The 70,268-nt window shown below is 53.4% G+C and overlaps 2 protein-coding genes across 4 annotated transcripts in view; one reads left to right on the top strand and one right to left on the bottom strand.

Moving 5' to 3' along the window:
- Ppif (peptidylprolyl isomerase F) overlaps positions 1-1,526 on the top strand; it is a 6,592-nt gene extending 5,066 nt beyond the window's left edge. For both annotated transcript variants that reach the window (XM_005325830.5, XM_040272638.2), the window contains exon 6: positions 550-1,526. In XM_005325830.5, the coding sequence (XP_005325887.4) occupies positions 550-685 (136 nt within the window). In that variant the 3' untranslated portion in view covers positions 686-1,526. The remainder of the gene's footprint in view (positions 1-549) is intronic.
- Positions 1,527-12,282: 10,756 nt separating this feature from the next.
- On the bottom strand, positions 12,283-65,801 carry Zcchc24 (zinc finger CCHC-type containing 24). 2 transcript variants are annotated; one of them, XR_013434807.1, is made up of 5 exons: positions 65,348-65,801; positions 53,911-54,111; positions 20,991-21,155; positions 15,518-16,234; positions 12,283-15,403 (listed from the first exon to the last, which is right to left on the bottom strand). XR_013434807.1 is itself a non-coding variant. In XM_013358879.3 (4 exons), the coding sequence occupies exons 1-4, from the start codon at positions 65,591-65,593 to the stop codon at positions 16,121-16,123; spliced, it is 726 nt and encodes a 241-aa protein (XP_013214333.1). In that variant the 5' UTR covers positions 65,594-65,801; the 3' UTR covers positions 12,283-16,120. The 2 variants fall into 2 exon arrangements, 1 of the variants encoding a protein (XP_013214333.1); XM_013358879.3 differs by having other exon boundaries at positions 12,283-16,234.
- Positions 65,802-70,268: the final 4,467 nt, after the last annotated feature.

The raw sequence follows: 70,268 nt of genomic DNA, 5'->3' as shown, positions 1-70,268 counted from the left end.
GCGGTTCGTCTTGCTGCCCATCTTGTCTCCTTCCATGGAGCCTTTAATGGGCCTTCCACTTCTACCTTTGGCTGTTACACTCTTGACTTCACTGGAGCAGGACTAAGTGCCTTTCACATTCTTGGAACTTTCTCAAATCAAGAGGTGCTCCGGACTTCTGTGTCCCTCCACACCTGTTATGTTGGCTCTCGTTTCACAGTTCCTGACTGTGAAAGGGGTTCCCTTGCGTAGACATCTTACTTCAGTGTAGTTCAATATCCCATCATCTCCCCAGGCAGAACACTTGTCACAGACAGCTCACTTGTCATAGACCAGGTTACCAGGATTCAGGTGGCCAAGTGGCCTGGGGCAAAGTCACAATGTGTGTGGCAGAACCTGTCTTGGGAACTGGGCAACTGCTGGAGTGTGTTGGGGGAGCTCAGCAGGGTTTGGGGGCTTCAGGAGTGGATCAGTGGGGTCTATCAGAATTGGCAGATGTTCCCATGACTGAGTGGCTGGGCTGTTGAGTGACATTGTGCTATTCTTGTGTCTGCTTGTCCCGCACCCCAGGCTGGATGGCAAGCATGTTGTGTTCGGCCACGTCAAAGAGGGCATGGACGTTGTGAAGAAAATTGAATCTTTTGGTTCTAAGAGTGGGAAGACATCCAAGAAGATTGTCATCACAGACTGTGGCCAGCTAAGCTAACCCGCAGCCAAAGTGCTGGAACGGCAGCTAGGACTCGCCCAGGTTACTGCCCAGGGCTCTTAGCAGAGGTGCCCCAAAGAGCTGCCAGTGCTGGCTCCACTGTCATTGTGTGTGAGCTTGAGGAAGGCTTGGGGACACGCCCCTCCGCAGGACCCCAGGGCACTCTCCTGATGTTCCCCCCTCACGACCCCATTTCTGGGCATCTAATATGACATCAGGCCACACACCCCTCATCAAGCATTGCTGATGATCGCCCAGCCCAAGTTCATCTGTGTCATGGGTGGTGGTGACAGGTCAGCGTCCAGTGAAGGTTTCTACCTTATCCTTGACTTGGGGGACAGCCACTTGCTGCAAAAGGGCTGTGATACCTGTTCAGTGTTGTCTCCCTAATTGTAATAATTTTATAAAATTGCCTAGAAATGAAGCTGTGACACTATATCATGCTGTGATGTGACTGAGTTGGTGGCACAGGACTCAGAACCTGAGAGCCTGACCTTTGAGACATAACTCAGGGCTTTTGTAGAAGCTCCCAAGATGCCTTTCCTTCCATCAATGTGAATCCCATTGGTTTGCTGCTCTCATTTTTGAGGAGGGTCTGCGGGTGGAAGCAGGTGACTCTGGGAACAAACCTATTGCTAGCTGTGCCAAGTCAATGTGAATCACTGTGTCAAAAATGGAAGTGGCTTGTAAGTGCCCTGTCCTCAGGAGGAAAGTATTTCCTGGTGGGCTTTGCTTTTTATGTGTGTTGAATAAATTAAAACTACTGATGATGTATATAAAAGATTTCTAGAACATTCAGTGTTCACCTTAAATGTGATAATAAATCCTATTTTCTACAAAAGACTGGTGTCTATGGATTTAGAAAGAAATTGAAGCAAAAAGAAAAAAAAATTTGAGGGCGGTGGTTACCAGGGATTGAACTCAGGGCACTCAACCACTGAGTCACATCCCCAGCCCTATTTTATATTTTATTTAGAGACTGGTGCTTAGCACCTTGCTGTTGCTGAGGCAGACTTTGAATTCATGATGCTCCTAGCTCAGCCTCCTGAGATGCTGGGATTAGGCAGGCACCACCATGCCCAGCTGGAGGGAAATTTGTTGCACTTTCAGCTTCTTGAGTGTCAGGTACTGTACCAAGGACGTTTTTGGGGTTTTTTTGGTTTTTTTTACAATGCTGGGGATTGAACCAGGGCCTTAACACATACTAGGCAAGGGCTGTGCTACTGAGGTACAGCCCTAGTCCTATGCTGAAGACTTCTGTGTGGACTGTCTCATTTAATCATCCAACAGCCTAGGAGGGGATCATTGTTGTCACCCCTTCAGAGATGAAGCCGAGTCCCAGACAGACTCCATCTTAGCATCCATGCCCCACCATGAGCACTGGCTCCAAGTAAGTCCTGGCTCTGCCTGTGAGTGTCCCAAGGTTCAGTTTTCCTCAGGTTCATGATGGGTACATGAAGCTCACCTCACAGGGTGGTAGGGATTAGATATGATCCATGTGAGCTATATACTATATAGCACAGTGCCTGCCACATCACTGTGATCAGCACTTGGAATGACAAGGATGATGACATGGCCCATGGGGCGGATCTTAGGAAAGGAGAGAGATGCCTAAGCCCAGGAGCCTCCAACATCTAAGGTAAGGAGTGGACTTTTCGTGTGTGTGTTTGTGTGTGTGTTTTGCTGGGGATTGAACCCAGGGCCTCATGTGTGGCAGGCAAACACTCTAGCACTGAGCCTCAGCTCTTTTCCCGTTCTTGATGTGCCACTCTAACTTGGAATCCAGTTGTTTCTGAATTTACAAGGAGGGTAGAATTCAGGGTAGGAGGATTAAAACTTCCTTAAGAGGCTCAGTGGGTAGAGTGCTTGCCTTGCATGCACAAGGCCCTGGGTTCAATCCCCAGCAGCATACCCCCCCCCAAAAAAAAAAAAAAACTTCCTTAAACACCAGAGCCCTATGTGGTCAGGATGGTAGGGGGTCAGGCAGGCAGTCCTCAGAGAGGGGACTTGGACTCTTGAGACCAAGAGTCCTTCCACACAGATTTCCTGAGTCAGGTTCTATGAAGTCACTGGCTGATGTAGTCACTCTGAGGTCATGGTGATGGGTTAGGTCCTTGAATCATGGAGTTTCCATGAACTCAGGGTGCAGCTGTGTGGACTGGGAGCTCAGCAGGACTGGTAGTTTTCAAAAATTTCTCAAGGGCCGAGGAGTAGAGCAAGCAGGAGAGGGGCATGGGCCTTGAGTCCCTTTGCCATCATAGATATTCTTCATTTTTTCTTACTTAAGTCCCTGAAAGGGATTTCATTTGAGGAATGGGATCTTGAACCAACTAGTAACTGGTAATTGTTCATCACATCATCCAGGAGTGATGGTAATAGCCCCAGGTGACCATGTGAGTCAATTGGCGGAGCAATGGCTAGAACCTAGGGTTCTTACTTGTCCAGAGGGATGGCACAGGCTCCTTTTGGGGACATATTGCCAAAGGTCTTGGGATCACACACATTCAGATTACTACCAACTTTGGACGTCAAAGCCAGTTGCTGTTGACTTGGGGCACTCCAGGTAGCAGTGACAATTTGAGGGATAGCCCCTTGGAACTTGACCTACGTGCTCCATGCTAAGTTCTGAAGGGTCTCAGAATGTCAATCCCTCCAAGTCTGTGAATATTCACTCAATTAATCATCCAGTGTTTCCTTCTCACTTAGGAGGGGGTGTAGTTTTCTCCATCTGGAGGTGTCCTGTATGAGGTAGGTGAGGTGGGGTAAGCAAGGGTTTTCTAGGAACAGTTCTCTGAAGGCAAGCCCACTCCCTGCAATTCTCCTCCCAATACTCTGTGCAAAAGCCTGACTCTGGTCTTATTTCTTATTTAAAGCAAGAGCATAAGTAATACACAAAGAAAATGTTGGCTTGTTGCTGGTCCTATGTACTCAATGCATAAATGAAGCAATGAGCCATATACCTGCTCACTTGATACCATGTGAACATGTTTTTAAAAGTCTGAAATATCAATTTTTTTAATAAGACAGGATAGTTTTTCAAAATGATTTCATGGAGGTATAATTTATACAGAATAAAATTCACAAGTTTCAAGTGTGCATGAAAATGATTTGTCAAGCACATACATTGGTTAATCTAAGTACCATTTAAGACACTTCCATCTTTCCAAAAGGTTTTCTCCAATCTCTTCCCAGATGTCACTGAATTCTGTCACTATAGATAAACTGTCCCTGTTCTAGGACTTTGTAGAAACATCAAACAGGATTCACCTTTGTCCGACTTGTCGTGCATAGTTCTATAGAATTTTGCTGCATGAAAGGAATTTCTTAGATGTTTCCTAGGCCTGGTAAAGCCCAAAGCAATGTTTCTAGGAATCACAGGTCTGGTAAAACCTGCAGATTCCTGGCCACACTTGATACCTAATGAATGCCAAACCATATGTGACTTATCCCAGGAATGCAAGGTTGGTTTAATGTCTGAACAAAAAGCTGAGATTCATCCTAATTATGTAGGGGGTGATTGTGGTGGGTCTTGAGTGTGCCCTCTCAAAGCACCTGTCCTGGGTGAGGTTATCACAGTATTTTTATTTTATCCCAGGCTCAGGAGAGAAAACTAATTCCACTGGTAAGGGATGACCAGAGTTACTTAAGGTTTCAAGTTGTTGCTTTCATTTGGATCCAACCAGATATCCCCATTCCAAACTTCAGGATCCAATTCTTTCTTGTCAGTGCCCTTTCACATGCAAAACTTGATAAGACTGAACTCAAATGATAGTGTGATTCATCAACCTACACAATTAAGTTTTTGTTTCATTTCACGTGATATTAGCCCAGTGTCTACAAGAAACTGGAGAATCTTTTAGAGTTATCATGGAAGATTTCTGGTTCTCAGACTATTACTTACACTGAGAATTAAAGGATAAACATATTTCATTTTCATTTGGTAAGCAATCAAGTAGCCACAAAAGAATTCACTCCACATTACAGTCTTCATGGTCATCATCCCTGTCACGATGGTCAAGAGCTCCAGCCAACTGGCCTCTGAAGGCACATGCTTTTGGCACTTGGCCACATGTGACTAGTTTGGATGTCACTGCATGCTAGGAATTATTAGCATACCATTTCTCATTGGCAGGTAGTTCAGCTTTGCCTTCAAGTCCAGGGGCACAACCAAACCAACCTCCAAATCCCATTTTTTGGGGGGATTATCTCGTGGGACCACTCCTGGTGTCAGTTTTACGTAGTCAGGATCCAAACAAGAGACAAACAACACAATGTTTTGAAAGGGAAAGTGTGATGCCTAAGAGATGGAAATATCGAAGACTCTCTTCAGTGCCCTCTGCTGATATAACCTAATATATTCCAAGTGGCAAGGGAAAACTGTCAGTGTCACAAATGGCTAAGAAGGGAGGCTCTAGAGCTAAGAGACAGTGGACCGATAACCAGAGCATTGAGCATTACTGTCTGATCCAATCTGACATTGATCAAAATATTTAGACCATTTATATGTAATGGTATATATGTAAATTTAAGCCACCCACCTATTGGTCCCATCTACCTTCTGTTTTCTTCTTTGGGATTAAAATTTTTTTTCCCCAAGTGATTCCATTTTTATCTCATTGACTCATTAGATTTAATTCTTCATCTTACTTTTTAGTGATTTCTTTGGGGTAAACTACATATTGTTTCACTTATCACAGACTAATTGCAAGTAATATTTTAATTTAAATATAAAAAGTAGGCATACATTTTACTTAAATGTGAAAAATAGTTTTATATACCAATGGTAACTTTATTCTTAACTTTCTTAACTTTCATAGGAGTTGTCAAACTGTTTTCCAAAATAGCTACATCATACAATTCTACCAGCAATGCGTGAGGGTTCCAATTCCCTACATACACCTCCCAACACTCACTATTATCTTTTTTATTCTAGCCTTTCCTGTGGATGTAAAGTGGCATTATTAAACCACAATATTATTATTGTGATTTTGTTTTTTATACCTCCCAGGGGCTAGTGATGTTGAGCATCTTCTCGTGCTTATTGGACCTTTGTATATATATTTTTTGAAGAAAAGTCTATTCAGAGCCTTTGTGTGTTTTTAAATTAGTGATTTTGTTGTCAAGTTATAAGATCTCTTATTTTACAGAGACAATTCCTTGTTGATTACAGATGGTCCTCAATTTATGATAGTTTGACTTATGATGTTCTGAGTAACAATGGTGTATAAGCAGTATGCATTCAGTAGAAACCATACTAGAATTTGGAATTTTGAAATTTTTTTCTGGGCTAGCAATACAATACTCCCTTGTGATGTTGGGCAATAGCAGCAAGAGCTGCAAGCAGGAGGGTAAACAACCAGTACTCTAGTATACCATGGTGCTAAGCTATGATATTTGTTAGATTCAATGTATCAAATGCATTTTCAAATTACAATACTGTCAACTTACAATGGAGCTGTTGGAATTGACTCTAACATAAGTCAAGGAATATTAGTATATGATTGCTTATATAATCACGCCTTGAATAATGCATGTTATTCAAGGGGCATGTTCTGAGAACTGCATCACAGGATGATTGCATTCTTGTGTGAATGTCGCATAGTATACTTACATAAGCTAAGGTAGTTACAAGGACCTGAGGCAATATAATCCTATGGGTCCATTGTTGTATATGTGGTCTGTTGTTAACTGACATTAATTATGCAGCATGTGACTATATATATTCCTAGGGTTCTGGGGAGTTTGCAGGCTCTCAGACGCACTACATGGATGACTCCAGGCAGCCTGTGGGCTCTGTCCACTCCAGACTTAATCACAGGTCAGGAGGGCCCGAGTAAAGAGTTCTTGCTGGAACCCAATGTCCTGAAAGTTTAGATCAATGGGGGAACTAAGACCTGGAGGGGCAGAGGGATGTGAACTGACCCTCTAACAGCCGCCAGATCAAACGCTGGCTCTTCTGATTCCAGCTCTTTCCACCATGCCAAACAGAAAGGTGATTAAGAAAAAAAAAAAAAAAGATTGACTTTTACAAACAATGATGTACTACTGGGGTGTTCACATCTTTCTGCCTATCTTTGTTGTTTTCACTTCATATTGTGCATGCATTGTTTTTACATTCAATGGGAGAAAGCACGATATTACCACTTGAAATTTTACTCAAGCTTGAGGCCTAAGGAGATCAGGACTCACTTGGGATTTGGGGGAAAGGAAAAAAAAAATCCCCATTTATCTCCTATGCAGTACAGGTTTGCCAGCCAGCAGACAGTTGTAGTTCTCAAGTTTTGCCACCAGAGGGCAGAAGGGGACCGGCTGATGGGTGCAAAAGGAAAGCACAGGGAAGAGAATTTGGGGGTAGCTAGTTTGTGCAGGGGGTGCAGGCCATATAAAGTGGTCTGCACCTTGATGCAGGACTATGGTCAGGTTCCCAGGAAAAGGAGGACTAGAAATTTATGTGCCTGGCAAGGGCCTTTTGCCACAGTACAACAGAACTGGGGCAGAAGCCCAGTCAAAAGAATTGGACTAACAGAATGTGGGTACTTGCGGAAGGGAGGGAAGTGGCCGGTAGGCCAAGGACAATCAACAGATCCAAGTTCCTCCTCTGAGGCAAGGTGTGGGCATGGTCCTGTAGCCTGTCAGGACGCAGGTTTTAGAGCGCATGGCTCAAGAAGTAAATGGGAGGAGACCGAGAGAGAAATCCAGGGGCCCCAGGTGGCCATCACCACCTCTTTGATGAGCACAGTGGCTAACAGTTCTTGAGTGTGCCCCATGTGCCAAGCTCCTGTCTGCCTTATGCAGTTTAATCTTGGCCACAACCCTCTGGTAGGTAGGTGAGCATTCTCATTCCCATTAACAAGGGAGGAAACTGAGTCAGACAGGTGACCTAGTGTCCCACCCAGGGTGAGGGTAGGAAGGTGGAGACAGAGGTCACAGCAGACGCCATGGTCCTGGATTTACAAGGCAGGACTTGAACCCCAAATTGTCCAACAAGATGCAGGAGCTGGGTGCAGAGGGGCTGTGGAGCTGGGCTCAGCTTGGTGACCAGAACAGGGAGGGGGGATAGAGAGAAGGTGGTAGAGGGGACGCTGCTCAGCTCCTGGCTTTGAGGGCTGGAGGCTTCTTGTCCAAGAGGGAGAAGTGGGAGGGCAACTGGACGCACTTCAGGGCTCCAGGAGGAGAAAGGAGAAACATGTCCGTGGAGAGAAGACACAGGTGCCCACCTGTCTTGCTTGCTCTGGGCACAGAAGAGGTGGACAGAGCTGCCCCTACCCCTGAGGGGCTCCTGGGAGCTTTCCAAGGATAGAAATGGCAAGAAAGTTGGGTGCTTCTTGAAGGACTGGGCCTGGGTTCTGGCTTCTATCCAGGTCTCCATGAAACATGGGCCTGTACTAGATGATGCCCAGGGAGGCTGCCAGGCTATGATGGGCAGAGCCAGGGGGCCAGGGCAGGCAGAGGGGGCTGGGGTAAGGCTGCTGACCCATGGGCTGCGTGGGAGTTGCAGGAAGCAGCAGGAGAGGGGGATCGGACTCTGTACCTCTGTCCCCTGGAGGCAGGGGCTTGGGAAGGGGGGTAGCTTTGGGAGGAGAATGGGGGCTCTGCTCCTTGCCAGTTCCGTGACCTTAAGCAAGTCACTCAACCTCTCTGAATCTCAGTTTCCTCCTGTGTAAAATGTTGCAAGAATCAAAAAAGATGCGTGTTAATCACAGCATGTGCCTTGTACCCCCCACCCCTCTTGTCTGCCTTGGACACCTTGGCCTGGCTCACCTGTGAGCTCATCTCCTGCTCAGGTGTGGAAAAGACACAGAGGAGAGCAGAGCGTCAAGTACTGCAGTTCCAGTTCCCAGCCGTGCTCCTCAGCAGCTGGCCAGTCTCATTTCAACAGCACTCCCTGTCGGCACCCCCACCCCCACCATTCTGGATTGTTTGAAAACAAAGCCCAGGTGTTGTCCTGTGGTCACCCATAAGGACTTTTCTTATGGGATCCCAGTGTCGTTATCACACCTCACAGAACCTGAATTCCTTCCAGTGTGTGAAGTAGGAGCACAGGATTTTGCTCGCTGTGTTGGGCTGAGGCTTGGTTGGCTTCTCTGGCCTACCTGGCTCCTCCATTTCCGGTGAGGGACAGAGGCCTGTGGGGGAGGAGGTGGGCAGGTTCACAGGAAGCTGATCTCCCTATAGTGATTCCTCATCCCTAAAGTGAGCGTTGGCCAAGAGGGGACAAGGGAGGGGTAGAGGCTGGGGGCCTGGGCTGCAGACCCCGCCCTCAGCAGAGCCTAGCTGGCCTCAGAGGCAGCCCCAGGCACTCCACCTGCTGCAGCTGGGCTTGTGGGCACGAGCATGTGAGGTGTCTGTGAATGCGTGTTTGCGTGTGCGATGGTGTCAGTGTGTACTAGTGGGGGAGAAGGCAAACGTGTGTGTGCACCCGCGAGTGGGTCGGGTCGGGGCAGGGAAGTGCTTCTAACCTCTCTGCTGGGAATCCAGCCTTAGGATCAATGGCGGGGGCGGTGTTGGAGGGGCCTTTGAGCTGAGGACAGGCTGTTCCTGGCTCAGGCCAGAGCTCTGGGGAACAGCCAGAATGCCTGACTGAGAGGGGAGCCTACCCTCAGCCACTACCCCACTTCCTTTTGGCCCCTCCCTGCCCTTGTCCCTGCTCCCAGACACCCCGGGGAGGATGACAGCTTGAAGGACAGCCATCCTTTGGATGCCTGGCCCTGGGTTCTCCAGGCCCTGGGGAGCCAGGGTCAGGAAGTCTGAGGGCAGGCGGGGCCTGTCGGCTCAGCCCATGGAGGGTTGGCCCTAGCCAGGCACCAGGCCTAGTCCTGAGGATGAAGGGCCCATAGGTGGCAGTTCATGGAAGACCGAATGGGCTCATAGACATTCACTCAGCTCCCCTTGTCAGGTTCAGAAACAGCACACCGTGGAGGTCGGAGAGTGGAGCAGAGGTTGTAGGGCTTGGATGTCAGGGGCTTCCCTAGCCTCAGTTTCTCCACCTGCCCTAGACATATTATCCCCTCCCTGGGCTCCTGTGGGATTGCATGAGGCCAGAAAGTCTGGATGGCCATCTAGACACAGCCTCCTGGCGTGAGGAACCGCCATACCACAGTGGTTCCCACCTCAGGGCAGAGTGGTCATTGCTGTGCTGTGGGCGGGAGCAGCCTGGCTGTCCACTGCAGACCTCAGGATGTCCCGATTTCCCTAAGTGCCTGAGGACACTGAGCCCCCATTGGGATCTGGTGCTGTGGTGGGTGGGCCCTACAATTCCACCTCTCTGGCCTGGGTATTGGTCTGGTTTTCTGCTCTATGTCAGGGACCAACACAGGGGGCTCTATATGACCCTATAACCATCATGATCAGAGCTGCCCCCCCACTCCTTCTCTTCCTGCTTGGTCTTCTTGTTCTTCAAGGTCACCCCAGCCCTTGGGGCCTTCACTCCTTGTCCCACCTTGGCAATTCTGAGTTTGGGTTGCTAACTGGAGGTCAGTCCCAGATCTGTCTCTGAAACACTGCAGTGGGAAGGGAGACCTCGAAAAGTTCAAATCCTGGCTCTACCACATGTCCACGGGTGACCCCAGGAGACACCTTTCCTGTGGGGCCTCAGCTTCCTCCCAGAACTGGGCCATCCTCTTGGGTCCCCCATGTCCCTTCTCTAATGGACTCTGCTCTCTCCTGGGCCCCTCAGCAGCTGGCTGCCTCTGGACGTGGGCATTAAGTCCAACCGGAAATCCTTCCTGTCCAGGGGAATTACTGGTTTCCACAGCTCCACCAGGCAGGAGATGTCGAAATTCAGGCTGTTTGTGTTAGGTTTGTTTTCTGGGAAAACAAAACACACAGGCGCATGCACAGGGAGGCACGCACTCAACCAAGATCCCACCACAGCCCGGAAGCCTCAGGCTGGGCAGGCCATGCCTGAGGTGAGCAAATGGGATCCTGGGTTCGAGGCCTGGCCCCTCTCACTCTGCTGTGTGATCCCTAGCAGGATGTTTATGCCTGAGCCACAGACAACGGAAGCAAGAGGTCACCTCCGAGCCAGGCTGTCCTGGGTGCCCAGCAGTATGCAGGGTCTCTCCTTCACTGAGTTTTTATGTCATAGAAGTGGATGAGGGAGACTGCAATGTCACACAGCTGGGACAGGCAGGGCTGGCCTGGCAGGAGCCCTGCAGAGGTCTCAGCACTCTTGGACAGAGACAGGTTCAGTGTCCTGGGCGCTGTACCCCTCTTAGGGCTCTGGAGGGTCCCCTGGCTGACAGAGAGCCTGGTGTGGATTCTCCTCCTCTCTCTGGTGTCTAGGGCACCCTCTGCACTCACACACTTGGCTGGACTGGCACCTTCTACTTTGAGGCCTCCTCCAGCCCTGCCTGCCTTGTGTGCCCTGAGAGAGGGCAGTGGGTGGGAATCCTCTTTATGCCAATAAACAGGGAAAGTCTTGGTGGCCTCTGCACCCCAAATCAGACAAGGGCTCCTGTTTCTAGAGTCAGGAACCTGTTCCTGCCTGTCTCACCTGCTCCTGCATCCCTGTTCCCTGACCCCAAAGATTTGCATTTTGTTTCCTCTGCTCCATTTCATAGTCTGCAGTCAGGAAGCCTGGGCTTGTCCACAGTCCTCTGCTTTCACCTGTACAGGATTTAAATGTTTTGTCAACTAGTTGCCAAAACTTAAAACTTGGAAAATTTCATATGTCAAGTGGGATTTCCAGTTCTCTCCCCTCTCTCCCCACAGGGTAGCACTATTCTTAGATTGCCACAATTAGCTGGTCTGGGGTCTGGATGCCCCTCAGTGGGGCTGGAACCCCATGCCCATGGGCCTCCTTGATGACACCACCATCAGCCCCATGGAACTTCGAGGGACTGCCACAAATCCAGTGTGGCTCAGCCTTGGAGGCCCAGTGTGCTAATCTGGAGGGTCTTGTGAACCTGAGGACAGCCCAGGCAGATTTCTCAGCATCTCTATGATGGGGCCAGAGCATTGGCATGTTTAAAGTCCCCCCATAGGTGACCCCCACACACACACACACAGGTGACTCTGGTGAGTGGCAAGGTTGGGAAGGACAAGAGCACTGATCCTGGGCGAGAGGGCTTTGCAGACACCTGGCTTCTGATGGTCCTGCTCCTCTGTGGCTCCCGTCTGGGACACTCTACCAGGGGCCCACTTGTGAGAGTCCTGCCCAGTGCTGGCCTTGCTCCTGGAGGAACTCACTGTTCCCTCTCCCCTGGACACTTCACTGGTTCAGGGTGTGATGCCCAGTGTCAGGGGGCTCAAACCCCCATCTCAGACGAGAGGATCCAGTGTGAGCAGCCGCAGTGGGGCCCAGGGCTGCCATGCCCGTGGCAGATTCGCTCCTATATATGGTTACCCGGGAGTCCCGTGGCTGAGCTAACGTGTGACCTAATCTGCTGACAATCTCTCCCAGTCTGGGGCCTGTCTTGGGGAGAGCCTCACCCTGGAGAGCGTCCACTTGGTGGCAGAGGGGTTGGGAGGAGGCAGGTCAGTGGCGTGGAGGCAGGGCAAGCACAAGTCCGAGGGCGGCCCCAAGTCCCTCAGGCTGGGCTCTGTCGTCCAGCTTCCTCCCCGTGCTCTGTGTAAACAAGGAAACCCCCAGCCTCTTTGCTTTCCAAAATCCTTTTAATACAGCGCGGAAGGCTACATTTCCTTAGGCAAGCCGTACAGTCTCCAGGAGTAAGGCACACAACGGAATGCCACCCCGCGGGCGGCCCCGGGGGAAGCGCGGGGGCTGACCCTCGCGCCCTCCAGCCAGGGCCCACGGGTTCTGTTTGTCTTCTTAGCTGGACACACACACACACACACATGAACAGACACAGACACGGACAGGGTCACCATCTGGGGTGGGGGGTGGAGGAGGTCCAACAGTGAGTTTGGCGATGAGAGCAAAGATCCCCGCTGCCACCAGCCTCCCAGCCCCAGGGTGGGGGGGCTCGGCCACCTCTTTGGAGGCTGGAACACCCCACAATTCAGGGTTAGTTGTTGCACTGGGCTAGAATGTAGTGAGGCTGGATTAGAGTAGATTCAAGTTGATTAGATGGCTGGAGGGCAGGCGTAATGGCTCCGATGACATTTCCAAGTTCAAAGAGCATGGGGCGAGACCCGGCTCAGGTGAGAAAGCTCCAGACAGGGGCCTTGGGGACTCTTGCTTGCTTTTTCCTCTTCCCTCCTTGGGCACTGCGGACCGGGCCAAGGGGTGGCAGACCCTGGAGGGGCTAGGACATCAAATGCTTCCCTCTTCCCCTGTCCATTCCCCGTGCTGCCCATGAAATTAATAAAAGTGTAATGACAAGCTCCTAGCAAGGAGGTGTAGGAAGAGACTACAGCTGTGCTTGTTATCCTCAGTGGAAGAGGCACAAAGGGGTCACGGTTCCCTTTTTCGATATGTATCTAATAATAGCTCCCCTTAAAAAAGGGAATACTTTCCAAAATACACATAAGTATAAATACAGGACAAGAACATATTAATAAGTCTAAACATTTGAATAATATGCTGGCTACTTAATACTGATATTTTCATCCATGGAAAACAATGACAGAATAACAATAACATGGCTTAGAGAATTGCAGAGATTTTTTTTCTCATCAGAATTATGTACCAACTTCATATAATATTCTATGTAGACAATATTTCCTTCTTAATGTAGTTCAGTTGCATACTTTTTACAGGACAAAAGCATAGTAAAAAAAAAAAAAAATCCAAAACCATAACAGGAAAAAGAAAAAAGAAAACTTCTCACCATAAATATTTTCTTGCTGCTCAACCAGAAGGTTTGCAAAATACTTCCAGAAATCTTTCTTTGATATTCTATTGCCCTCCTGAAAGCTCTGAAAATTTGAAAATGCCTCTCTCTCTCTTTTTTTTTGTCTCAAAAAAATCAGGCAAACATATTTTTCTTTTCTTTTTCTTTTTTCTTTTTTTTAAAAAAAGGCCCTCAAATATATACAGACAAAAATCACTGTGAAGATTTTTCGGGAGAAGCTACCAAATTCAGTGTTGTGAGAAAAACTGGTAACTGTGCAGAAATTTTAACATCTATGAGTTTTTTTTTTCCCAAAATACACACATAGTATTTTTGTTTTTTAAAAAAAGGATTTCTGTGTCAAGTATAATGCAAAATAAATACAAATTCACAAGTAGAGCTATCAAATACTTCATGGGGGGTAAACACCATTATCTCCCAACTAGATCGCTAGATCTACTGACTGCAAGCAGTTGTCCCTTTTGAACATACTAAAACCACAAAACTTTCTTGTCTCCTGGGCTCCCAGGTCCACTGAGCACTTAATTCTCACAGCACTGGCCCAGACAGCAGTGTCTCCTGCTGACCTCGAAGAGCCTCCAAGGGCCACCCCAGGAGGGATAGCCCAGCCCCTGCTGCACAGATGTTAGGACAATGGCCACCAAAAAGGCCACTTTGGGGTGAGAGGCCATCTCTGGCTGGCTCTGGCCTCCTGTGCTCTGGAATCCTGGTTCTTTTAAGAGTGTGGGCTTCCCTACCTTTGCAGCCCAGTTGGCAGGCCCCAGGCATCCTTGGGCCAACGGTCCCCATGTCTGGCATGTCCTCACATGGAGGTTAGCATACTGCCACCATGGCAAAGTTTCTCTTTGGAGGCCCAGTAGGATGACTGACAGCAACAGCTTTTCCTTAGGGACAAAAGCTTTGGGCCAAGGCCACCCAGGTCACCCAAACACAGCAGCTGGGCTGGGGCAGCCTCAGAGGCAATCCCTAGAGGTGGTTGGGTGCTCAGTCCATCCCCCATCCCTACACACAGCAAGGAGGGAGCTCAAAAACGGATCTTAAGTGCTCAGAGGATATGGCCCCAAAATCTTCCCTGCAGCCAGCGGGCTGCAGATACTCTCCATCTCGTCCACTTGCTCCCTGGACCCTTGGTTAACACTTCACTGTAACTCTTCAGTTGCACAAAACATTTTCAATTGAAAACAAAAGGCGACTGGGCACCGGATGGGTGTCCTCAAGCCATGGTAAACACTGAATTTCAGGCCCATTTCATGGTCTGATTTTTTTTTTTTCCCCCACAGAGGCAAAATGTTGGGGCAAAATCAAGCGACTCAGTCCTGGCAGCCAGTTCTCTCCCTCCCCTAGCAGGGGTGGGGGGAGAGGACAATAGGAATGGGGCTTCTCACTGGGGAGAGAGGAGGCACCCTCCTGCCTGCCAGAACGGTGGTCTCCCTGACCATGTGATGTGCCAAGAGGCCTCTCTGATCCCTTGGGAGGTAGGCAATCATTGTCCCCTTTTTCCAAATGAGAGGTTCTGTGGCTTGTCTCAGGGTTGCCCCAGTGAGGGCTGGGGAGACCTGGGTTAGGAGGATGGGGGGGTTTGCAGGGAGGAGACAACAGTCAAAGCGGAGTTGCAGGGGGCAGAAGGGGAGAATGTGACTCCCCAGGCGACACAGTGAGGGGCAGTGGTATGGAGTACAGGGCTCCTGGAGGTGTCGCCCACCATCCAGAGGACTCCTTCCAAAAAAAGCTCTCTGTTCCGGAGCATAGCCTGGGGCCAGCCTAATTCTGGAACATCAGAGCTGGGGGACTTCTAGGCTTTGTAGTGTTACTCTTTCACTTAACTCGTGGGGAAACTGAGGCTGGAGATGAGAAGTCCTTGCCCCAGGTGACATGGTACATCTCCAGAATGCCAGGTCTGTGTCCTTCCTGTCAGAGTATTTTCTGTGCTACATCTGGCAGCCTGGTGGGGTTGCAGCACCTGGTGTGGGTGGGAGGAAAGAGGCAGAACAGGGAACAGGGCTCACAGCACCCAGCTGGTGGGCAGTGCTGCTGGGGGTCCCTGGGGTGCTTCCCCACATGCCCCAGGACATACCTTGGAGCATCATTCAGAGCCTTCCTTGTCCTGCCTCTGCCCTCTGGGTCCCCCGGGTGCAGCTCCTGGCTGTGATGCAGTGACATCAGAGACTGTCAGAGTTTGGGGCTCAGTGTGGGCAGGGCACAGAGGCCCACTCCCCAGCAGCTGCGGAGGAAGCATCTGCCCCCCGTGGTTGCTACCTAGGACTGACTGATAGGGCTTTCCAAAGTGGCTTTTCATACAGGGCAAATCGAAAGGTTCTGGGTGAGAGAAGCTGGCCTGGCTGGTCTTGGGGATGTAGTCCCCTGCAGGCTTTGGGATTCACAGTAAATTTAGTGCACTTGTGGCCAATACAAGGCTGCTCACTCCAAAGGGACTCTCAGAAGAGAAGAGCCAGGGGAACACCAAGGACTCTGTGGGGCCTAGGCCTCCACAGACCCCCAGGCTGTGAAGAGCCCCGGGCATCTGCCTCCCGCAGCCTGTTGGGGCAGCAATGTCAGTAACACTGTTTGTCAACACACTCAAGACAAAGACCCCAAGAGCCCCCTGGCCAGGGGACATGCAGCCCCTGGGAGCAGCGCAGGGGAGGCAGCGTGGCCGGCAGGGGGCGCTGCGGGTGGCTCACTGTACGCGGCGACAGTAGTAGCCCAGGACCTTGCACTTCTCGCAGAGGTGCTGTGGGTGCTCCTTGCTCTGGTCAGACACGTCCAGGCCATCGGGCTTCTCCAGGGGTCTCTGCAGAGACGGGGAGGAAAGGGCCCCAGAAGGGTACAGAGACAGAGAAACACAGAGACACACAGGGAGAGTGAGACAGATGCAGAGAGAGGCCCAGAGACAGGGGAAAAGACGCAGAGAGATGGACGGACAGGTACAGATAGAGTGTCAGAGACAGAGACAGAGATACACAGGGAGGGGCTCAGACCAAGAGGTAGAGAGACACACATTCACAGAAACAGACAGACACATACAGAGATACACACAGGGATGGGGGTGGGGGAGGTGGGGGGAGGGAGGAAGAGGGATGGGGGAGAGAGAGCGCCTGTAGTCACACAGGCAGTCCAGCCCAGATGCTCACGACCTTCCTGCCCGCCTCTTGCCTGTCTGCAGGGTTCTGTGGCTGGGCTGGGGCTGGAGCATGCAGGGCAGGGGGTGTCTTATACCTGGACCCTTGGGTATATATGCCACTTTGATCTCCCACCAGTGCCACCACCTGAAGCTCACAAAAGTCCAGGATCAAGGCACAACATGGGTACACAGACATTTCCAGATGAGGAAACCATGTCCAGATCGAGGGACACCCCACCCACATCTGAGTCCCAGCATCCAGCATGTCTTCCTTGGCCATGAGCCACTCCCACACCTGCTCAAGTGGCCTTAGGAGTCAAGGAGAGATTCATCTGAACACAGCCACAGCTTCTGGCTCAGCTCAGTGAGCCTTAGCTGTATGAAGGCAGCATCTGGGGCTTGGACTCACCCCACAGCCCAGAGCCAGCCCTGTTCATGACATGACTGTGGATCTGCACTTTTCCTAACAGGGAAACTGAGGCCCAGAGAAGGGAGATGACTTAAAGACTGCAGGGAGCCTCAGTTTCCTCATCTGTAAAGTGGGCTGCCCACAGCACTACCCATGGGTTTGGGGAGGGTCCCGGAGACCTCCGGCTGTTTGTAAACTGGGCAGCGTTAAGCACAATTCTGATAGTCTGGGAGCTCCCCTGCTCCCTTGATCCCTCCCCTCCTGGCTCCCAAGAGCCAGCAAAGGCTTGTCTCCCTGGAAACATCCTGGAGGCCCCTAGCAGCACCCCCAGCAGACAGCTTCTTGGCTCGTTCACAGAGATGTTGCTTTTCCTCCAGTGTAGCCCCTGCCCAGACCCTGCAGAAGGGTCCCTTGAGTGGACTCAGAGGAAGCTAGTCGGGGCCAGCTGGGGCCACACAACAAGGAGAGGGGCCAGGAACTGCAGGCTAGTGGGTGGGGAGGGACCCTTGGATGCAGTGATGTGACCCAGGATGGTCAAGGGAGGGCAGCTGAGGGGCGAACTGTCCCCTCAGCCAGACGGTGAACTGCTCAAAAGTAGCACAGTGGCTTTCCTGCTCGATACTGTCCTGAACCTGAGCCGACACTGGGAACAGCTGGGGGAACGGGAGGGTGGGAATGTTCTATCAGGTAAGGCTGAAGATTGTGGGTGGAGAGGATTCCTGGTTTGTGCCTCCAAGCTTTAAGCCACAAAGGAAAGGCCTGGGGGAAGGGCGGGAGCCTGGGCCACAAGTCCAGGGGCTTTCAGAGGGCTGTCTTCCCTTCTGGATGCTGTCCTGGCCAGTGGAGGGGATGGAGTTTGACTTTGTGTTGGATCTCAAGTGCCAGGTCTGTTCCCGCAGTAGACCAGGGAGACAGAACTGGGTCCAGGACTGGCAGCTCCCCATGAGCTGAGCCCACTGGCTAGTTCCCTGCCTGTGCTAAAAATGGCTGCTTGACCTTGAGCTGAAATCTGGGTCCCTGGACCCTCATTCTAGAGGTCTCAGCCACATGTGGGCCACACGGGCTCCCTGCTCAGTTCCCAGACGATGGTCTGATCATCTTTCCCCAAAGCTTGGGTTCTGGCCACCCTTTGTGCTCTTCCTCCCCCACAGCCCTCTGACCACTGTGCCTCCCTCAGCCAGTGGCACAGAAGGGTCCAAAGAGGACGCAGTGAGCAGGCCTGGCCCTGCCTTGTTCCCCCGGCTTATACTTCACTTGGCTAAGAGCTGCCACCTCAGTTAGGCTGCCCAGTGAGAGGTGTATGACCGTCAGCCTCACAGATGAGGAAACTGAGGCTCTAAGACATTCCAGTCTCATCCAGGGCCTTCATGGAGGAAGTGCAGCCAGACCCTCTGCCCGCAGAATACCTGCGCCTGTCAGCCAGGCCCCTAGCTGCCCCCCGCCTGGCTTATGACCAGGGCCCACTCCAGATCTCATGCACTCCCTCTAACTGTCCTAGGTCCCTGGCTCTCTATCCTGAGGGCAGCATCCTCCCTTGACACTGCTCTGCCTCCTGGGAGGTGTGCCCCTTCACAAGCACAGGGCACCCCTGGGATTCACCAGCACCTGTCCAGCTGCGTCCTCCCTGTGGAGCACCTGCCTTCTGGTCTCATCCAAGGGCTGTCAGAGGCTGAGCAGGACCAGGGGAAGAGCTGCGCTTCCCTGGAGCCCGAGAGACCCTGTCCAGCTCATCCTGCAGACTTTGCTGGAAAACTCCTCCGTTGGTGTCTTCTGCAATGTCTCCATACGACATGATATCACTAGACTTAGAGCTTCGCACACCAGCTTGCCCCCCCACAGCTGAGGGCTACTAGGGAGGATTTCTCCTGTAGAACCTTAACTTGCTGTGGGAGACCAACCTTACACGTGACTGAGTCCACTCCCTGGCTGGGGGCAGGGGAACCGGAGAGTCCCTGGCCAGCCCCAGACCCCAGCTCATCGGACCTGTGCTCCTCCTTCCTTGGCCATGACCTGCTGGTGCTGCTTCCCTGCGTGGGCCCTGGCCTGGCTGCCCGGCCCTGGCCTGCTTGCCAGTGGGCGCTGGGGGGAGCCGTCAGGATGACTCCCCTCGAGGGAGGGGAAAACACGCAGCAGCTGGGACTGACCTGCGCAGTGGCCCCACCCCTGCGAGAAGCAGGCCCATTAGTGTTTTCTTCTCCTGGGGGGGCAGGGTCTGCAGGGGCAGCCACAGCTGGAGCCTGACAGGAAACAGATGTGGCTGGGGCGGGTGGCGCAGGGTTCTCAGGGACTGTGGCATGGTCAGGGCGGGGGCGGGGTGGGAGAAATCCACCACAACCCTCCACTGGGGGCAGAGGGAGGAGCTCTGCCCTGTCCTCAGCTCACCAAAGGCTCCCCGTCTGCTGGAAAGACAGGTGGGATGCTATCCCAGAGCCTCCTCCCGGCTTGTGACTTACTGAGAGAGAAGCACAAAGGCCCAGGAGAGTAGACCAGGGAGATAGAACTGGTCCAGGACCCTCCATGCTGCTGGGTGCCCTCCTCAAGGCCCATCTCCTCTCTGGACCTCAGTCTTCCCACGCACACAGTAGGTGCTCCATAAACACTGGCTGAGTGACTGAGAGAGGGCAGGGGGAGCCCCAGGCCCTGGAGAGATCCTTCCAGACTGGGCCCTTGAAGGCTCCAATCCCGTGGATGGAGATGGAGGTGGGGTGGTCACTCAGGCTGTGCTTGGCTGTGCAGGCAAGATGGAGGTGATGGGCAGGCCCAGGGATGGTAGGAAGGGACAGAGGCCAGCAGGATACAGGACAGTGACTGAGGAGACAGAGCCAATGCTAGGAGCCAGGTCTCACCTGCTGTGGGTGATAAGCTGGGCCTGGCTTGATCCCATCTCCCATCCCCAGCCAGCCAGGGTGGCCTGCTCTCCCTGCTCCCCTCACTACTCCCAGGTCCCCTGCTGTCCTCCAGCCCTAGACTTGTTCCCTCTTCATGAATCCCAGCTTCTCTCCTGATCCTGGGTAAGTCACTTACACCCCCATGCCTCAGTTTACCCCTCTGTGAAATGGGGAAACAAGTCGTACCCCATGGGGTGTCTGAGAAGGAGCAGATAGAAAGTCTTAGAGGGTGCCTGGGAGTCCAGCAAACACAGCACACCCAAGTCCTCGGTGACAGAACTGGGATGCAAATCGGGGCCCATCTGGCCTGGGGGGTGGGGCACTGTTCCCAAACATATTGGTGATTTCAACTCAGAAGTACCATCTCCCACCTGGGGGACCCTTCCTAGACCAATCTCTGCACACCCCCTGGGTTAATCGTCTTAAAATGAAGTCAAAAGTCCTGTTGTTCTTGGGGTCCTTTACGTATCTGCCCCAGGCCCCCTTGACCTTCCCATTTAGCTCCCACCCTGTTCCTCTCCATTTGCTCCTTCACCCAGATGTAGGTTTTGAGCACCCCAAATCCTTAGAGCCTCAAGCATTTGCTCCTACAGAGCTCTTCCTAGGATGCATCCCCCCACTTATGACAGGCCTAACTCCCCCTCCTTTTGATCCCCAGGTACAGAACACCTCCTCTGAGTGGCTATCTCTTTGAGGTCTGCCTTAGTAGGGCCCTCAACCCCTTCCCACCCCATTCACACGTGTGCACTGGATGAGTAGAGGAGGGGACCCTCCTGCTGCAGCACCCTGCTGGCCCCCTAACGGTTTCAGGGCAGCACCCCCATTCATTACTCCCATTCATTAGTTTTAAAATTCACCTGGGTCCTCAGCTCTCAGGATCTTGCTGAAGTTGCACCTTTATCATATTCCTGTCCTGGGGAAGCGGCCGTCCCTCCCCCTTCACCCCATTTCTAGTGAAACAAGGGAAGAATGGACGATCTGGCCTCATCCTCACTGTACAAGTACCAAAAGGAGGACCAATAACGGAAGAGTCTCCTCCATTGTCCTTCAGAGCATGCCCCACCCCCGGGCCGCCCCGCCCCGCCCCGCCCCGCCCTGCCCCGCCCCGCCCATCAGGCAGCTGGCTCACCTGCTTGTGCGGGTACACGTTGATGTGGCACTTGATGCACTCCTGTCCCATGTTGGCCCAGGAGTTTCCGCTCATCCATTTTCTTTTGCACTTGGGACACTTGTACTCGCCAAAGCAGCGCTTTTTGCCCTGGTACGGTGTCAGACCCTCGCCTTTGGGGCGTGCCTAGAGGACAAGAAGCAAACACAAGGGATTAGGGTCCATGGGTCCACAAGTCCCCACAGGGTCCCATGGCCTCTGCTTCAGCCTGCATATTCTGTGTCTGTGTGTGCAGACACCTTTGGTCCCCAATCCAGAGATTACAAGGTCACCTCCAGAGCACCAGGAATCACAAGCCTGGGAGACAACTCCATGCACACAGTGGAGAACAGACAAGGGGGCTCTACAAGGAGTAGAGTACTAAGGGAAGGCCAGGAGTTACTTTTTTTTTTCCCTTTTTTCTTTTTCTTTTTTCCTGGTGCTGAGGATTGAACCTACCACCTACTGCATGCTAAGCGAGTGCTTACTCTACCACTGAGCTACACCCCATCCCATTAACAGTCTTAATTATAGTATCTCCTCTTTAATGTAGTTTTGCTTTCCTCGCTTTCAGTTACTTATGGTCAATATTAAATGGAAAATTCCAGAAACAAATAAGTGTTAAATTGCACATTGTTCTGAGTGGCATGATGAAATATCCCTCTGTCCTACCTTGGACATGAATCATTCCTTTGTCCAGTGTATCCATGCTGTATATGCTGCCTACCATTTATCAATTAGTAGTCATTTTGGTTATCTGGCTGACTGCCTAGATATGAAAGTGACTGTTCAAGAAACCCTTATTTTACCTAATACTGTCCTAAAGTGCAAGAGCAGTGATACCAGCAATTCAGATATGTCAAAGAAAAGCCAAAAAGTCCTTCCTTTACATGAAAAGATGGAAGTTCTCAATAAGAAAAGAAAAGTAGGCTGAGGTTGCTAAGATCTTTGGTAAGAACAGATCCTCTGACCATTGAACTGTGAAGAAAAAAAAGAAAGAAAGAAAGGAACTCATGCTAGTTTTGCTGTCACAACTCAAATTACAAAAGTTTGGGTCAGAGTGCCCTAAAAGTGCTTAGTTAAGATGGAAAAGACATTAAATTATAGGATCTGGTGCTGTCCATGGAATCCACTGAGGCCCTGAAACGTATCTCCCTTGGTAAGGGGGAGACTGGGGGGACTATGGTATTTCTGATCTCAAAGGTAGAAAATCTCAGAGTTGCCTTGACTAGTACATCTTTTGTTATGAGCAAGAGGGATTTTTTAAATGTATTTAAGAACCGTCAGACAAAAATGGGAATAACGGGGGATTGAGCCTGATGTAACTTCCCTATGATGTGTATGAATATACCACAGTGAATCTCACCTTTATGCACATCCACAAGGCACTAATTTAAAAAACCTACAAATATATAGCAGAAAAATCAATAGTAGAGAGAAGTAACAGAGGGGAGGGAGAGGGGAAGTATAAGGGACCAAATTAGATCGAATCATATTCCATACTTGTATAATCATGTTAAAACTAACCCAAATGTTATGTATAACTAGAAGAAACTAATTAGAAAGAGAAAAAAGAAGCAGAAAAATTTTCCTTTGTGAACTGTTTGTTCATATTCTCTGTGTTTTTTTTTCCTGCTGGGGTTTGCTGATTTGTAACTGCACTTTACATACTAAAGAAGCCAGTTCTCTTCTACATGTTTTTAAAAATGGCTCTATTAAAATGGGATTCACATTTTCTACATTTCACCCATTTAAAGTGGACAATTTGCTGGTTTTTAGTATATTCACAGAGTTGTACAACCTTCACCACAATCTAATTTTAGAGCACTTTTGTCAAATCCCCCAAAGTAGGCCTGAATCCACTGATGGTTACTCTCTATCCAACCCCCTTCTCCCCACACACTCAGCCCTATCTCCTGGATTTCCCTATTTTAGATATTTCATCTGAGTGGAAACATACAATGTTTGTCCCTGTGTCTCTGACTCCTCTCACTTACTGTTTAAAGGTGCCTCTGTGTTAAAGCACACGTCAATACTTCATTACTTGTTGCCCATTCCTGTTCCACTGTACTACGATGCTGTTTCATTTACCCACTCATCAGATAATAGACATTTGGACTGTCTCTGATTTGGGGCTATTATAAATAAAACTGCTCTGAACACTCGATTCTGCACTGTAGTGTTTTACAAAGTTGGCTTGGTTACCCCCTGTTTAGAAATAGGAGATTTCACATAGAAACAAGACCACGCTGGTCTAGAACTCTTGCTGGATGAGGGCCGAGGAGTGGATGGCCATTGGATGGCGCAGGTGCATCCTCCGTGTCCCCTCTTCCACCAGCGGCTCCCTCTATTTATCTTGCCTGCTTGGCCCATGCAGGCTCTGAGTTTAGGACAGGTTTAAACACAGGCTCTGCGCTGTGAACAAGCGTGGTCCCCAGAGGGAAGCGACAGCATCCCTTCACAGCCTGTTAGAAATGAAGACTCTCAAGCCCGGCCCGCCTTAGATCCATCGAATCAGAGCCTGCATTTTGACAAGAACCTCAGAGAATTTCCTTGCCATTAAGTTTAAGAAACCCTGGGCCACAAGTTGACCTGTGTCCGTAGTAGTTTTCCTGAGTAGTTGCCCAAATTCTAAGTAGTGCGTTGTGGTTAAGAGCACAGACTGGATCCAAACCCAAGCTCTGTGATCCTGGGAAAGTTACTTAATAAGGATAAGCATTGTGATGATCACCGAAGACTTTTCTGAGGATTTTCTGATAATACAGACTCTAAGAACAGTGCAGGGCAGGCTGAAGGTAAAACAGGAGCATTAGCACCGTGATTATTGTGGATTAATACAGAACAACAGTGGCATCTAAAATAATAACTTCTTCCTCTGGAAATCATGTTTTTGAAATTTTTCTCTCTATATTTTTAAATTTCGGGAGCTACGGTACCACTTGCGACGGCCTGCTAGGATTTCACGCAAAATACTGAAGAGGGATATGTGTGCTGAGTAAGTAAATCTAAACTTAGAAAGTGACAGCAACACTGCCCTGTTTTGGGTCCACTGCCCTCTGTCCCTGGGATCCTCACTGGACCTCGTAGCAGCTGGGCTACCCTGGGGAGAAGGTTCAGTCTGCAGTCAGGCTGCTGGGTTTGTGGTAGAGGGGTTAACCTGAGTCTCTGGTGGCACCTTGATCTCTGTAGCTCTCAGGTTAGAGGGTGACCCTCTGACCCTCCCGGGGCCACCTTCTCCACTGGGGCCTGGTACTCATAGCTCTGAGCAGCCTCCCTTCTCCTCTCCTGCCATTCTGCAGTGAGACCCCTTGTCGGCTGGCTCTCCTCTCTGCTCCTAGAAGCACCCACATGTTAAGGGGGACAAGGGAACAAGGGTGTCTGAGACTCCTTGATGAAGATGGGAATTCGGGGCCCGTCCCCAGCCAGGCCTGCTTCTGCAGGAATCTGTTCCGTGGGCCTCCTGACTCACAGAGCCGACAGGACCTGGTGCCTGGCCTCACACAGTCAGGGCGAAGGGAAAGAGTCAAGGTACCAGAGGAGAGAGGTCAGGTCACCTAGGACACTCAGCAGAGCAAAGCATGAAGACTGCGGCAGGATTAGAGAGAGACCATCAATTTTAGCCCCGGGGAGTTTCTGCTTCAGAAATGAGTGGGAAAGAAACCACACAGATAATGGGGTGCAGAGTGTGGACCAAGGGAGAAGCAGGCCTCACTTCTGACGTAGATAAGCAGCCCTTCCAGTAGGCAGGTCGAGGGCCCTTGGCCTCACGCAGGCCCAGGCACCCTTGGCCTGCTGCTCCCATGACCATCAGGCCAGGCCCTGGGAGGACCCTGCACTGACACCCCATCACTCTGGATGTGTCTCAGATCCTGGACTCCAGGGCCAGATGCCAATGTCACAAGCTGGCTCTACATGTGACTATGTTGGGGGGATACTCTGCAAGTCACTCAACATCTCTGTGCCTCGGTTTCCTCATCTAGAAACTGGATGATGATGGAGAGCCTGCCTCCCAAGTGCAGGGGAGGCTGTAGGCATGTGACGGTCTCAGCTCAGAGTCCTGGCACACCGCAGGGCCTGGCCACATCGGCTCTTTCAGTCCCACTCCCTCGGCGGCACAGGGGGAGCTGAGGCTTTGCAGATGATACAGAAGCCAGGACCGAGATCTGGGGACTTCACCTAAGAGGAAGGTTGCAGAGACAGGGGGGACACTTGGGTAGCAGGTGGGCTGTCTATCCCAGGGTTGGAGGGGTGGCATTAGGTGTCTTCACTTTCTGGAATTCTCGTGGAAGAACCAAGAAAGAGGAAGCTTGGAGATGTGCTGGCAGAGGACAAGGAAAGAGGGAAAGAGACTGAATTTGTGGAGCTCCCTGACCACCAGTGCCATGCAGCTCTTTCCAGAGCACTGGGGGGCAGGGAACAGTGTCGACTGCCTTGACAGCTGGTGACACTGAGGCACAGGGCAGAGGCAGGACTTGCCTACAAGCATCCTTATTGGGAGAGGTAAGGCTCTTCCACCTGGCTTGCCCCTTCTGTCAAACCCCCACACGTGTGTCCCCCATGCAATGAAGCCACAGCCTGCTCTTGGGAGGCAAGATCTCCAGGCAGGAATTTTGGAGAAAATTCTTAGGGCCTCTAGCCCAGGCCAGGCCAGGGTTGGCCCTTGGCCTTGCCCGCTGCAGGACAGAGGGGTAGGTGGCCCACTGGGCAAGGAGGAAGAGGCAGTAGATAAGGGAAGACAGGCCAGTCAGTGGACAGCGGGCAGCAGTGAGGAGCACTTCCTGGAAGGGCCCGTCCTGACATTGTTTATGCTCCCAGTGAGGCAGGGCCAAAGACAGAAGGCATTTTTAGCAGAACAAAGGCTGTTCTGCCCCCAACACCCTCCCCTTGCCTTCTTTCAGAAAGACATGATCTCTCGTAAACTTCAACAAGAAACATACAGTCCTGGCTCTGCAGGGGCCCCCACTGGGGTGGCCTGGACCTGGGGCAAGTTGTGAGGACCCAGGTCCCTGCTATAGTCCCCCTGCCCTGAGAATCACTCTGCCAGGAACCCTGCACAGCTCAATGGGGCTTGGAAATCACCCCCAAGAGCACAGACAGGCCCTCTGGGGACACAAAAGGCAAGGGGACTTGATTGAGGACACAGTGGATCAGGGACAGAGCGGCGAGTGGGAAGTGGCCTCTGATCTTCAGACTGGGGCTCGAATGGCTGCCGCAGAGCATCCTGGAAAGTGGGTGGTTGTGGCTAGGGAGAAGGCAAAGCTGGGCCTGGGACAGGGAGGAGCTACCCAGGCAGGCAGCAGCTTGGGACAAGGTGGAGGATGGGGACACCCTTCAGAATTCAGGTTCCGTGCTTTCTTCCCTTCGGTTCATGGATCTTTCAAGGTTGGCTGGGTGGTGGTGAGCTCCCTGAGGCTGTGGGTATGCAAGCAGAGACTGGAGAAGCAACTAGCAGGGAGCCTGCAGAGGGGATGTTTGTCCTGGTCAGGCAGTTGAGCCTGGTAAGGTCACTTCCTCCAGGGAACTTCTGACTCTGTCATCCTGACCTTGGAGCTGGTGAAGCTCACTGGGACAGGTGGGAGAATGGGCACTGTCAGACATTGCTGGGGCCGGGGCCGGCCAGATAGATTTTCCTACTGAATTCCTTCAGGAATACTTGGCTATGAGGCTTCAAGCTTTAAAAAAAAAATATATCCATTCCTTCCTCCTCTCTGGGTGACTGTCCTAATGAGGTGATTAGACATGTGGACCAAGGGGGTGCTCCAGATGTTCACCACAGCTTTGAGAACAATGAGGCCCTGGACAAGCTCCACGTCCCACAACAGCTCCCCGGTTCTCTAAATTCTGTTACACCCACTGGACGAAGGACAACTCCGCCATTAAAATGGTGGCGGTGACTTTTGTGAGGACCACAACCATGGAGAGAAAGAAGCAAAGAATGGGGCAAGCAGGAAGCCAGCCAGAGTTTCAGAGGTGGCCTCCAGGACATAGGGCAGGGGTGGCCTCATTTATGCTGATGGTCCATCCTAACGAAGGAGCCGTCTTCCCTGAGTGGGCCCAACTCACTGACTGGGGAGATTGACCAGCCCACTTCATGGTCTGCAGACCCTGCCTGCCCACCAGGGGGCGCCCTGCATTCTCCCTGTGATAGGGACCCTGTGAGGAGGGCAGTTCTGTCCTTACTCCTGCCCCTTGCAGTGTGGACACTGGGGCTGGTATGGGACACTGAGGGGCCTCTGGCTGCTGGTTCTGCAGGACCATATTCATGTCCTAGAGCTACCTGTTCTCAGTCACAGAAGGCACCCCCCACCCTCCACCCCTCCTGCTCCTGTGTGGTTCAGGGAAGCTAGAAGTAGTCCCCATGGTCCTGTGACATAGCCTGCTCACTCTGCTCTGCCCCGCTGCCCGATGTCCTTCCACAGTCAGTCCTTCTCAGGGTGCAGGGGGTCCCTAAGGGTTCCCTAGGACTGGCAGTCTCTTTTTCATAGATGATGATCATGATGGCCTTTGGTGGTCTGGTGTGGAGCATCACAAGGACGCGGACACAGGAGGGCGTGGCAGGAAGTTGCTGAGGGCTTGTGGCTGTTGGACTTGACTTTCTCAACTTCTGGGAACCAGGATCACACAAAGGAAAAAGTCCAAGTTGGGATGGGATGAAACAGGAGGGGGCCGCTGTCCCAAGTCTTGGCAAACTGGGACATCTCTTCCCCTCTCTGGGTCTCAGTTTCCCCACCTCCAGAACGCGAGGTGGGACTGGCCTCAGGGCAGGGACACTTGCCTCCCTAGAGGCCCGCAGCCCAGTGTGTGCCTGGCAGCCTGTCACGCTCCCCCTCTGCAGAGCACTGCGTGGTCCCCTGCGTCCAGCTGACAGGCTCTGGCTGAAGCCAAGAGTGTCTGGGGAGGAAGCAAAGCTGGGCTCCTTGCCGCCCCGTCCTGCCCCTCTATGTGCTCTCCCGCGGCCCTGGCCTTGAGTCCAGTGTCCCAGAGAGGAAGAGCCCTGGGTCTCGGGAGTCTCGGATGGTTCTGCCCTGTTAAAGAAGCAGAGGCCGAGGGGCAGCTGGCCCACTGCTTTGAGGGCCATCAGAGAAGGTGAGGAGCGGCTAAGCACAGGCTCACGGCCTAGCCTGGGGCTGTGTGTGGCCCTGCTGGCCCTTCTTGGAGGCCTCCCTAGCAGAGACCCAAACTTCCCCTCTGGAACCCCTCTTCTGGCTCTCCCTGCTGTCTTTCTTTGAGCCTGGGGTGCTGGAAGCACCAGATGGCCAGCTGGGCCCTGGCTCTCCCAGGTCCATCTCAGAGCCTCAATTTCCTCGTCTGCCAAGGGAGAAGACTGCTTCAGAGGAGCTGGGGACACTGACCTTCAGGGAGCACCTACGACATACTAGCACTTCCTAAGCTGCCACTCCGCAGCCCTCCACTTGGCAGGAGTGCAGAGGCCCAGGGAGGCCAAGCAACCTGCAGAGAGCCCCAGCCCGGATGCCAGAGTGTCAAAGTGCCACTTTCCACCCAGTGCACAGCCTCCCCGGGAGGTGGTTGTGAGAGAGCCAGAGACCAGGCTGCTCTGAGGAACACAACCGCCTCTGGCTGACACCTCAGCCGCACCCATTCATTCACACCCCCTCCCCACCCATACCAGGTTTTATGGACAATTTCAGGGACATGGAAACACACAATGCAGCGAGAAACACCCTGCCTTGATGGAGCTCAAGTCTAGGGCCTTCAAAAGGGTCAGCCCATCACTGTTCCCCCAGTCATGGCCCAATACCCATCACACACCCCTCAGGGACCCACCCCAGGCTCAAGCCTGGCTCAGACTCTGTGGAAACACATTAGACCCACATCCTCAGGCAACGGCCCCCCAGGCCCCCTAGGTGACAGGCACAGGGCCAGTGGGTGACACCCGAAGTCATCTCTAATCCTTGTAGCAGCCCCTCAGAGGCAGCGCTCCTGTCCCTAATGGCAGGCGAGGAGCAAGGCTCAGGACGGGCAGCAGCTTCCGACATCACCTGACTGGTAAGCAGGGGGGTCAGATCCGAGGTCAAGTTGGTGGGAGCCCAAACCTGTGCTTTCCCTTCCTCCCTGTGCTCTGCCGCACGGCTGGGGGCCCTCCCAAGACCCCCACAAACACATGCCCTGGGAGGCCCTGCTGGCCTTAGCCCGTCCCAGGCAGCTGCAGGCTGCAGGATGCCCCAGAGGAAGCAGCCGGTCAGAGGGACAGGTGGGCTGGGCTGAGGGGCCCGCAGGATGCTGGGAGGGAGGAAGGACGCAGTGAGCGGCCACCCTGGCTTCCTCTGGAGCCTCAAGGGCCTCCTTGTCTGAGCGCAGACGGCCTGGCCTCCTGGCCCCAGGCCCTCTCCTCTTTTCTGGGCTCCTGCCGCAGCCCAGCATGGGCCCAAGAGGCTCAGCCTCCTCGGCACCCCTCCCAACCCACTCCCAGCCCAAAGCCACCGCAAAAATGCCATCCTGATTCCACAACACTAGGGTTTGTCAAAGTGCAGGGAACAATGGGAGCTTTCACAGTGACAGGAAAAGGCCTCAGGAAAGCCCTGGGGAGGGGGCTTAGCTGGGCAGGGGGGTGGAGAGCAGAGAAGGGGCCAGATAGAGACAGAGAGCAAAGGAAAAGACAGAGGGGAGGGAGGAGGCCCAGGAGGGAGGAGAGAGCAGCGATGGCAGGAATAAGGGATGAGGCGGGGCGGGCCCCACAGAGCAGAGGGGACAGGGTGTGACCAGAGGCACCCAAGAGAGGCACGGGGTGATGCGGGAAATCAATCAACTTGAGGGAAAGAGGAAACAGACTTAGGAAGGGACAGAACGCAGGTCCCCAGGACCTGTGCGCCCCTGGCAGGTCTCCAGGCGCTGTGCCCAGGAACCCCTCTCTCCAATCCCCCCCACTACCACCACCAGGCCATCTGCAGGAATCTCAGGCAGAACCTTTCAGAAAGTGAAGACTCTGAATCACATGCACAGGCGAGCACTCCCTGGTTATCTGTTTCCTGCTTCTGGCCTCCCTCCACCCGCCAACCAGCCACGAATTGGAGCGAGGGCAGGGAGTGGGAGAGGGGCCAGGCCAAAGGGTGGAAAACATCCGAATCACAGGCATTGCAAAAGACGCGGGCATCCTCCCCTCATGTGACTGTGGGTGGCTGCGTAGGGGTGGATCTGAGATTTGCAACCACCCAGCGGTTTGTTGATCCCTTCAGTGGCGCTGAGTGGCAAGCCAGGTCCCTGTGCTTCCCTGCCTGTGTTGTCTGTTCAGCAAGTGCTTTCCCCTCTGGTCCCCCTTCTCTCCTGCTACACCCCAGTCCAGCCTAGCCAGGTCCCCCGCAGGTACTCTGACAGCCACTTCAGGCTCAGGGTCCCCCTCACTGGAGGACAGAGATGAAGCGTACAGGGTGCTGGAGCCCCTTCCCCATCTGTCCCCAGCTGACCGTCTGACCTCAGCCTCTGCGAATCCCTTCTACAAAACTGAAGCTTGAATAAAAACCCAAGTCACATCCCCCCACTCCGCCCCTTGCTTTTGCTCTTGCGGTTCCCTATGCCCCCCACACAGTAAATGACCAGGTGTCCTTCAAGGACAATCTCTAGGGCACCCTCCTCACTTCCCTGCCCCCGACAGTGTCCACTGCCCTCCTGGAGTCCCATGCTGGCTCTCCAGCCGAGAACCTCCTGTATCTCCCCTGAAGAAAGCTGGGCTCCCCAAACTCCCAGGCTGTGGCCTGCACCCCTTGCTTGGCTGTGGACTGGCTAGGACATCCGGCTCAGAGATTTCATCTGAAGTTAAAGACACTGGAGAGCTTCCATGATGACTCCCATGAGCCTCTGTGTGTGGGGGTGGCCCTCTGAGGCCCTCGCTGCCTCGTACTCCTCTTGGGGCCCCAGGCCCTGCCAGACCTCAGGACCCATCAGCAGCTGGAGGGGTCCCTGGACGTGAGCAGATGTCGTGGTGGGAGAGGTGGACAGCAAGGACCAGGATGGGGCAGGAGCCCCACAGGCAGGAGATGGCAGCGTGGGGCTGACCCTGGGTGGGCTCTGTCCTCTCCTAGGACGCCCCTTCTGGACTCTGCTGACCACCCTGGCTGGCAGCGCCATTTCCATAAGCTGCCTGGTGCCTGGTCCCTGGTCTGTGTCTGAGGCTGCCCTGAGGAGGCCTGGAGAAGGTGGCCGTGGGGAGCCCGCTGTACCGCTGGGGGGAGGCGCTACCCGAATCCCGGGGGCAGGAAGGTGGTGGGTAAAGGGCAGTCCTCAGGGCACCAGGAGGTTTTCGGTGTGAGGGCCACAGCGCGGGAGGAGGGGACAGGGGAGCTCAGCTGAAAATAGCGATGGGGGAAGGGCGTGGAGGGTGGCCGAGTGCCAGAAAAGAGCTCTGGTCTGTCCTGGCTGGTGAAGCGCTGGAGTCAGCAGTTTGGGGCTACTCTGACAGGAGCCGGGGGGCTGGGCTCCTAGGGCTGCCTGGCGGGAGGCTGTAGGTCTGACTTCCAGACTTGGCTGCGTCCTCACACAAATCACCTCCTGGCGGGGGCCTCCATTTCCTCATCTGGCTAGCGAGGGGTAGGCGGAGAAGCGAGCCTTCACCTCTGAGGACCGGTGAGCTCTGGAGCTCTCGGAGCTGAGGACAACAGGACAACACAGGTACCGACTGCGCTACATCCACCGGGTGCAGAGGCTGGCCGTGCAGTAGACATGGAGGTAGCTCCATGGTGAAATGGCTCCAGGTGAGAAACCGAAGGCCCAGAGAAGTTAAGCCACCTGTCCAAGGTCACAAAGCAAGGAAGTGGCAGGCATTGAACCCTGGTCCTTCTTGTCCAAATCCCTCATTGCTGTATGAGCTGCCCGAGGTCCAGAAGGCCATCGACTGGTGTCAAGGTCACTTGTGGTAACTGGACTCAGGCCGAGCAGGGGTTAAGAGGTTTCTGTGGCCGTCCCAGTGTTTGCCAGCTCTTCCCATGATTCCTTGGGGTCGGCTGGTGTTGGGAATCAGAGAACAAGAGCTGGGGTGCCAGGCGTGCAGACCTCACAGGTTCTTCCCCTCAGGGTGGAGCCCTGCCGAGCGAAGACCTTTCCACTTGACATTCCCTGCCCTGCAGCTAGGTCATTCCTGACCCCAAGGGCTGGAAGTCAGTGCAAAACTGACCCCGTCCCACTGTCCCCAGAGGGTTTGGTGCAGGCAGCTCTGTAGGAAGCAGGAAATTAGAGTGTCCCCAAAATGGCTGGTTCCCCTCCTGGGCCCCAGGTACCCCCAGAAGCAAAACTCTGACAGCTGCTGTGGGCAGGATCACCTTCAACAGCCATTCCATCCCCACTACAGATGAGGAATCCAAGGCACAGAGACGTTGAGAGATCTTACTGAAGTCACACAGCCTGAAAGTAGCAGAGCTGGGATCTAAACCAAGGCTTGGTTGGCTCCCACAACAACCCAAGCTTCCGGCCTGGCCTCCAGCTCTGACCTTCTTTGTGCCCTTGTCTATGGGAAGCCCCCACACCACAAATAATCCTGCTGGTGCCCCGACAAGAAAAAAGAGGAAGTGCATACCCAGAGTGGGGCTGGCTGGCTGGGGGTCACTCTTACACCCACCTTTGCACTTCCCAGTCCCACTAGCTGCATATCCTGCCCCAGTGAGATCCAGTAGAAATTGCACTTACTTCTAGATACTTCCTTGACTGTCCTGCCCTCTCTCGTAATCCCTCACACCTACCAAAGGAAACCAGCACCCTCCTGTGCCCGCAGCTCCTACAGTGGAGCAGGTCGCCAGCTGCAGGCCTGACCTCGTGCCATGCCCGTCACAGAGCACCCAGGCTGCAGGCGCTGTGGGAGCTGGCCGGCCAGGCTGGGTGCTGACTGCCGCCCTGAGACAGTGCGGTCACCACCATGCGCCATGGAGGGAACTGCAGTCCACTTTTCTCACCAGGATATTGGCAGGTTCCTTCTCACAGCGGGGAAGTCTGCTCTAGTCTGACTCCAGGTGCCTGAGGCTTGATTTCAAGGCACAACGTTTTCCTCACTCACACTTGAGCCTGTACCTTGAGCCTACACCTGGGGCACTGTTGTCACACGAACAGCTGGCCTCACCAGTGGGTTGGGGGTCGTCTCCAGAGTTTGCACCTCTAGTCCCCGGGGAAGCCGGAGTCCCATTTTGGTGACGACTAATCAGTCTGTGGAAGCAGCAGTGTCTGTCAGGAGCTGTCTCCACACTGCCCCCAAATGCCCATCCTACAGCTCAGGAAACTGAGTCACAAAGAAGGCAGGTGCCTTGCTCAAGCCTCACAGGAAGTCAGGGTGGGAGGGAGCTGGGATCAGGGCCAGGGCTGCTGAGCTCAGGAGCAGGCTGGTTGCAAGTCTGAGAGGGCCGCAGCCTGGGCTGGGCAGAAGGGCCAGCTCTTCAGGGGCAGGACTAGCGGTGTTGGAGGTGGTGTCTTGGCAGCAGGGTGCTGGGAGAGGGCTGGCCTGGCACTCCTGGCCCAATCCCAAGCCTGTGACTCCTTGTCATCTGGAAGCCATCACTGCCAGTAATGACCACAGAGCAGACCTGGCTGCTGGGGGCTGTGGCCCCGTCTGTGCAAGACGGAAAAAGAACACGCCTGCAGGGACCTCCTGCCCCCACCTGTGCCCCTGGCACTTGCCTTGGCCCTGGCACACACAGCTCCCAGTGGGCCCAGCTGTCGGGAAAAATCAGCCCTGGAGCTATAGGCATGGGGGCCAGGATGGGTGCCCAGGAGCCTGGCCAAAGCCAAGAGACCTGGGCTTAGCTCCCTGCTCTGCCTACTAGATCCCCGGCTCTTGACTTAGCTCCTTGGGCCTCAGTGTCCCTGCGGTAGCTTGGGGGCTGCCTGGCTGGGCTGGGTGCCTTCCACAAACCGGCACGTGTCTGATCAGCCTGGGCCCAACCTGCCCCAGGGGTCCTGCTTGTCCTCTGCAGGCCAGGGGGTGCGAAACAACCAGCGCAGGAGTGAAGAAGGCGCTGGGTGACTGTCACATACACACTTATCTCGCCAGCCATGGGGCCCTCCATCCTTACCCTCGACAACTAGGTACTGGGTACACTCAAGAGTAGGTGGTTAATGAGACAGACACCACCCCTTTCCAGTGAACTTACGGGAGTCAGGGAAGGACCAAGACAAGGATCTCTTGCAAATTATCCAAGCTGTTCTGAGAACGAGGAAGGAATGGGGTGCTAGGGCCAAGGCTAACGGGGTCTTCTTTGGAGGGGGTAGTCACACTACAGGGTCGGTCCAGGGCCATCTGGGCCATTCCCAGTATCTCAAGTTTTACCACTTCAAACACTTAAAGGCGGACATTTCTTATCTCCCTCCTGCCCCCAGCACACCCCCCAGCACCCTCTGTGACCTGGGTAAGCTCCTCCACTGCCTGGGCTCAGTTTCCTCAACTGTCCACGAGGTGACCGGGTGGGCCCGGGACGGCAAGGGCTTCATCTTGGGCGTCCACTCCAACTGGCAGGTACCAGAGAACTGTGTGGAGAAGGATTCTGAAGCTTCCCGCCAGCTTGGTTGGCAAGAGCTGTGGTGGGGATGCCCCCCTCCCACAGCTGGGGGCTAGGGGCTGGTACGGGCAACGTGACTTGTGTCAGCATTCCTGGTCTAGGACTCCTCAAGATCCTTCTGGAACAAATGTCCCACCACTCGACTGCACCCAGCCTTGAGAAGAGTGTGAATCCTAACGTGGCCTGGCCACTGTGCCTTCCTCCTCTGGACTCAAGCCTTGCTCTCGCCCTGCTGACACGTGGGTGCTGGGCCTTCCCAGCCTGCTCCTGGCTGCAGAATCGCTTCATGCCTCTTCCTCCAGGAAGCCTTCCTCCCACCCTCCCCGCAGCCCACCCACCCACCCACCGCGCTCTGTGCGCATGTGTGGGAAGCTCTCGGATGCTCCCTGAAGTTGTGTGTCTCGCTCCTTCCCAGGCCCCTCAGGCGGAGACCTCGGAGGGCCTCTGATTCCCTGGTCCAGCATGGGTCTGGCACAAGGCAGGGAGCCGCCGGGAGGAGGTCAAGGGCACCGTGGCCATCCCGACACTTCTCTCAGCCTGAGATCGGGAGCTAAGCAGAGAGCCAGAAAGAGTTGGGCGGCACACGGAAGGGGGAGGCCGCGGCCCGGCAGCTTCCTGGACAGCATGCCGGCTGATGTTCCCGGTCCTCAGTGTGGCTATTGTCCCAGAGGGGCCAGAGAGAGGGCTCAATAGGCCCTCTGTCCCTCCCTGAGCAGGCTGGCCTGGCTCGGTGGCGTCCCACTCGGGCAGCTGGGAGGCGAGGGCCAACACTTCCTGTCCCCACTGCAAGTGTTCAGAGTGGCAGGAGGAGGGGGAGCTCTCAAGACAAGCACCCATCTGTGTTCCCCAGAGAAGAACTGCCCAGCTGGGGGAGGAGGCGGGAGAACGGAGGGCCAGCCATGGTGGGGACATTTCTAACTAACTCTGTGTCTCAGCCCTTCCCAACAAGCCTGGGGTCCCTTGAGCTGGAGCAGACAGGCCATGCACATCCTTGCCATACCTCAGGGCCTTTGCACTTGCTGTTCCCTCCCAAGAATACCCTTCCCCCAGATTGCCATACCATTCGCTTCTTTATTTTTCTCTTCCCATCCTCAGAGAAGCTGTCCCTGACCACCCTATTTGAACTTAACCTGTACCATGGCCTATCCATTTATGTGTGTTTCTTTACTGTCACCCCACAAAAATACTAGCTGCAATCTTTCCTTGTCTTCCTTGTTCACTGTAGTAGACTTCCTCATACCTAGGACAGAGCTAGGTGCATAGTAGGTGCTCAGTAAATACATTATGAGTGAATAGATTGAAGTAACATACACGAGCACTGGTTCACATGCTGGGGGACATGCTCGGGAAGAGCAGAGCCCTGTGTTTGGGGAGCTGGAGAGGACAGAGGGAGTGCAGGAGGAGCCAGGTAAGTCACAGGGGAAAGGGCTCCATGTGGCTACAGAAGCTGGTGTAAGGTCTGGATATCAGAATGCCTTGGGATGGCAGTGGGGGATGGGGAGGCCCCTGGGACCCCATCACAGGGTGGCTACTGTCCCTGATGGTCACCTGAGCCTGTGCAAGATGAAGGAGGACCAGGCACCTGGCACAGTGTTATATTCACATTGTCTCTCTCACGTCCACGTGTTCATGGCACACTCACGGGCTCCCCTGCAGGTGGGCACACGGCTCAGGGCAGGGCAGGCCAAGCTAGAGACAGCCAGGCTGCGTGAAGAGGGGCACGAGGCAGACCCAGGCTCCCCACCATTCCCAGCTGCCGGCCAGGCCCCAGAACGATTCTTCTGAGCCAAGAAGGAAGAATGGATGGGACAGGTGTTGAGTCCACAGTGGAAGGAAACCCAGGAGAGAGTGAAACTGGAGCCCCGAGGGCAGGCCACCAGGCCCTCCTGGTCACTCAGTGTGAACGGGGCACCACAAAGTGCGAGGGTCTGGCTGCGCTTCCCGCTGGCCCTGTGCTTAGCAGACAGGGTGGCCGCGGCCAGGGAGGTGAGAGGTCTCCAGCCCCAGAGCCCAGACGGGCAGGAGTAGCTCAGGCCTGGACCAAGACCAGTGCCAGGGAAAAGTCTGAAGCAAACGTGGGGAGGAAGGAAGGCCAGGCGGCTTCCAGACACTCCCCAACTCCTCCTGGAGCTGCCATGCTCTGCTGGGACCCTGTCATGTGTCTGAGAAGGCTTGAACCCCATGGTCTTCCTTGCCAGGCCACAGGGGAGGGCTCTTCAGTCTGCCACTGTCCACCTCTCCAGGGGGCTGGCACCAGGGCAGAGACCTGGGTAAGTCCTCAGCAAAGACAGTATCCCCAGACCCTGGAGCTCATGCCATGTGCTCCTTACTGGGCACTGACCCTCTCCAGCTCTCGTCTGACTCCCAGTAGCTCAGAAGACTGGAATCCCAGGAGTGAAAAGAGCCACCTGGATCCTTGGCACGAGGAAACCCTGGGGAAAGGCTCCTGGCTCTGCCACCTGGAGCACTGGGCCTTTGTAGAGAGCTGGGCCTGCCAGGCACACGGTGCACACACAGGGAGCAACAGGTAATGTACTTCCCTCCATGACCAGCCAGATTCACCACCATCACTAGCACCACCACCATCATCATCATCACCACCACCATCACCATCATCACCACCACTATCACCATCATCACAACCATCACCATCACCACCACCACCACCACAACCATCACCATCATCACCACCACCATCACCATCATCGCCACCATCATCACCACCATCACCACCATCACCACCATCACTACCGCCATCACCACCACCACCTCCATCACCACCACCACCACCACTTCCATCACCATCACAATCATCACCACCACCACCTCCACCATCACCACCACCACCACCATCACCACCACCACCTCCACCATCACCACCACCACCACCATCACCACCACCACCACCACCTCCACCATCACCACCACCACCTCCATCACCATCATCACCACTGCCTCCATCACCATCACCACCACTGCCTCCATCACCATCACAACCATCACCACCACCACCACCATCACCACCACCACCACCACCACCACCATCACCACCACCTCCATCACCACCACCACCTCCATCACCATCACCACCACTGCCTCCATCACCATCACCACCACCACCACCACCACCACCACCACCACCTCCACCATCACCACCACTGCCTCCATCACCATCACAACCATCACCACCACCACCACCACCACCTCCATTACCATCACAACCATCACCACCATCAACATCACCACCATCACCACCACCACCTCTATCACCATCACCACCACCACCTCCATCACCACCATCACCATTACCACCACCATCACCATTACCACTACCATCACCAACTGAAAGAGGAACACATGCCCAAGAGCAGAGCAAGAGACTCCAGGACTCCAAGTGAGGTGGTTGGCAGAGCTTGCAGCTAACCTCCAGATCTTGGTGGGGCTGCAAGGTGCGCCAGGGAGACCTCCTGAGAGCGTGCACACGTACTGTGTGTGTGTGTGTGTGTGTGTGTGTGTGTGTGTGGCTGTGCAAAGGCCTTTGCTCTAGGCCCCTCTTCACCAGCCAAGGCAGGCTGGAGGAGGTTCAGGACTCATCACAGGTAGCTCTGAATTTCCAAAGTGACAGCAAGAGCCACATGGAAAATTGTGACTACACTGATGGAGGGGAAACTACAACAGCTCCAGCTCTTCTGACAAAAGTCCTCTGCTTCCCTGGCGTGCCCTGCTTGTGGCCCCACTGGAGGTTGGCCATTGTCCAACTTGTGGCCCTGCAGCCTCTCATCCCACCACGGGCCAAGGGAGAGCTCTGGCTATGTAGCTCTGGAGATCCAGGTTCAAATCCTGCTGATGTCATTTATTAAGAGCTTGGGGAAGTCTGTGAATCTCTCTGAACCTTAGTTTTCCAACATTCAATTGGGGATAGCAATAGCTATCTGGTGGGTAGTGAAGAATTTCTATACTTTTGAGTGCAAAGTACTTAACACATATTTGGAAATTTGGTAAATAGTAGCCATTATCACCACCATCACTATCACCACCATCATCATCATCATCACAACAATCACCATCATTACCACCACTACCACTGTCATCACCATCACCATCACTATCACCATCACTATCATCATCACCACCATCATCACCATCATCACCACCCCCACCACCATCATAACCATCACCATCATCACCAAAGCCATCACCATCATCACCTGCATCACCATCACCATCATCATCAGCAACGTCTTCATACTTGCCTAGAATCTCAGATATCCAAGACCTTTCCGCCCTCCTGCGCTAGCCTGCTAAACTTTTGAAAACCCCAGGGAGTCTGAAATGCATAGTTGCTCCCTCTGAGTGAGCATAAGTGAGCCCCCCCAGTCTCCTCCAGCAAATGCAAGCCCCTCTTCAAGATGCGTTCTATGCTGAGATTGGCAGCTGGAGGTGGTCATGGAAGCCCCTGTTCCCTCCTAGTGTGCCAAGGTTGCCTGTGTGAGACCTCATGAAATCCTCACTGTGACTCTGTGAGTTTCACCAGCCCCCAGCCAGGAAAGTCCCTGTGTAGGGACTTTCTCAAGGTCCCACAGTGAGCGAGGGACAGCTCACACCTGACTCTTCCCAGCCCACCCTGTCTCCTGCCTGACCTGCAGGCCAGGCGCTGTCACACTTGTGCACAAGTCCTGGGGGAGTGAAACCAAGGCCTGTGTGGTTCGGCTGGTAGGAAACGGCCCAGGAGGTCACCTGGGACGGCAAGATCCCCTCCTGGGCCTGGTGAAATCGCCAGGCTACAGGCTGTACATGAATAATCCTGAGTCGCGGAGCTGACTCCTGTCACCTCAGGGGGACCTGAAGGTCAGTCCTACAGAAGGCTGATGGCTTTGTGCAAAAAGTCTGGCCTGGGAAGGGTCATGCAAAGAGCCATGTCGTGATGGCCAGCAATTAGGAGTCCTGGGCTTGGGCAGCAACTCTATCAGGGCAGTCACCTCCTCCTGGACCTCAGTTTTCCCATCCAGAGTTGGGTGTGTGTGTGTGTGTAGGGAGGTTTCTAGGTGCAAAAGCTTCTACCATCTAAGCCTGATCTTGCACTCTGGGGACTGACAGCTGTACTGTGAGATGGAACTGATGCAAGGAGCAATTGAGAGCTGCTGCTGCACATCTATCCTGCTGTCCTGCCTGCTGCATGGTCAGACGTGCCCCTTTCACTTGCTCTGCCTTCTACTCCTCCATTGCCAGTGCTGGAGGAAGAGCCGAAGCCAAAGGAGCTCCATGGGGGTCTCTGCTCTCCCCACCCCGACTCCTTCTCCCAAGAGAGGCCCTCCAGATCAGGAGAGAGGGGGCGCATGTCCAAGCTCACACAATCACCGCCCTGTCTCAGGGAGACAAAGGCCAGGCCCTGGGCCCTGGCTGCCAACTGCCCAGAAGGAATGATACTACACAGTGTTGCTGAATTTAGAATTTTACAAAATGTTAGTGCCATAATAACTTAGATGCCTGGAATCTCTAGAATTCAGGCTAATAACGTGTTATGATCACAGATGTGGAGAATCTTCATTTCAAAGAACAATAACAACAGCACATCAGACACCCAGAGGGATGTCTGATGGGAGGCTCAGACCCACACCACCTTGATCTGCACTGACGGAGGAACTCAGACTCAAAACCACACGATTCAGAACAACTGAGCGTCAGAGTCACCCAGTGTGGGCAGCCCGGCTGAGTGATAAAACTTAGTGATCACACAGTCCAGGAATCTGGGATGAACATCAGAAGGTGGTAGAAGCAGGACCCCCTGCAACGTTTTTGCAGAACCTTGTCATCTTCACTGCCACGACTCAGAAGAATAAGATGGTTTTGCATAGCTGCAGAGCCCTGATCACCCCCTGCCTGAGGTCCACACCATTTCAGACCTGGGCACGTGCTTTTGCCCAGCTGCTCATCAGAATCACCTGAAGAGCTGACCAAATGCCCGTGGCCAGGCCTCCCCCAGACCTACAGAATCAAACTTTCCAGCACTCCCCAAAATAAACAAACCGAAACACCCCAGGATACTCTAATGTGAAGTCTCTGTTGAGAACCACAGACCTCGTCTCATCTGTCCTCCATATTACAGACGGGGAAACAGACTGCAATTAAAAGTCACTGGCCCGAGGACCCCAGTGATGTTCCCCAGCCCCTACATCAAGATCAACCCGCCTGGGCCTCTTGTTTCCTTCACCTGTACCCCTTTGGCTCCCGGGGTTCTATCCTCAAATCACTGCACCTGTCTCACAGGACCCTGCCCCCAGGGTGTCCCTAGGGGTCTTAGGTACCAAGCAGGTCAGGTCAGAGTGAACCACAGAGAGTTGCCAGGCTCCCTCCCCCACACGCTCAAAGCCCACCAGGAGGCCTGGGGTAAAGAGAAGCCCCAGGCACAGGCAGTCAGAAACCAGGGTCCCAGCCATCCATCACTAGCTTGCTGTGTGGCCTCAGACAAGTCTCTTGGCCTCCAGGTCAATGACCTCAAGGTGCGAGGCTGGACAGAGGACTGCTGCGAACCCCTCCTGGCTCTGCCTCTTGACCTCCCACAACAGGGCCAATATTTAAGTGGGTGGAACCCTCAGGACTTTTGCTACTTTGTTCCTGGTCAATTAGGAAGCTGCTCATTGTGTCTAACCTGAAACATTCCAGCTGCAGTTTCTCAGTACCCTGCTGCATGATGATAGAGACTGTGGGCACAAATGCCCTTGGCTTGCTCAGGGGAAACCCTGCCCTCCTGCCTCCAAGTTGATCTGGTTCCTCATCCCTAACCCTGTTCCAGGTCCTGCAGTCTCATTGCCTCTGGTGGGGACCACACTCCCAAATAAACTGGGGTGGCCTTATGGGGGACTGCTAGATGGACAGAGGCTGTCAAGGCCTCTGGATGTTTCAGTGCTCTCGACACAATCCTGGTTCCATAAACAGCCTCCAAAACAGGGGTCCTGCTGGGCCAGGGTGTCTTCTCTAGTGAGATGGGAATTTCCAGCCAGGATCCCCTATCAGGCTCTAGCAAGAAGCCCAAGGGCTGACCCCCCAGGAATGGGGAAGTAGGAGTCAGGATGCTGCAGAACAGTGTTTCCTAAACTTGAATGTGCCCATGAGTGACCTGGAGAGCTTGTGAAAGCCTGGCTTCTGCAGCCTGGGGGGCGGGGGGCAGTGCTCTGCAGCTCTGATGAGCTCCTGGTGCTGCCCCTGCTGCCGAGCCAAGGAGCAGACGTTGAGGCAGGACTTTGTGTGTTCACAAATAAATTTCTTTTTCTTCTGAGGACCCCCTTCCTTCATTCAACTTTGCTGGGAACTTTTCCGCGGTTAGCTGGAGGATCCACACAGCAGCCAGGGGACAGGCTGGGGGCATATTCCTGGGTCCGCCATATAGAGTGAACACTTCCGTGTGGCAAGGGGCTGAAGGCAGGAGGGGCTTGTTCAAGGTCACCTGGCTGTCCTCCTACCTGTAAAGTCCCCTGTGGCTGATGGCAACCAAACACCTCGGCAAGGAGCAGCCCCATCCCCATCCCATCCCCATCCTGCAACTAACTCCCTGTCCTGCCTCCAGTTCGCCTAGGAGGACCGAGGCCCTCGGGGGCTCTCCAGGGGCCTGGGGGGGGACTGTGCTAGCCCCTGCTCTGGCTCTCCATGGCGACCTGAGCCTGTGGGATAGGCCAGGCCACAGACCAGACTCCTGAGGGCTGCAGTGGCCTGGCCGGGGGGTGGGGGGAGGACACCCACAGAGGTGGCTTGGCTGGGCTCTGGGGGCAACAGGAGAAACCAAGGAAGAGTACCCCAGGCAGGTGGCACAGCAGGAGCAAAGGTCTGGAGGCTGGAAAAGCTCCACTGTCCAGTGCCTGTGGCTAGCGCTGCTGGGGCGGGAGGGGCAAGGAAGGGGGAGCACTGCAGCCTGCAGCAGCCTGGGCTGCCTCTCCTCCCCTTGCACCGTCCCTCCCACTAGGCCCATGAGCCTCAGTGGACAAACGGGATGGATAAGACTCGGGAGGTCCAGTGGCCTCACGAGACGGATGCCGAGCCTCGCGTTAGCATTCTGCAGAGGTCAGTCTTTGCTGCCTGCAGAACAGGAGAGACCAGAGAAAGCTGCCTGCAGGAGCGGGCACTGGGGAGCTAGCCAGCTCACGGTTTGGAAGTGGCTTGTGTCCCCACGGGGCTATATGTTGGGAGCTTGGTCCTGGGGACGGTGCTACGGGGAGGTCCTTAGATCACTGAGGTGCACCCCTGAAAGGCAGCAAAGGCGTTTTCCTGGATGGTTCTGAGAGGGTGGCTATAAAAGGCCACAAGCTGGGTTTCTCCCTCCTGGCCCTCGCCAGAGCTGTGCCGTGCACCTGCACTGTGAGTCTCTGGGCTCCCCGCTCAATAAATGTCTTCATAAGGCCAGCAGCAAACAGCCGACTAATACTGATGCGGTTTCTCACCCCAGGGCTCCACTCAGTCGGCCTCACAAGTAGTTCAGGTCTAGGGATGGGTCCCACCACCCACTCTGCTCGCGTCCCTGTCCCTCCAGGCCCAGGGCAGAGGATGGAGAAGGTGAGACCCAGACACATTGAGAGTCCCGGGGCGGGGAGGCTCCTCGCCATCTGTGATCCTGTCTAAAGCAGAACTGGCCGCGGAGGATGTGAAACTGGCCCTCCTAGGCTCTTTCCTGCCCTGCCAGACAGCAGGAAGGCTGCCTGAAGCCCCACACCCTGCACTCCACTCCGCATCCCTCCCCCAGCCCGGCAGCTGCTCCCTCTTTCTGAGCCAGGCAGGGTGGACACTTGGTGAGCCCACCCTCGGCCTGTCCCAGAGGGGCGCTGACAGCCACAGGCTGTAGCAGGCACCTTCCATGACCCCTCAGCCTCCTCTGGAGGCCCCCCGCCCCGGGGCAGGGCAGAGCTTCCATTCCCCATCCTGTGGGATAGGCCAGGCCACAGACCTGGAAGCAAACCTGGGTGACCCCAAAAGTCACCAGAGCCTTTCCCGCTCCCTCCCACACCCCCTGACAGGCCTCCCTGCCACCCATCCTGGAATGGCAGGCCCCTTTCTCCAGGAAGGAGGGTGGGAGGGAGGCTGGAGGCCCCTCTGTGGAACCCCCAAGCCCTCTCAGGCCTCAGACCTCCCAAACGTGTCACGATGGTGACAGCTCACACTCATGGTCCATGGAGGGGCCAGGCGCTCCCCCCCAGCACTTCACCTGAGGTGACCTATCCCGCTCCAGCATCCCAGGAGGCAGGATTCTTTAGTGTCATTGAGGGAGAAACTGAGGCCTAGATAGACTGGCTCTTTCCCCTGAAGGCGCACGCACAGCTAGGAAGAGGCAGAGCTAGGAACTGACGGCAGGCCCTGGAGCCGAGGGGCCTCGGGAGGGGCTGGGGCAGCACTGGGCCCCCAGACACCAGGCCTGGGGCACGACCCTCCCTCAGCACCTCCACCAAAGCCACCACCTGCCATGCAGCAGTCACACTGCAGCCCCCAGCAACGCCCATCCCCGCTGACATTCCCGAAGTGCTTCTGGCATTCCAGGTCCTGTGCCAAGTGTCTGCACACCGCAGCCAGGCCCTGGCCAGCCAGCCCGCCCGGCGGCAGAGGATCCCCAGCAGTACCCGCAGGAGTGATGGGCAGTGAGGATCACCGGCTGCACGCTGGCCCTTCCTCCTCCTCCCTCCTCCCGTCTGCAGTTGGTTTTAAAATGTGCAGAGAGCGCAGCCACACTTTCTCTGCTACTTCCATTGCCTAGTGGTTACAGGGCCTTTTGTCTGTGGTTTTCTTTCTTCCCCTACTTCCCTCCATCTCTTCCTTCCTTTCTTCCTCCCTTCCCACCTCTCTCCCTCTATAGAATTTTTTTATAACTTGCCGTCCTCTCAGACTCTGTAAAAATACCCAGTTTCCCCCTGGCTCATTGATGGGTCTTATCTGTTTTCTGTTACTATAATGAAATACCTGAGGCTGGGTATTTCTAAAAAAAAAAAAAAAAAAAAAGAGAGAGAGAGAGATTGACTTAGCCCACAAGTTTTGGAGGCCAAAAGTGCAAATAGCCCAGCACAGGTTGTGGTGAAGGCCTCATGGTGAGAGCTTAAAGGGAGAGACCACAGGGCAGAGACAGGAACTGAAGTGAGGGGAGGGACCAGGCTTGCTCTCTTATAAAATCTTTTCCCAGGAGAGTGACCTTAAGCCCCTTCAAGGGTGGTGCCCAGTGACCTAATCACCTCCCACTAGGACTCAGCTCTCAAAGGTCCACCACCTCTCACCTCGCCACACTGAGGACCAAGCTCCCAGCACATGAACTCAAACCATGTCCAAATCAGAGCAGGTCTAACCTGGGCTAACTAACCAAGGACTTTACACGTCTTTAGCCTGAGAACCTATCTTCACATGGACCTTGCTAAGGTCATGTGTGAGGCAGGCTTCAGGGAAGGAAGGGGCCTGGCTCCCACCCTGTTCCACCCCTCACCCTCTGCCCTCCATGACACTCAGCCGTGGGGCTCCAAGAGCTTCTAGCCCTGGGTCTGAGTTCTGCAGGAAAACGCCCACATACCCTCAGTCCCTCTCTGCCTGCCCCTGCCTGGGCTGCAGCCCCTCTGAACCCAGAGATCAGCCAGAGCTGCCATGCGGGCAGGGTCCAGGCGAGGGTCAGACGTGGTTGGCCGTCCCTGCTTGCTGTCTCTGGACACCCCAAGCCCTCAGGGTCGGGCCTTCCTGGGGAGGAGGCCTGGCCAGCTTCCCCTGCGCCCCTCCCCCAGCAGGACCCTGAGACTCTTTGCATCCCTCACACCCGCCTCTAAGGTTTCAGCGGCTCTGGGACTCAGTTCTCTCCCTGCTCTATTTTTCTTTTTCTTTTGCAATCTCCAAGAAACCCGAGCTGCCAGATGGGTGGGGGTGATGATTGTGTTCTCTGGGACATCTGGATTTCATTAGCAGCCCTGGGCAGGCTGACTCAGGAATGGCAGCTCCCCGGGGCTCGGGCCCTTCCCAGACCTCTCATGGTGCCCGTCTCTTAGCTGGACACAGGAGGCGCAGGTGACAACACTCCTCAGGCCTCCCCCAAAGGAGTAACCACTGCTCCCCCCAAATGCCTTGGGCCTGATGGAGGCTGAGGGCTTGGAGAATTTCTTGAAGGGTGGGGGCCAGGCTGGAGGTGGCTAGAAAGAGTAGAGGGCTTAGGGAGAGGACATTGGATCCTGTGTGTACTTCCCCGACCCTGCCCTAGGCTCTATTCCCACACAGGTGCTGAGTGAGTCATCAACTCCAAATTGGAGATGAGGAAAGGTGGCCCAGGGAGGTGAAGTGACTTGCTCAAGGTTGCACAGAACAGTATTATGCAGAGCTAGAACCTGAACTCTGATCTTTGGTTTATAAATTTGAGATTGTTTCCTCTGAGCACAACAAGATACCTCCCACACCGGCATCAGGGTCCTTACTAATGACATGTGGATTCTGAGTTTTAGAGAAAAGGTAGCATCTTGAGTTTTCATGTCATATCATCAGAGGGGCCCACCACAGCCATCCAATAGAAAGCAGCCCCCAGATTCTTTTCAGGACTGCACTCTGAGCTTGCATCCATAGGTACTTTTGCCTTGTGGGCCCCTTCCTCCATATAATAGAGTTCCTGATTGTGTAAGTATAAAGATAAATATCCAAGGTGGATTCATCATTATAAATTCATCATTGTTATAGTAACTTTCTATTCTGGCCTTAAATACAAATGGAAACGTTTCTGTGGAACCCCAAAAGTATCAGGGGCTTGGGCACTTGTCCCTCCTGTTCCTCCTGGAGAAACCACCCTGGCAGGGCCTACCCAGGAACATTTTCACAGTCTCCATTACGTTTGATATTCCCTTGATTTTTCTGGATTTGCACTTTATGGTCCTTCTTCAACAACAGAACGCCAGCTCAGAGTGGGGACCTGTCCTCTTTTGTTTACTGAGGTATCCACAAATGCCACCCTGCAACCTCTGCGCTCCCTGTCTTGGACCTGGTCTGACCATCTCCTATCCCTGCTCATGGCTGGTTTCCGCAGCAGCCTTCTCCCTTCCAGCCCGGCCTCCCACGGCCACTATCACGATCCTTCAAAATGCTAATGCCAGCCTGTCACCGAAAACCCTTGGATGGCTTCTCCCTGCCCTCCAGGTTCAGTCCAAGTTTGTGCAGCCTGGCACGCAGGCCCTTCACCACCTGCTCCAACCACACCTTCCGCTCCCCCCTCGGGAGTGCCAGCCCTGGCCAACGGCTGGCGCTGCCCAGAAAGCATATTCCAGTTATTGACAGCCTGGCCTGGAAGCCTGCCCCACCCCAGGCCCCGCCTCCTCCTCTCCGAGGCCTCCCCGAAGCCTAGGCAGAGCTGGATTCTCACTCGGCAAACCTCTGTGGCAGCCCTGGTCACCCAGAATGGCCAGCGCTGCTCTGTGTGTCTCCCTGAGGACAAGGTCAGGCCTTATCCAGCGAAGGTTTGGCACCCAGCAGGTGCCCAGGAAGGGCTGCAATTCAAAGCCCCCGCTGCAAAGTCATACCACATAGGCAAGTGCAGTGGGCTCAAAGAAGGACACTGAAACTTAGGTCCTTGTGGTCCTGCCCCATCGGTGTGCAGAAGCCAAGGCAAGACACCCAGGTGACCCTGCAGGCAGCCAGCAGATGACAACCGTGCCTCCCTGCCGTCGATGCATGTCTGCTGCCACCCGAGCCACACCTGACCTCCCTGACTCCAAGAGGGCAGAAGGCGCCCTGATGCTGGCCCATTATGGGGCACAGAGACTGGGTGAGACCAGGCAGGTCTGGCATCTGTCTGCAGGGTCCTCGACCCTCTTTATTCCCAGCAGCTCATTTTTTGAAGAAAATTTCTTTTGAAGAACCCCAAACTTTCTGGGAATGACAGTGGAGATGGAAGTCTGAACGCAAAGGGTGACTGCAGGGTGTAAGTGGCAAAGATTGGGCTTTGGGATCAGCAGGAGCTGAGCCCCAGCCTCAGCCTTGAGACTCACCTGCTGTGTGACCTTGGGGCAAGTCACGTCTCTGGGCCTCAGTTTTACCCAGTGGCATTTGGGGATCTCTAGCATGTACCTGAGAGGGTTTTTGAGGGTACTGACAGAGTTAATGCATATAACATGCTAAACTCGGTGATGAACTCGTTCAGAAGCTTTTACTATCAGCTCTAGGCAAGTGGCTGGCACACCTTGTGGGGAAGGCAGAGCTTGTGTTTTTAAGCACCACGTGGTGGACACTCTTGTCTCCTGAGACTCCTTGGGTCAGTGCTGACATTAGCTAGAGATGGAACGCTGGTCTCTCCTCCCATGAGGAGAGAATTTCCTTCAGACACATTTAGAATTGGTCTCCAGCACCTTCCACCTCTGCTTTAGGGGCTCCCTGTCTTCCTGATGTGCCCAGTCCCCATCACACTGGCCTTAGGAACGGGTGAGGCCTATTCGTCAGATAAGTGGAGTTCTGAACACCTTTACCCTGATCTTAAGGTTGGAAAAGAATCAACTCATAGGCCACAAGTCCCGGCTCCTGGACTCCACTAGTGTGGCCGCTGCAGCCAGGGCTTGGGCTTCACCTTCTCTGCTGCCTCCCTCGGATCCCTGGGCTCATGGGCAGACTCAGGACTGACTAGGGGGAGGTGAAGTCCAGCCCAGTTGGATGACTGAGGATTCTAAAAACTTTTGAATCATTTAAAAATCATTCCACAGAAGAGAAGATCTGATGGAGCAGAAAGAAAATTTAAAGAAATAATAGCTGAAATTTTTCCAAATCTAATTTTAAAAAAAGAAAAAAACTTTAACCAACACATCCACGCAGCTCGACAAAATCTAAATAGGGTAAACAGAGATGCCTACACACAGACTCAGCATAGTGAGATGGCTGAAAAGTCCAAAGACACTGGAGAGCAGAGCTACGTAGGAATTATATGTTTATATGTCACTCTTGTAAGTTAAGATGATAAGATAAGCCCTACAGTGACCTAGAAAAAATGACTAAAACTATCATGAAAAATTAAAGAAATTAAAATATTACATTAGAAAATTAGTGCCAAAGAAAGCAATAAGAGAGAAATAGAGAAACAAAAACATGAGTGACTTAGGAAATAAAAAGTAAAATGCCAGGCAGAAATCCAACTGCCTCTATCATAGCATTAAATATGAATGGATTAAAGAATCCAATCAAAAGGCAGGGATCCTCAGATTGTGAAACAGAGCCCCTTTAAAGTTAGAAGTTCTGTATTGTTTTAGCTCCTGAACTTCCTTGTGCTGAGAATGGAAATAGAAAACTACCTGACCCAGGTGGGCACCAAGGAAACTGCAGTCCTGTGAGCTCTCTGGCTAGCACAGCCTAGCTAAGTCTACATATGTGTATCTCTTGGGTTTTGTTTCTACAAATGATAACCACTTCTATAAGACAAGAAAAACAATCTAACTGTTTCTCTCCAGTTTGATCAACTGCATTAAATTCATTTTTCCTTTTTGCATCTTTTGCTTATTTTGTAGCTAGGGACGTGGGTTGGGGGAGCTGAATCCAGCCAGCTGGAATGCAGGCAGTTTCCCGGCTTGCCTGCCAGTAACAACTGGATAACAAAAAGCAATTGCTATATGGTGTCCCCAGGAAACACACTTTAGATTCAAACACAGCTACAAATTAGAAGTAAAAGAATAGGAAAAGCCAGTAGCAACATTGAAAACTGGGAATTTGCTATCAGAAAAAGTAAACTTTAACAAAAAAAAATATTACTGGAGATATAAAAGGATATTTTAGAATGATAAAGGATCAATCTATCAGGAGACAAAACAATTAGAAACATACATGCACCTAAGAACAAAGCACCAAATATACATGAAGCAAAAAAAAAGTAGCATTAAAAAAAAGCAGATACTTCAAAAATAATAGCTGAAGACTTCAATATTCCCACTGAAAATAATGGACAGAATGGGGCAGAATATCAACAAGGCAAAAGGAGACAGATGCATCACTCTAAGCCACCCAGTCTCTACAGACACCCTCAGAACACTCCACCCAGCAACAGAATGCATTCTTCCCAAGTGCACATAGAACAGCCTCCAGGACAGCCCACACAATCAGCAAACCACAATCAGTTTAGAAGGGATAAATAATTCAAACTTTCTCTTACCACAATGGAATAAAGTTAGAAATCATTAAAAGATATTTGGAAAATTCACAAACAACCCACTCCTCAACAACAGTGGGTCAAGAGGAAACACATGAAGAAGAAGAAGATACTCTGTGATAAACGAAAATAAAGACACAACAGACTAAAACTTATGGGATGCAGTTTTGTGGGAAATTCCTGGCTGCAAACATCTTAACTGAAAAGGGAAGGTTACAAGATCAGTAACCTAATCGTCTACCTCAAGAAATAGAAAAAGAACAAACTATACCCAAAGCAAGATCATGGGAGGAAATTATAAAGGTCAGAGTGGAGAATCAAGCAAGGACTTGAAGAGATATTTGCAAACCCATATTCACAATAGCCCCAAAGTAGAAGTATCCCCATTGATGAATGGGTGACAGACAAATGTGGTATATCCATCCAATGAAATATTATTCAGCCTTAAAAATAAAGGAAATTCAATAAAGGTATTGTGTCCAACTACAACTAAAACAAAAAATAAAAAATAAAATAAAGGAAATTCTGACACCTGCTAAGATGTGGATACACCACGGAGACATTATGCTAAGTGAAATGAGCCCTGAAGACAAATATGGTATGATTCCACTTCTATGAGGCATCTAGAGAAGTCAAACTCAGAGACAGAAAGTGAAATAGTGATCACCAGGAGGGGAGAGGGGAAAAGGGGGGGGTGATTAAGGGGCTCAGAGTCAGTTTTACAAGATTAAAAAAAAAAAAAGTTCTGTGAATGACAGTCGTGATGTTTGCACAACACTGTGAATGTATTTAACACACTTAAAAATGGTTAGGATGATATATTTTATGTTATGTGTATTTTACCACAATGTTTTAAAAGGTGAGGGTGGAATTCAGCATTAAAAGAGAATAAAATCATGACATTTGCAGGGAAATGGATGGAGTTGGAGAATATAATGCTAAGTGAAGTTAGCCAGTCCCCCACCAAAAAAAAAAAAAAAATGCTGAATGTCTTCTCTGATTTAAGGATACTGATTCATAATGGGGTTGCAGGGGGTGGTGGGTCATGGGAGGAATGAACTTTAGATAGATAGGGAAAGGGGGAGGGGGCACAGGGGTAGGAAAAGACGGTGGAATGAGATGGACATAATTACCCCAAGTACATGTGTGAAGACATGAATGTGTGACTCCACTTTGTGTATAACCAAAGATATGAAAAATTGTGCTCTATATGGGTAATATGAATTGTAATGCCTTCTGCTGTCATACGTAACAAATTAAAATTTAAAAAAATTAAAAAACAAAAAGATTAGGGTGGAAAGCAATGAAACAGAGAACAGAAAAACAACAGAGAAAATCAACTAAATCAAAAGTTAGTTCTTGGAAAAGTTCAACAAAATTGGCAAACCTTTAGTTAGTTAGATCAGTCCAAGAAAAGAGAGAAAACTCAAATTACAAGAATCAGAAATGGAAGCAGGCGACGTTATTATTGACCTTACAGAAATAAAAAGGATTATAAGAGAACACCAGGAACAATGGTAAGCCAATAAATTAGATAAGTTAGATGAAACAGGCAAAATCCTAGAAAAACACAAACTGTAGTAACTGAATCAAGAAGGAATACACACTCAGAACAGATCCAGAACAAGAGATGGAACTAGTCGTCAAAGATCTCCCCACAAAAGGAAAGCCCAGGCTCAGATGGCTTCAGAGGTGAATTCTACCAGACCTCGAAAGGAGAATTAATGATCACTCTCCTCAGTCTCATCCAGAGACTAGAACATGATAGAACACTTCCCAAATCACAGAAACGGGCACACGTGACAAGGATGAACCTGGAGAATGTCATGCTCAGTGAAGAAGGCCAGTCACCAGATGCACGTTATTATACCACTCCATTTCTCTAGAGGGAGAGAAAGGAGGTGAGCCGATGCGGTGGGGATGGACCATCAGGAGAGGATTCCTCACGAGTATGAAGCTCTTTTTCTGAGTTGAAAAACAGATTCTGAGACTGATGGTCATGGTTTATACAACCCTGAGTGCATTAAAAATCACTGAACTATGCATCTCAAATGGGTAAATTATATGGTGAATGGATTCTGTCTCATTAAGGCTATTACCGAAAAAAAGAACATTCTAGAATCTTTTTCATATTATTTATGTCAAACTCATACAATCATTCATTTGAGACACAGGCTTCCTTCCATGGCTTATAAAAGACTTGTAAACCCATTCCCTTCCTTCAGGAGCACTTGTGCTGAGCTCCTGCTGGGTGAAGTGTCTTGGGTGGGTGTCAGACAGCAGGGGGTACAGGGACGAATTTAGCCCAATGCCAACCCTCTAGCTTGTGGTCAGGTGAGGTGGCGTGGACAGAGTCCAATCAAACCCAGCCTTGCCAAACTACCTAGTACCTTGCAAGATAGGTACACTTTTCAAGGTAACCCAAAGAAGAAATAAATTATTCTAGCCAGCATTTATTTAGTGCTTCCTGTATACAGGGCACCATGCTAGGCATTTCCTTGCATCCTCAAGCACTTGTGTGGGAGAGTGTTCCCACTAGTCCCATTGGACAGGGGACGAGAGGAAGACTGCGAACCTCTGTCATTCCACTCCTTGTGAAATGGGTAGGGGATCCCTGGGCCTTCAGGGTCCCGGGCAGAATCAGGTTTGGGATGGGTCAGGAAAAGGTCTCAGCCAGCTCAAGAAAGAGACTGAGGCTCCATAGACAGGGAGACTCAGCTTGGAGTGGCATGGGTGTTCAGGGAGGCAGGACACAGAGGCCCCACGAGCAGAGTCCTCATACCTGTCCTACCCCTTCTACAATGCTTCATCTCTTGGAGACTCAGCTGTGAAATGGGACCACTACTCCTACTTCTGACATTGAATTAAGAGATAATGATCCATATACAGGAAGAACCAGCATTAGCACGGGGCTGGGAAGGGAAGGACCCTCTGCCCCAGCTTTTAAAAGACACTGGCTTGCCCAGGTGAAAATCCAGCTACTCCACTGAGTAGCTCAAAGATCACAGTGCATGAGTTCCTTACCTGCCCCTTTGCCCCCCATCTACCTAGAGAACCCTGACAGTGGGGGTCAATCTCTGCAGGGAGCTCCTCATGCCAAGGGCCTCTTGCTTACTGCATCTGTTCAGAGACAGGGCCCAGAGGCGGGGTACCAGGTCTTGAGGTGGGCCCTGTGGGCCAGCTCCCACTGTGAGGGGTCCAGGTCAGGGGACCCCATCATCTGGGGATCTTACCCAGGGAGGTCTGGGTGGGTCAGGGACTCATGGGTTTTAGCAAGCCCCAGGAAATACTGGTGCTGTGGTCCGTGGGCTGCACTCTGAGAAGCCAGGACCCGAAGCCTGGGATGGCCGTTCCTGAGAAGAGCTTGGTGTGTGTGACAGCAACAAGCACAGATCAGCCTCCTGTGGCTCTGGACTCAGTCCTACACGGCCACAGTTGACTCCCCAAATCTGGAAGGTAATACTATGTGGACCTTCCGAGTCTCCAGGACTCCATTTCTACTACATTTATCAAATCTAACTAGCATCGCAGTATAAAATAATTGGAAAATATGAAAAAAAACAGGGGGAAAAATCAGCAATAATCTCATACCGTCTTTTAAAAGACAGCTGCTGACTGCTTCCCCCAGGATCCCAAAGCCACGTCTATGGAAGAGTTTGGGATCTGCCCCAGAGGTCCCACTTCATCTCGGCGAAGCACTGGGTAAGGCGGGGGGCACTCCCCAGCACCCTCCATGTCCTGGCCCCCATGTACCCCAAGAGAGATGCCCAATCCCTTGGTGCCTGAGCCTTCCCGGACCTGTCTGGGGAATGGAGAGTGGGGTAGGACCCCCTTCCCTCATCTCTGCAGGCTGAGGAGGCAGAGGTGGGGTCCGAGGAGGGGGCGCACATCTGGCTTCCTGGCCGGGAGCCCACATTCCTTCTGAGTGAGTGTGAGCAGATGGGGCCTCCAGAGAGCTATGAGGAGGCCGTTGGCCCCGTCCTGCCCCACCGTACGGGGACCCACCCCGCAGGAGCTGGTGGAGACAAAAAGGCGCAAAACCTCATTTGGGGGCCCAGTTGGGGTCCAGGATCCCCCACTCATTTCCACCCAGCTAGTTAGGCCCAAGCTGGGCCTCTGTTGCATCCACACCAGCAGCCTTGTCTCAGCAAGAGCAGGGGGGACAAAATGGTGGTGACCAGAGGGCCAGGGGGCCACTCTCTGAGGGGAGGGCTCCTGGGGAGGCCACGGTGCCTGCCCACAAGCCAGCGTTGCCCCAGGTCAGCAAGGGAGCCTGCCAGCCCTCCCCGAGTCAGGGCTGCCTTACCTGGGGGCAGTCCTTGATGTAGTGTCCTTTGTTGAAGCACAGGTGGCACAAGTAGTTAGGCGGGGGCCGCTTGCTGGGCTTGCGGGCCTCGGAGGTGAGGGTCAGGTCCGAGAAGTGCTCAGTGAGGGAGCTGAGGCCGTCGGCGATGTTGTTGAGGGAGCCGTAGGGCGAGGCGCTCTTGTAGGCGCTACTGCTCAGGGCCTGCGGAGGACAGAGGCGTGGGTCGCGGAGGTAGCCGGGAGGAGGTTTCACACACACACACACACACACACACACACACACACACACACACACATGGGCTTATGCAGAGCCTTCAGCTGCCCCAGGGCTCTGGCCCCCCCCCCCCACCCGAGTCCAGATCCCGAATTGTGTGTCCTAAGACGAGCCAGTGATCCCCCGTGGGGCGACGGTGGCTCTGCTACACAATGGGCCCAACCAATGACAGCAATCTCCCAGGGTTTCTACAAGGCTAACATGAGGTCAGAAATGTTTGACCTCACGCCAGGCACTTAGGAACCACTCAGTACACAGGGATGACCACAGTGACTGTGATTATCATTATTACAATCAATTCTCCCTTACGCACCGCCACAAGGTAGGAAGGTGGTGTGGAAAGCAACCTGGTAGATTTGGGGGTTCTGCCACTGGCTGGCAGTGGAACTTTGGCTGGGTCATGCTGACTCAGTTTCCCCATCTTGTAAGGAAGAGGCATGGCAGCCGACAGACAGCGCCGTTTCCATTTTACAGGGGTTCGAGCCCCACTTGGCCTCCTGTGGCCAGAAGCCTTTAGTCTGTGTCTGGGAGCTCGGCCAGGCTCAGGCCACCTCTCAGAGAGCCCCAGGAGGGAAGCGGCCCACCTCTCCCACCCCCAGAAGACAGGAACCAGACCTGCCACTGAGCTTCAAAGCAGAGGCGGCCAGGCCCCTCCTGGTGTATACAGCCTCTATTTATAGGAGTCCCAGGCTCCGGGCGGCCTGGCACACAGGAATTTAGAGAAGGTGGGGCCCTGCGGTGAGGCTGGCACGGATCGGCCATGGGTCCCCTTGCCTACAGAATGGCCAAGGCTAGAAAGAGGGAGATTCTACAGGTGGCCCGAAGACCAACCCTGGCATGGGGCTAGGCACCCCTTGGCTCCAACACAGGTGCCCAGGAACTTGCAAGGGTAAGCTGTGATCCTGGGAGCCTTGGATCTGATGGGGGGAAGAGCACTTGTCCTTGGGAGTCTTCAAGCTGATGGGGAAGCAGGGACCCTGGAAGGAAGAGCCTAGAGCTCCCTGACAAAGAAGGACACATCGCAGCCCAGGGTGGGGACGGTCCTTTTTGTGCCCCCCTCAGTGTAGGAGGGGGAAGGAGGAGAGTTGAGAGTTGTGCTGAGGGCCGCACCCTCCTCTGTCCCCCATCCCCAGTACAGCTCCTCACCCATTCATCTCACTCCCTACAGTGTCCATCTTTAGAGGTCTGTTTCTCCCCTCTTAGAAGACAAAACCCCCATCAACTGGGTGCCACTATTGATCTTGGTCCCTCAGGACACTATGCTGTGTGACTGTGGGACAACCCTTGCCCTCTCTGAACCTCTGTCCCTTTTATAAAGTTTTGCATCAGATCCTGGCACATAGAAGGAAAGACACAGACGCCATACCTGGAGCAGCCCTGGCCCTCACATAACCATCTTAAAGTGACTGGAAAACAGAACTCAATGGGTCCTGACACCCCAACTCTGCTCTACCACTGCCTGGTCCATCAGGACAGCCAGGACAGCAGACAATGCCACACCAGCCAGCATTTTCCGGAGTGCCTCTTCCTTTTTCAGATGAGCCTAAAATGGAGTGATCCACCCCAGGGACAGAGGGCCCCCTCTCTGTAGAAGCCCAGTAGGAGATCCCCTTGCAGGGTGCAGGGAGGGCTCAGATGGATTTCAGACTCCATCGTGGTGACATGCCAAACGCTCACCACTCTAGCACTGGAAACACCACACACATTCAGATAACTGGTCTCACCAACACCCTGTGAGTCACTGACCCCATTATACAGATTAAATGAGTGAGTTCAAACTTGTATTGGATAGCCTGGGAAACCTGTAACACAAACAGTTCTCTGGACCCCATGTCAGACCCACCAAAGCAGCCACTTGGCAGGGGAGGGCCCAGAATCTGCATGTTTCCCTGTGTGGCAAGATACACATGACCAAAGTCACCATTTTAAAGTGCACAGTTCAGTCGCACGAAGAGCCTTTACACTGTTGTGCAACCGTGGCCACCGTCCACCTCCAGAACATTTCCATCTTCCCAAACTGAAACTCTGCACCCGGCAGACTTTAACTCCCTGCTCTCCCCTCCCCCAGCCTAAATCTGCATTTCCCCCCAGCTCCCCAAGCTATTCTGGTGCCAGCAGCCAGGTCCAGCCCTCGGGAGCCTGGACTTCTCCACCTTCAGGCCTCTCCTTATCTTCTCTCCAAGGCTCTCTGCAGACCCCCACCCCCACCCCCAATCAGCCAGATGGAGCCCAGCATGGTCCCAGCCCCTTAGAGAAAAGTTCATCCAAACAAGAAACTTGAGGCTCCAAATGGTGTGACTCACCCTCATGGCTGGGAAGTGCAATTTCACAAATAACAACCCTCTTATTTTCCTTTTTCTTTCTTTTTCTTTTTTCTTTTTTTTTTTTTCCTGGAGAAGATTTAAGCAAGTCCACAGGAATCAGATCTGTTTGGGCAGGGAACTGTCAAGAGGAAGGGGACGTTCGGTGGATGTCCAAAAGTGCACTAATTACACCCTGGAAAAAAGTCCTGTCCCCACCTCGTGGCCATGCTCCCCTGCTCACAGTGGCCCCTCGGGCATCCCGGGCAGCCAGAGGCCTCGGAGCAGGCTGCCCTGCCTGGCAGCTCAACCCTCCACCCACCCCACCGTAGGGTCACAGCTTCACCCCTACCCAGAGACTGCTCCACAGGCAGAGAAGGGAGGTCCTCTCGGCCCCCCGACCTCCAGTGTCCTCTAGTCTATCCCCAGGGACTGTGCAGCTCTCTGTCCCTAGCCCAAGTCAAGACAAACACCACCTATAAGCTGAAAGGATAGAGTGCTCAGCCGACCTGACTTCATTCCCATGTTACAGATGGAGAAACTGAGGCCCAGAGAGGCAGCAGAGGGAGGCAGACCCAGCCATACAGGGCAGGGAGGGCCGCCTGCCCAGCCAGTGCAGGGCGGGCGGGGCAGCGGGTGGTTTCCTCTCCAAAGCCCTGCTTGAGCTCAGGCCATGGAGGTGAAAGGCAAGTCCTGGCTGTTTCCCGGCCTGCAGGGACTGGACAGAGCAGAGGTCAGGGCCTGGCCTCTTGGGTTTCCCATCTGCAAAACATAAAATGGAGCAGCAGGAAGGAGGGCACATTGGACTGTCCCTACGGTCCTGAGATCTTTGGATACAAACAGCAGGTCCTGAGGGATGCCCCAGAGTGCAACATGCTGAAGGCACCCATCCTGCCATCTGCAGGTGGTCGACAAAGCGGGCACAGAAGCCTCCATCAGTCGATCCCACCTCTGCAACGGCCAACTGGCCCTGTCAGGGTCCCCACAGGACAACTCTGCTTTTCTCCCTGTGGCTCTGCACACGCTGCCGCTTCCCACCCCTCCCCTTGATTCAGGCCTCAGGCTCCAGGAACAGGGTGCAAATGAGGCCCTGCTGCCCGTGTGCTGCTGTTCTCCTCCAGGGACCTCCCTAGGCCCTCAACTCTGTCCTGACTCTGCCTGCAATTGACTCCAAGGCTCTGATCTCCTGTCTCCTCATGTCCCACAAAGCTGGATGTCCCCGAAGGCAAGATTCTGTGTCTTCTGCACCCCAGGGAGCAGAGGAGTTTTGCTGCTTCTTACACCTGTGACTGTCCTGGGTGCAGCAGAGTCCAAGGTGGGGAAGGGCCCGAGAGCCCCGCTGGCCTGGTGAGGTCACACCTTGAAGGCTTTAGGCTGGGCCTCAGAGTTTTCGTGAACTGGTTGGGCTGCTCTGGGCACTGCTGGACCTCAGCCCCACATGATCAGCCCCACATGCTGGGTGGAAGCTTCCAGGATGTTGCCAGCCTCTGAAATGAGGCCACATCTCCTTCCTCCCTGGGTCAGTGACCCCATCAGCCAACAGCAGAAAGCCTGGGGACCTTACATCATATATGGGGGACTGAGTATCACACTCCTGCCTGTGTGACTGATGGGGAAGATCGGATGGGATGACGCTACTTGTACAGAGTGTGAGTACTTAATTAGATCTTTTCCTTCATTTCCCTTTGCCTTGCAAGAACACATTTAGGTGAGCAAGATTGGTTTTATTGTACAGAGCTGGAAACTGAGACTCAGAAAGGCTGAGTAACTTGCCCAAGGTAACACAGCCAATAGGTGTTGGCCTATGATATTTCAGCTTCCATGCAGCCTCCGAGGCTTGGCTTTCCCTACAGGAAGGGGAGCCAGAGGAAAATGCCAGGTGTGACATCATATGCTAAGCCCCTTGGCCCTAGCAAGATGAGACACCAGCTTTTCTGGGCTGCCTGAGAGTTTTGGACCCCAGAGATGGTGGCTGCCCTGTGGAATATGGAGCACAGAGGCAGAGATTTCCAGGGCTGACTCCAGGCCTCACCAGAGCGTGCCTGCCAAGCTGGGGTTGTACCCCAGGGACAGAGGGAGGGCACCGTGGAAGGCGAGGGCAGGCAGGAGCTGACAGAGGTGGGAGGAGGACTCTGAGTGCAACCCAGAGGAAAGAGAGCTGCACAGAGATGGGACGAGAGACAGGCAGGGACAGTGGGGACAGCAGGCAGAGCTGGGGAGCAGCATGCAGGAAGGCGAGGGCGAGCCCTGCAGTGCCCAGGGCCTGGATGTGGGCAGGACGGTGCCGAAGAGCCGGGCAGAAGCAAAGCTGAGTTGCCCCCCTCGCAGGAGGCTCCTCTGACAGCAGACCACTGCTCTCTTACTCCCCCGAACCACCCCACGCCCCTCACCGTGGCGGCACACACCCATGCTCCTGCTTCAGACAAGACATCATTCATTTCACAAATGACTCACCCCTTCTCCCTAGGGGACCTGCATTTCTTCTATCCCTAGGGGCCCGTCTGGAGTCAAGCAAGGGCACAGGACACACCCACAGGTGGCCATGGGCTGGCCTCAGGGACCGGAGACAGCCCTGGGCCCAAAGGAAAACCACAGCCCGAATGAGGGTTTCCCAGCCTTTGAAAAGAGGCCACACTCAGCCCCAGCCCCAGCCCTTCAGTTTCCAAGATCTAAAGCTGACCTGAGGGTCAGGAGGGGGCAGGGCTGGCCACGGCCACCTCCTGGAGGCCCACTCACCCAGCACATGTAAGCACGGCTCCCTGGGCACTGCCAGTGCCCATGAGAAGATTCTGACCTAATCAACACGGACAAGCTCTTTCTGATGAGAGAAGTGGGCAGAGAGAAATGGGGACAGGACCAGGAACAGGGGAGCAGACAGCGGCAGCAGGACAAAGCAGAAAGGACTCAGGGGACGCTCTCTTCCCTGCCTTGGTTCCCCCGGCCCCCATCAGGGTCACCATGCACCTGACAGGTACTTGTATTTCACGACTCTTCTGACCTCTGCCCTGGGGACCAGGTGCCTCTCATTTCTATTCATATTTGTCAAGTGAAAGCACAAAGCATGAATAAGAATCCCAGGACTGGAAAGGGTCCCAATATTTACCCAGTCCCAGGCATCATTGAGGTTTGCAGCCTCTATAGCAGGGGCCCTGGAACTGGGATCCATGAGGATGTCCATCTGAAATCACTCATGAATCCGCATGAATACGCATGCACATATGCTGGTGCTCTGTGCCCTGTGCTGACAACAGGGACTTCAGCTGTCTTCAGATTCTCAACGAAGTCCATCCCAAACAAGGTCAGGACTCTCAGTCATCTGTGCCTCTGCTGGGACACCTCTGGGGCAGGACTTCACTCTCTCCAAAGTCAGCTCATTCCAATTAATCAAACTATTCAACAAACATTTCCTACTTGAAATGAAATAAGAAGCTAAGAGATTAAGGAGAGCATTCACATAGTCAAGACTGAACATGGAGCAGGGGAGAGGCTTCAAGTCCTCTCTTCACCCACCCACCCATCCATAGTACCGGTACTCACTGAGCATCAGATACTAGAACTGCTAAGTGGAAAAAGACAAGATTCCCGATCTCAGAGTGCTGACAATCTAGCTATTGAGATAGATACACCTGTTGCCTACTGCACCACAAGACCAGCTGTTAAGACATGCTGTGTTAGAAGAAATATCTACAACTCACCTGTCCCCAGACCATAGCAACTGGAGGGAGGGCTGCTCCCCACAGCAGCCAGGCAAAGCCTCTTGGAAGAAGGACATCCACTTGTGCCATAAGAAGTATATTGGAGGGCTGGGGCTGGGGCTCAGTGGTAGAGTACTTGCCTAGCACGTGTGAGGCCCTGGGTTTGATTCTCAGCACCACATATAAATAAATAAAATAAATGTCCATTGACAACCAAAAAAATATTTTAAAAGGAAGAAATATATTGGATCTGTCCACTGGACAAGGGTTGGGGATGACCAGGCTGGCCAGAGGAGGACTGAGTGTGCTTCATCTACACACACAGGGCACAGCAGGTGTCCTGGTCCTAGGCTGGATCCCTGGGTCAGCTGCTGACTTTCTGGATGCATCATTTTTGTTAGTTTTGTGCCTTAGTTTCCCCATCTGGACCACAAGCCTGCCATGCACAGGCTGCGGTACAGGCACAAAAGTACTAGAGGTTCCCTGTGTCCATCTCCTCTGCTTTTCCTAAGCCAGGAAAAAGGACATGGGAAGAAACCCAGCACCCACAACTATGCCCACCACTCCTCAAACCTCAAGGATTCAGGACAAAATGTCAAAGGCACCACAGCTTGACAAGAGACCCTGGTTTCTGCCTGCCCTGCAGGGGAAGGGTAGAGAATGATCTGGATGAGAGCCAACCGGGGGACTGGCTGCAGGCTGAGCCACAGACACAAGTCCTGAATGGAACCCAGAAGAGGTTTGGGTCTGGCTCTGCCACTGGCTTGCTGGGTGATTTGCCAGGCCTCAATTTTGCCTTCTATAAAATGGGAGTTATGAGGAAAGAGACGCCCAGATTAAAGTGCCACCTGAGTACAGACCACCGACAGCACCTGGCTGATTACAAATTACTAATGCTGCCTGCTTTCCTCCCTCCCACCTGACTCAGAAGACCTATGAGGGGTGGCCTCCTTCTTAGCCTGTGCTCGCCCAGTCAAATAAATCTGGTGGAAGGAGGGTCAGACTGCTTTGGCCAACAGACTCCCAACTGCGGGCCTCCTTGTCTGAGTCACTGATCAGCTTCCCAGCTCCTGGCTGGGCTACGATGGCCATTCTTCCTCAGCCCTGGGACTCCCTTCCCACCTATCCCATAGAGACCACAAAGGCTGCTGGGAATCAATCTTAGTCCCTGGAGACCACTCTCAGCCCCTGCCAGGCAAACTTCCACCTTAGGCAGAAGTGTGGCTTCATTTCACATATCCACACTGGTGGCCCTTTGGCTCATCTCCATCCATTGCAGGCACTGGTGACACATTTAAACTCTCGGGAAAAGTGTCAAAGGTAGGACCTTCTAAAGCAGGTCAGTATAGTTGCTCCTCTAAGGTCTCTCAGCTGTGTCTGCAGAACCGTTAAAGGTCCTGGGGTGCCTCATGACTCCCTTGCTGCCATTCCCAAATTTCCCACAGAGGGACCACAGAGGCAAAGAGGGAGGGACCTATGACGCTGAAGAAGATGATGCTAGAACCTGGGAGAGCTCCCAAACTTATGCTCCAGGAAGAGCTTCCTAGTTTGGATCTATGCAATGAGGAAGGAGCTGTCTGGCTCCTTGGAGCGTCTGGAGATGCTGAAGAACACTGGCAGGTGTCTTGTGCCAAAGATGTTCTCTGGTTAAATAGGTATGGAAAATGCTGGGCTGGAGAATGGTTACTGTGTTTTATTCTGTAGGATTTTTCAGGACAGTGCCAGCAGGCATTGTATGAATCCAAGAAAAGACAGCATGGTGTTTTCCAAACAAATTTGATCCCAAATCCCTTCCCCCATCACCCACAAAGTACAGATCGCTTGACAGTAGGGTTATGCTTCCCAGCTACTTCTGTCCCTGGAGGAAAAGGGAAAGAAAAAGACTGTCCTGATAATCCAAACTGAACGGAGAGGGACAGCCATATTGTTCCCGGTGATGGTGGTGGTGGTAGGGGTACAAGAATTAGCCAGGACAGGACCTGGGTATGACTCCAAGGGACTCAAAAGTAATGCTTAACTCTACTTTTTGCAGAACTAGAATCCCACAGTCCCTACACTGCTGTGAATTTAAATTCCAAACAGAACTTGGCAGGGAGGACCCCCATGCAGCCCAACCCCCACTCCTAGGAACTGCCTTCCAGGGCACCTGGAGAGAAAGGAGGGGCTTAGCCAAGGCCAGAGTCACTCTCCAAAGACATACTTGTTGCCACAGATCAGGTTTCTGAAACGGAGGATTCACGGGGCCTGGTGTGTGGACCCAGAGGTCTTTTGAGAAACTGTATGAGGTGCCTGTTCTGCCTTAGGTCACCTGCTGGTACTTGCCCCTACACTTACATGTGAACTCTGCCATCTCCCTTTCTGTTCCCAGGGCCAGAGTGCCACTCAGAACCCTTGGCTTATCTTCAGCTTCCATGGCTGAGGTTCCAGGGGTACAATGGGCCTCTGTGCCCCCATGTCCTCACCCCCCATGCCAGCTGCATTCATGGTGTTTTGCTATTGTGGTGGGAGCAGCCTGGGGGTGGTGCAGGAGGGGGTGGGCTCTTGGCACAGGGGCTGGCGCAGACAGGCTGTGGTCAGCGGTCAGCATGCAAGTCACATCCGCAGGCACTGCCACTAGGCCTGCCAGGCCTTGCACAGAATGGCAACGTTTCTGGGCCCCTAGGTCCCTTCATAGAGTCTCCTCCAGCCCACACAGGACTTGATGCTTCTCTGACTAGCCCCATGGTGGCATTGAGGTGGGGGGTATTTCTTCTTGCCTTCTCAGCCAGTTGCTATTTTGAAGCCATATTAGGTCACCAGCTAAGCCCTGTATGCAGGAAAGGCCTGTCCCCAAAGCACAGCTGGGGCTCTGAGAGGGTTTAAGAGGCGCAGTGGGAGGGGGGGTGAGGACAAGGGAGCCTGAAGCCAAGAGAGCCTTCCGGATCTGCAGGCACAGCCCTCTATCCCATCCAAGGTAGCCACTGGCCTGTGAGCATAAGAGAAGCCCTTCTGGGCTCCCCAGCCCAGCCCCCTGCAGGCACATTCTCCCTCATTTGTACAGGTTTCCAGTCTCAGACACACTACTCTGGGAGACAAGAGGCTAACTTTAACAGACGGGCAATCTGAGACCCAGAGAGGGTCAGGAAGCTCCCTGAAGACAGCCGTGAAAGAATGTCCCACCATTGGCTTTTTATCTGCTCTTCCGCATTGCTGGGCCTCTTCATGGGGAAACTGAGTCACAGAAACAACAGCAGACAGCTCGCACTGAGCTACCACTGGGATCCTGGAGGCCAGAAATTTCCAAGACGAGGCACAACATCCCACTCCTACAGGGGACTCCTAAGGGCCCCAAACTCCCAGGACCACTTAGCAGAGACCCACATGTGGAGAACAAGGCCATCATACAGTGGGAACAAAAGGAGGATAGTAGGGACTGAGAAGGGACCCTGCTTGATCCACAGGTAATGACAATCTTCTCCCTGGATAAGACACTCTTGGGGCACATACCCATCGCCACTACTCACCGCCTGCCATCATGGAACCACCACTCAATCACCTGTTACCATGGCTCCCCACCCAATTCCTCACCATTCACACACACTGTCTCATCTGCCTACTGATCTGTGGCCTCCACTAGCCTGTGCCCACAAGGCCCATGCACCCACACAGAACTGAAAAAATGTTTGGTAAGAGAATCAACAACGGGAAACATCCAGGCACTGAGGAACCACTCCACAGTTTTCTGAAGTCACTGTACCTGAGTCCAGTTCCCTGAGAGGTGGCAAAGTCTCTTATAAGAAAGATCCCCAGCTAAGAGCCATTCCTCCCCCAAAGATAGTGCTTTACTCTCTGGCATACAAATGCCTGGTACCAAAGGGTGCTTTTCCAGACTCATCTCTCTCTCCCATGCTCAGTCTCCCCTCGCCAGTTCTAGTCACACAGGTCCGCAGAGCAATTCAGGAGGTGCTGGCCTTAGGCCAGGATTTTATGTGTCCATGAATCCTCTGGTAAATAACAGCCAAACACATCTATGAAACCAGAAAGGGTGACCCTCTGCCTCCTCCATATACCCTGGCACTCCCTGGCATAAACAGGCCCTCTTCCCCAACCTTCTCAGAACTCTGACTCTCCAGAGAAAGTGAAAGTGACCCTCATGTATGGCCCCCAAACACCTCTGCACCTTTCTTTGCAGACAGCCCTCCACAAGATGGACAACTGAAAGCCAGTGATGGTTGTCTGCAATTCTCAAATAAGGCTGGAGTAAGTGGGGAGTGCATGAGAAGTCCAGCAGGAGAGAGGAGTGGAATCTGGGGAGGCTCTGGAGAAGACCCCTCAAAAGGTTCTAAGAGGTCATGGCTATCTGTGTGTTTATCTAGCTGGGGAAGAGGCACTGCCCGGTAGACTTTGTAACTGAATCCACCAAACAGGCAGACTTTGCGACATAGGCGGCCCAGGTTTCTGGAGAAGGCGCTGGGCAGCTGGAACTGCTCCCCCTATCTAGTCCTCCCCCACTCCCTCTAAGGATTTCCCTTTCATTTCCTTCCAGGCTGGGAGGGCAGAGGACAGCGCAGTCTGCGGGGTCAAGCCCTCAAAAACCACTTCCTATGTGGCTGGGGGAGGGCCGAGCGGCTGAAGGATGGATCTGGAGGGTCCCTGGGTGGGAACAGCAGGAAAAACCCTCTGGGCGAGTCACTGTTCTCCAGGGCGCCCCTCGGGTCGGCAACCTCCGGAGGTCGAGGAGAAAAGATTTTAGGCCTTTCCAAGAGGAGTTCGGAGCAGAATCTGCACTGGGTCTCAGTCCGCGATCGCCAGGAGGGGTATAGGATTGGGCGAGGGAAAGTCACTTGGAAGGGGCTCTCCGCCCTGGCCGCACCCCGGCTGTCTGGAAAGAATCCGGAGACACCCCCCCTGCCCCGCCTCAGCCTGCTTCGAGCAAGGCTCCCAGGCTGGGAGAGGGGGCGGGAGGGCCCTGCCCGGGCCTGAGCGGCTCCCAGCCGTACTCTGACGGGAGGTGACGCGCTCCCGGCGCCCCAGGGACTTCGGGCGGCAAGTTTGGCAAAGCTGAACGAAGTCGAGCCAAACCCGGTCGGGCAATGAGGAGCCGGCCGGGGCCAGGCCAGGAAGAGCCGGGCAGATAGGAAACGGTCTGGCGCAGTGGGGCGGAGGGCGGGAGCGCGCGGGGGCACCCACCTCTCCGCGCTGCAGCTGGAAGAAGCTGTTGAGATAGCTGGAGTGCAGGGGCGAGCCCAGCTGCTCCGGGCGGCCCTTGCCGAAGGCCAGCTCCGGAGGCGCGGCGCCGGCGGGCGGTTCTGGCCTGAAGGCATCGAAGGCACTAGCCTGGTGCGTGTCTTGCAGCGACAGGTAGACCCAGTTGAGCAGCTGGGCCGGCTGGTACACCGAGGCGGCACTCGTGTCGATGGCCGACAGCAGGCTCATTTTGCCGCGGCTGTGCCGGCCCCTCCCCGGCCGCCCGCTCGCGCCCCCCTCCCAGCGGAGGGGCGGGCACCGGGGAGCCTGTGCCCACTGCCAGCCGCCCAAGCCCCGACGGCGATCGCCTCGCGTCCTATGCCCTGCGCCCCGAGCGCTGCCCGCAGCCGCCGCCGCCACCGCCTCCCCCCGACTGCAGCCGGGGCGCGCGCGGGCGGAGGAAGGAGGCAGCGAAAGTTGGGCAGGAAACTTTTGGGCCCGCCCCCTCTCGCCGCCCGCCCCTCCCCGCCCCGCCCGCGATCCGCTATCTGCCTCAGTGCTGACCCCTCCGGCGGCCGCTCCCAGGGTGGGGTCCACAGAGACTCCGCCCCCTCCTGGTCCTCCATTGGCTGTCTCATTGAATATGGGATAGCAGGGTGGGGAGAATGGGGAAAGGAGGCTCAACTACACATGTAGCGCAGCGTAGGCCCCGCCCCTGGACGGCCCCCTCGCACGCCCTCCGCCCCCAGCCCGGCCACCACTGGCGCTCGGTACTGCCCCGCCTAATCCCTACTGTCCGCTCTCTTCCATTTCTTTTCGAGTCCTCTCCAAATACTTCATTTTCACTTGCTTTTCCTTCTTTCTCTCTCTTCAGTGTCTCTCTTCTCGCTGTTGATCTGTTTTTCGGTTATTCTGTCCCTGTCCGTCGGTCTCCTTCTCTCCCTCTCCCGTCTCTTCTACTTATGTCCAGTTTGATCATTTCTTCTCTGTCCCTCACCCCTCTTTCTCTCTCACACACATACCCACACACACACTTCTACCTCCCTTCTCTTGCTATCACCGTAGGACCCTCCCCTCCCACTTAATTCCTTCCATCTGCAGAATCGCTTTGCGGGCCGGCTGCGCCAAGGGGGGCCCGGGTTCCTGCCCCAGGAAAGACTCCCCGCCCCCTTCCCTCCTCCCTCTCTCCCTTCTCCTATTTCGACTGTGGGCCCGCCTCGCTTCTCGCCCCTCTCCTCCACCTCGGCGCTATTCTCAACCCGCCCTAGTCCCTTGGCCAGTCGCCAGGACTCCAGCGTGGGGCCCATTACTCCTCAGAACCAAGATTCGCCTGGGGGAGCCCCGCCCTGGTCTGACACCTCCCGAAGCCCCCAGGCTTTAGCCTTCTCAGGAGCCGGGTAGTTAGCACCGGCGCCAGCTCTGGGGACCTAGCAGCAAGCTTCAGCCTCACTGAGCCCACGCAGCGGAACTGCCCTCCTGGCAGGGATCGGAGTCACCTCTCCCACCTCCAGTCGGGCTCTGGAGCCGTTCCCTTCAGCCTTTAAGTGCCAGCTCGGCCACCTTCCAGCTGAGTGACCTCAGAGTGACGCCTGACTGCAAGAGAGCCTGTTTTCTCCTCTGTAAAATGGGATGGTCCTAATGCTAACGCTGGGGATATTTGTGAGTTTACCAGTTCCGATTTGGTAAGCCAAAAATGTATCTTGCAGGTCAGCTCTCCACCAGACCACCTGCTCCTGGAGGATTTCTCCCATTACCTTTCAGGCAGGGCAGCTGAGCACATCTATGGATGCTTGGACCAGAATGACTTTCAGTGGTGACCAAGTGCTACCCAGTCCCAACAACCAAAAACACCTTTGATCTCAGATCTCCATCTTTTGAGTTTGTCTATCAAACAATTTGCAATTTTTTAAGGCAAATGATAACACATATACCAATCATATCTCAGTATTATTCATCAAAGACATCTACATCACAGTGTTAAGCCTGTTCCTTTCAAGAGGAGTTCCAAGATTATTGGAAATAAATGTGAAAGCCATTTTAATCTTAGAAATATTGGGGGTCATATCTGGAACTCTGCTACCAAAGATAGAGGGAAGGGAGCCACAGTGCAGATCTTCCCTAGATTTTATAAAAAGAAAACTACTTTTCAAAGAGGTGATATTTTCCAACTGCACAAGCAAGCAGTTGGGAAGCCCAGAGGAGACCCTGAGTCACCAGCCCCATCCTGGAGCCCACTCTGCCCCCACTCTGCTTTTCTTCTGGATGAAGGTAGCCTTGTTATGTCAAATGCTGAAATTTTCCCCTAGTGTGGATTACAAATCCAAATTCCTTCAGGGACCAGGCAGGTATAGGACAATAAATAGGTAGTGATAGGATTGGTGAAGAACCAAAGTGCTGGGTAGAAAAAAATACTTCCATCATCTTGTCAGCTTGAGACTGCAAGATACCTTTCTGGTCCTTCCCTGTCCTCAGAGGGTACTTGTCATACCTGGGGACCCCGCTAATGGGCCCTGCCTCTTTCTCTCCTCCCTCTTCCCATAGTTCCTACACAGACACTGGTGTACAGATAGTGGATGGTGGGGAATTATGAGCTGGTTTGATGACTGGATGGAGGGGTGGAGAGCGGTGGATGGAAGGGAGGCCAGTTAGCTCCCCTTTGAAGCCTAATTGGCTTCTTTGGTTTGGTACTCTTCTCCTCTTGACCACAGCAAACCTGCTCAAATCTTGAGCTCTGTACCCTGTAGGTGATCAATTAATGTGAGCAATTTACAGGCAGTTGGCCTAGATAACAACTGGTTGACCTGAGGTCAGCCTCTCAGCAGGCTGCTGGGGACATATGCTCTTCCAGAGACAAAATGTCCTATGGGATGGGGGTGGTGGGTGTGATTAACTAGGTACCAGGCCAGAGGACTGGGCCAGCATAGACTCTATGCCTTCCTACCCTATCATGTACAAACCGAGAAAGCTTGCATAGAAAAAAAATGTCAGAGGTTCTAGCCCAATTCCCTCATTTTACATGGAAGGAGGCACAAAGGCCCAAACAAGAAAGGGACTTTGCCAGAGTCAACCACTAAGCCACCTGCTTCTAACCACATTCTAGTTCTTCCTTCATGGGTCCCAATCTGGCAGGCTCCTAGGAGGCTTCTATATTTCAGCTTGTGGGATGCCTATTTGAAAGATGGGAATTAAAATGCCCACCCTAAAGCTGAGTGGCAGATCTACATTGTTTTGAGAAAGCCTTATCTACATCAAAAAACAGAAGGGAAGCCAGCTTGTGGAGACTGCTTCCTAGGTCACCTGTGGCCTTCCTTTCCACTCAGAGTCTTTCCATCCCCTTGAATAAATGCCCAATGGGCATAGCATCCAAGACCTTTTCTGTATTTGACTCCTGGTCACCTCTCTACCCAAATTGCAGGTACACCTTGGTCCCAGATGTTGACCTCACAGCTGAAGGTGGGAAAGAGCCTTCCAAGTGAACCTCTAGTCCCTGCCTGCTGTTTTGGTGACTCCAACCACTCAAAGTCCCCAGAATAGGACAATGGATACAAGATGATTGGAGAAAAGACACCTGGGCGAGTGTCCTTGAGCAGGTCTCTGCCCAATCAACAAATAAAAATGTGTGTCACATGCCTACTTACTTCTCCAGGGACTAACAGGATTGAAGGAGGATCTGAGCAGTGGGCTGGTGCTGAGGGAAGGGTGGCCTGGTCATCTCAGTCATAGTAGTAGGCTGTTTATCTAGGGAGATGGGAAAGAGCGAGCAGGGATATGTCTGCCTCTAAGTTGCCCGGGCCGCAGGTTTGACAGGCATGTGGTGGAGTTTCAAACCAAGAGCTCTGAGCTGTGAAGGGGCAGGAGAAGCTTGAGGGAGAAGAGGAAGCGGGCCATCTGTGTGAGGGCATCAGCCTTCAATTTGGGCTTGTGCGGCAGAGGTGAGCAGAGAAGTCGTGGCTGCACAGGGCTGTGCAAAGCCATGCTGCCTCTTTCTCTGAAAAACACCTCATGGTGAAGTGTCCTGCAAAGGAATCCCCCACCTACTTGAACTGCCTTTGCCCCCTGCATCAGGAGGAAACAGCAAAGCATACCCCGGCAGGGCTGTGATTCCCTGTCCTCTGTGCCTGGGCGGGTATTAGGTGCCTTTGGACTGTGTGTTGACACAGAAGGTATCAGCTTACAGCAGAGGGTAAAATGGCAAATACTCTCCTTGCCAGCGCCTGTCCCCTCCCCCACCAGGGACCAACATGCTGAATGCAGACCTCCTGCCCGGACCTCACTTATCTTCCTCCTGGACGCTGCACTCCTGGTCACCACGAGCAAGGGCCCACGAGATGAAACGTATTTGCCATCTCAGCCTTTTGCCCACCCTTCCAGGGCACTTGCTAATCTTCATCATGACTCAGAATTAGAAAAGCGGTTATACTACACCCAGTGCCACCGCACGGTACCTTGGTGTCTTACAGAGGCAGCCCCTTGTTGCCAGGGCACACAGTTTGGTGAACACCAACTAGATTTCACCCTCACTAGTCTCAGATGTCTTGCAAAGCCCAGATGGCAACACTATAAGGGCGGCTTGACCACTTCAGGCCCTCACCCCCAGGCTCTTGACCAGCTTTTAGGATAGTGCCAGAAGGGGAGCTCAGCCTGTCACTGCATGCAGATTCTGAATGGTGGGGAGTCACCTGTGTCTTGGAGACTGCTCCCTTTCTAGCTGTGTGACACTGGCCTCCCTGCAGTTGATGGAATCCCAGGATGATGCTGGGAGGGCAGGATCCTCTGAAGACCCTGTCTCTGGAAGACCCTCAGAGAGCACCTATGTGGATCCACGCCTGCTAGACGGTGTGAGGTGGGCACAAGGTGCAGGACTGGATGTCAGGGCTTAGGGCTTGTGTGTGGCCTGGGCACCTGCAGACCCCTGGGCTACTCA

This window comes from Ictidomys tridecemlineatus, chromosome 1, assembly GCF_052094955.1.
Source record: "Ictidomys tridecemlineatus isolate mIctTri1 chromosome 1, mIctTri1.hap1, whole genome shotgun sequence".
Classification (NCBI taxonomy): Eukaryota; Metazoa; Chordata; class Mammalia; order Rodentia; family Sciuridae; genus Ictidomys; species Ictidomys tridecemlineatus.
The sequence above is the reverse complement of the archived record's forward strand: the minus strand, read 5'-3'. Positions and strand labels throughout refer to the sequence as shown.

Excerpts from the sequence above, each read along its gene's own strand:
- Zcchc24 (XM_013358879.3), bottom strand. The coding sequence starts at position 65,593 with ATGAGCCTGCTGTCGGCCATCGACACGAGTGCCGCCTCGGTGTACCAG. Across the intron at positions 21,156-53,910 it reads ACATCAAGGACTGCCCCCAG|GCACGCCCCAAAGGCGAGGG; the intron begins GTAAGGCAGCCC and ends CTTGTCCTCTAG. Across the intron at positions 16,235-20,990 it reads ACGTGTACCCGCACAAGCAG|AGACCCCTGGAGAAGCCCGA; the intron begins GTGAGCCAGCTG and ends CCGTCTCTGCAG.